The sequence below is a fragment of the Lepeophtheirus salmonis genome, chromosome 5, assembly GCF_016086655.4.
Source record: "Lepeophtheirus salmonis chromosome 5, UVic_Lsal_1.4, whole genome shotgun sequence".
Lineage (NCBI taxonomy): Eukaryota > Metazoa > Arthropoda > Copepoda > Siphonostomatoida > Caligidae > Lepeophtheirus > Lepeophtheirus salmonis.
Genome location: NC_052135.2, coordinates 56,973,877 through 57,045,965, shown reverse-complemented (window position 1 = coordinate 57,045,965; position 72,089 = coordinate 56,973,877). Strand labels below are relative to the sequence as shown.

Here is a 72,089-nt window from a genome sequence, read left to right as displayed (position 1 = left end):
CAAAAAATAAATTTAATTTGTGAGAGACAAATTCTTTAACACATTTCAAAGAGAGAATTTGTACTTCTAGGGAATGTAAATTTGTGGGCACAGATGTTGTTGACTCCCTAAATATTCTTCTTCTCCTACAACGACAAGGGATTACACATATTTTTAAGAAGGAGAAATACATAGACCTACAAAAATGAGTATACTTAGGTATATTATATAATATATACTGGGTGAAAACTAAGAAAACTCAGACAATTAACGGGTGTGAAGATAAAATCGGTGCTTCCCTGTTTCTTCACCATTTGGTTATAATGCAGCTGTTTGATGTCTGTGCTACGACGTTGATTTTTGTCCATAAACAAAATGGAAATTGTAATACCTTGGATCCAGCAAATTGCTAGAGATCATTTTTGGGACTGACTCAGCACCTTGTCATGCCTCAGACAGGTTGCTTAAGTGGCTGAGTGAGCACTCATATGACTTCATTGGGAAAGAAACATCCCCCCAGCTGTCTGGAATCTTAATCTGATAGATTATTTTGAATGGGGCTACGTTGAACCTAACACAAATCGAACATCTCATACCCTGAAGGACTCTCTGATGGCTTACATCAAGAATACAATGATCAATTTGTTCCATTCCAGACGACTTTCAAGTAAATCTGCAAAAAAAATGTGGCATAAGTGATGATTTTAAATTTTTGAAAAATACGCCCATTTGAACTTAACACATATATGTATGATTTATTTCCATACTGTCCCTAAACCTGTCAGCTATTTCACTATTCACTGTTATTATCACAGTAATCTTTATACGAAACAAAGACGTAGGATTAATAGGCGTAGTCCAGATCCATTTCAATCCAGGCCTGGTCATCAGCTACCCCCATTGACTGCAAACTTCCATCAGCTTGGATATAAGGGGATATGTATATGGTTGTAAATCCTAAGCACATTTTAGCGTAGATATTTGTTCGTCGTTATTGTTGGCCAGCTACACAGTGTTTTATTTTTATTTTCTATAGTTGTTGTCCCTAATCTTTGTGGAGAGAATATACCCGTGTAAGGTGTAACCACGGATCTATATGTTCATGAATGACGGAGATTAACGCTAAAGTATCATTGGGGAGTTATAAGGCTAAGTCCCTATTGGACTATGAATAGGATCGATGATTATAAACGAAGTAAGGGCTGTCAATGTCCTTGCTTGATACGGAGTGATACTTTTTTTTTATTTCCTGCATCTCAGAGCTCATTAATTGAAACATCATGAAAGCTAAGATACTCTTAAAAATATGAAGTATAAATGCAAATTACGAATGATAATTAATTGTTAATTATTTTTGGGTTGATAATTTTTAATTGACACATTGGATTTCAAGGGAAACAAGCTATAATGCTTACTTCCTGTTCTTCACGCTCTCTTCTTATTTGCACTCATACTTAAAATTTTATTTCTTCTCCTACCAACTGTAAATAGTGAAGTTTATTATAGCCCCAGTCTAAATCGAGCGGTATTTTACTTTGAAATGACCGTATTCTCATCACTTGCGCGGCAAAGTAAAACCCAACAAGCAAAATGAGTAAGAAACAGGCGTCTTTGGAAAGTGTGTTTGGGTTTTTCTGACACCAAAACAAGGCAAAGGATTTGTTTGGACATAACCAATACTCTTTCCTTATTTCCAGACCATCTCGTTGCAAATAAACAAGCTCAGAGCTTCCATTGATTTCAGTGTTACGGATAGTTTTTGATGATATACTATCTGTATATTGTTGGAGCAATGTGTTGATCAAATAGTTATTTTTTAAGACTAAATTGGCATTGTAATGTTGGAGCAATGTGCTAATTAATTTCCATATGTCTACAAAGTGAATTCACACTTTTATTTCACTCCCACCCCCTTCCCCCCGTATGCAATAAAATATTCAAGTGTTGATCTTTCTGCCGTTAAAAAAAAAAAGGTTTGGGAACACTGAATAAAACAATAATAAATGTTAACTGACAGCTTATATTTCATAATTACTATGTATCAACGGAATTTGTTAAAACTGTCACTAATAACCTCAGAATTTTGAATAGTATGTGGGCATAAATTTTTATTTACCACCCGGTATAAGTGTTTAAAAGTTAAAAGTATGCTATTTTTAGAGTGAAAGCAGAGATTATCAAGGAAAAGTAGAAAATAAGCATACATACCTTTATAATTCATATTATATATGCATGGGGATATAGCTTCATACTTAAAAACCGAGGTAATTTAGATTTAGAAGTATAAGAAAAAAGGTAGAAAAAAGAGCTTTTAATTATATAACTTAATAGGAAATGAGAAAGAGGTAGATTATAGCTCATTAATGAGTCAAGCAAATAATCAAAATAAATAAACAATAAAATAATAAAATACACTGTGTATAAAATGAAAATAAAAATTGCGAATCATAAAGTAATTAAATCATTTGGGAAGAACTGAAAGAAAAGATTTCCTTAGAGCTATAAAAGAAATAACGTTGTTTCCATGCTCATCCAAATAAATTGGAGGCATTCACAAAGCCATGTGGCTACAGAGGATAAGGGACATCGGTCCTAAAACCACCGTTTATTCTCGTTGAAGAAGGAGGGGGTCAAATTATAACCCCATAGACTTGAATAACATGACAAGAGGACATACATGACGTTGCACGAAACGTGGAACAAAAATTTTATGCAATAATTTGTTTTCTAGAAAAAACTTTTTGTTTAAATGAAATATGAAACAACTTCTTAAAAAAATCTGTAAGAAAACTTGGTCTTATCTGGAAGAAGGTGAGTTTAAAAATAAAATAAAATATTAATTTCCTTAAAAAAACGTTAATAAATGAAATTTGTGAAAAAATGGAATAAAAACCCACTTGAAAATATGTTAAAAAGGGGGAGAGGGTAGCAAACAAAAGCACGTGGTTATTAAAATTATGTGAAAAAATTGAGCACGTGGTTTAAAAATTTATTTGTAAAATAGATTGATCCAAGTTGCATAACAACGTCATCTCGCTAACACACAAACATACAGTGTAGCAATGTTATTATAAAAAAGTTAGTCAGCAAGGTCTTATAATTCTCAATTACGGAAAACGTCATTAAGACCCCAAATACAGGAACATAACTATAGATAATAATTGAAAGCCCTAAATATAGCATTAATAAATAAGGAATCAATGGGGAAAAAAACCAATTTCAATTACTATATTTCTTACTTTTTATGTATTACATTTACCCAAACAAATGCGCCCAATGACGTCACTAGAAAAATAAATAGAGAGAGTTAATTGATAAATCTGCTTTTCGACCTACAATTTTCTTATTGCTAACCATGTTTTAATAGCCTTGCAGTGTAGCTTGTTGTCAGCTATTGATGTTCTGAACGTTGATTGGTGAATTTGATTCTGAATTCTTTTCACCTGTGAACATTTCTCTTATAACAATTCCTTAGTTGGAAAGAATTGGTTAGCTTTCAACTGGTTTTGTGCCATTTTCCCTGTTTCTACTCGGAGGAAAGGCTGCGCGATGAAATAAAATTAACATTGTGATGTCAGTACTAGGTGGTCCATTGAAATCAGAACAATTACTAATTAATTAACTAATAAAGGATGAGATATTGAAATTAGTTCATATTTCGATATGTTAACCCTTAAATAATTAGTTACAAAATAAAACAAAGATGAGTTCTCTAGCTTACGCACAAATCTAGAAAATGACACTTGAACGTGATCGACAAATTTCCATTCGTAGACTCCAAGCAGTTGGGCGTTCCAGAATCCCTCTCTACGCTGTCAGCAAGTCCCAAACGTTGGAGAAGAAGAAGGATTCTGTCAAAAAGACCAAACTGGACCCGGATGAGCTAAAGAAAATACACCAGGTAAATGCACTTAACTCCATTAGAGGTCATGCAATAGATCTCAGGGCTTTAAACAAGACTGCCCAAAAAGCAATAAAAATCAGGTGGCAAGAGCTTGTGAATGTGGTGAGGCCCCTTTTGACACCAGCAATGAAAGAAATTCATCTCCTCCGTTGCAAGACTCTTTTTTATGAATTTTGAATTAGTCTTAGAGTTCTTTGGAACCCTTTTTTTTATCACTTTTAGCTCCTAAAAGTCATCTTTTGGGTACATGTTGAGTGGAAGCCCTGCACTGTCTGTCATCCAAACACCAAGACTCTCAAAGTTTCTTGCAGCCAGCCCTGGAACGCCATAACAAATGACTACATCTGCGGCGGAAGCCAGGCCTTCCGCCCCCTGGAAGCCATAATTCCAACTAAGGGTGGCTACATTAATGATTAAGAGAGCTCAGACAAGCATCTATTTAGAGTACTATTATTTTTGGAATTCTATTGTTAACCAATAAATTATATCTTATTTAAGTTTAAAATTTCCTAATTAATCCTATTTGTTTACATAACAATAGTATGCTACTCTATTATTGGATTCAAGTTTTACTCTAATGAAGAAAAAAAGTAGACAGTAGGTATACCCTGATGTGTTTTTTTCAAACACTCGAATAATTACGAACTCAGATATCAAAACTCGATTAATGATTTATTCTTACTAGTGCCTAGTTTTTCTGCTTTGTTAATTGTACAATAATATCTGAAAGAAAAATAGAATTGGTTGTTTTAATGCAGCTGATATATTTATAACTATACATGACAAACTAAATTAATTCAATTTTTACTTTCTTGTAATCATACGGATACCACTTCTTGAAATAATTTCCTATTATGCAAATAATTATTTTTTGTAATAACCAATATTATTTTATTTATAGCTTACTCACTGCCTTATTGGGGTGGTCTAACGGTTCTAGAGCTTCTCCCCCTCTATGGACAACTACCTTCATTTCCTTTTACCTCCTAGTATTTTCCACCCCGAGTCATCTCCAATCATTTTACCCGCTTATTAAAATTAAATAGCAATCATCCAATCGAATATTCAATCATTAAACAACCATACAAACGTCATTATTAATTTAACTTAATCACGATTAGGGATGTATTAGACTTCAGTTGACATCATTATTATCTCATTTTTTATAAATAAGTGGTTAAAAGGCAGTGAAGATTGGATTGGTTCCCTAAAACTTGGCCGTTGATGAGTAGAAACGCCCGGTACGTATCTTTACATATACCTAATAGAATAGTGATCCTCCAAGACTCAAGGATTCAAGTCTTTTATATATATACATATATTATACCTGAGCCAGAGTAGAACCATTTCGCCTTTACGTAAAAAATGTATTCGTCATGTTTACGTCGAATAATTACTTTCTGATTTGAACTCAAAAGAACTGCTCTTAAAAGTCATAAGATTCATTTATGAATTGGGCCTTATTATCGTTTACTAAATGTACTTCTCAATAATAATGAGAATGAGGATGGGGCTAAAAAGTTCGGGCAGAGGGTGGGTGGAGTGACATCCTAGAGGATAAAAGGTCGAGGGGCTCGCTCGGTTAAAAAAACGCGGTGGTAGTCTTCCAGAAAGGGTCTCAGGTTCCCAGAAAAACAGACATAATTGTCTAACTTAGATTTGATCCATTGAATGAAAAAATACTCTTATTTGGCTCATGTCTTTACTCAGGCTCAATGCTCAGAAACTCAAACTCTATAGTTATAGCTCGAATATCAAACGAATATTTACTAATGATGTAAGATGGGAAAGAATCTGGAAATCTTCACGGAAAAATTATTAAATTAGGTAAGCACCTCCATAATCAGGTAAGACGGGGTTGATTGGCAAACTTAATATTTACTATAAAGGGTTATTTTGAAGTTCAAAAGTCATCTTTTTCTTCATTAGAGTGCAAGGTATGAATATTATAATTTTAATTAACTATTATAAATTTTTGAACTGATATACATATAATAAAAAAATTGTAGTATGCTATTTACGTAATTATTACGTAAATTAGAACATAAAGGTGATTAGTTCATTCGTAAAAGCAATATCAATAAAGGATTGCTCAGCAGTTCTAAATGCTGATTTTGTATACATAGAACCGGTGACATAAACAAGTCGGGTTTTAAATTGTCAATGACTTTATTTTTAAGCTCAAACATACCCACAATTTTATTTTGGGATGAATATTCACTTCCAAAATTGTAAGACCCAAGTCCAAACAAATAATAATACATAATTTAAATTATTTGAAAGTAGAAAGGGAAACTGATTCTGTTTCAAAATAATGGAAAAAGTTACACACGTTCAAAGAGCCGAATGCTTCTCGAAGTAACTTATTATATCTTTTAATGAAGATGTATAGGAATAATTAAAGGCGATGATTGGATGCGCCACAAATGATCTTCTTCGTTTTGAGAACACTTATTTGAACCCCTAAGTCATTGGTCCAAGATCCCAGGCCGTGTATCAATCAGTGCCGAACTGATTTAGCGCTATTTGCATTCACACTCAATATTTTCTTCTTCTCCTATCAAACTGTAAAAAAGTAATAAGTCCCCCCCTATTATAGTCCCAGTCTTAGTCAAGGAGTCTTTAATTTTGAAATGACCGTATTCTCCTCACTTGTAGACCAAAATTTAACACAGCTAGGAAAATGAGTAAGAAACAAGGATTTTTGGAAAGTTTCTTTGCGAAAAGAAAAGGGGATAATGAAGGTAGAGAGAAAAGCCTACAACTTCCAAGAAAAAGAAAGTTCTCATCAGCAGATCCAGGTTCCTATTTGAAGTATGAATTAATCCCGACAAGTGATTCTCCCATACCAGGCCCGCTCGGCATTATATGCGGCTACCGGCTCTCACATGAGGCAATGCAGCCTTCAAAACTGATTTGCCACTTAGAGACCAAAACAGAGTGGATTCACATTTATTATTATTTCATTTGCCCCTCCCTCCGGTCGGCAGTAAAACTGTCAAGCGTTGACCGATCTGCATTTTCAAAAAGGTTGTGGATCAACTAGGTACTAGTAATTTCCTCCCTTTGATTACATCGGTATCAACATACCTATAGCAAAGCTAGCTAGGATCCCTAAATACTATTTAGAAGAATAGTTTAATACCTGACGTCATTTGTAGCCTACCAGGCTGATCAATATGCCTAGTTATGTCACTGAAAGTGGGGGCATTTACGGGGGCATCTATAACAGCGGACACATCTCAAAAAACGGGGACGTCTGGTCAATCAGTTATTAAATACCGTTATTCAAAATTAATTTAAAAAAAAACTATATTTTGAAGTCCCAAGCTTTTTAACAATCCCATCATAAGCCAAGCCAAGTCCAAGTATAGGCTTGTTTACTACTCTGCATGGAACATTGATGCATGTAACTTTGTTATTGCAAAATATATTTACATTTTGTTTTCGTCTAATTTATCTAGACATTTTGGGAAAAACATATTTGTAAAAATTAAAAAAAAATTCTCAACTCAAGAACTGCTTACTTGGCCCTCTTACACTAGATGTCATCAAAAAGATACTAAAATTATCAAATATAATGGAGATAGTTCCTTAAAAATTCGCCCTAGCAATTCATATTATATTATATTAGAAATGTTATTCATATCTACATGTATAATATGAACAAAATCAATTTTTAAAAATGAAATAAATTATCTATACCTTGATTGTAGAGAGTGGGGCCCAAAACTGGCTGTAGTATTTGCTTACAATTTGGTTATGCATACGAGAGCTGAAATAAAAATACACATGTTTTGTTTCTATCTTTAAGTGTAAAAATGCTACCAACAAAAGGCAACATGCGTGCAATCTCCTCTAGTATCAGTGCTGAGAAGAGTACTGAGACCGTTAGCCTCTTCATCCTTATCCTTACTGCATCAAAAAGTCTACTAAAGCCCCATCCTGCAGCAAAAATATAGGTGACTTCTGACATGCCTCCATGTGGCCCTTCTGTACCCATGAACTTTACAGTTTGGGGCGTCTCGGAGGATAATGTCTTCCAAAATAACAAGTATTGTGTGTTTCTTTGCATTGTCATTTTATCAGAAATCAGTCATTTTAATAATTTAGACCTAATGAAGTACGAGAAATTATATATTATGTTGATTAAACTGCCCCGTTTTGGGGTTTTTACAGTAACATTAAATTACAATTTTATCTCCGTTATTTAAAAAAAAAAAAAAAAGATTTTTTATAACCAACCAAGTGACAGATGAAACCAATCAAAGCAATTTTGTTTTATGCAATGTTTCTAATTGTAAAATATCGGAGCAACAACGAAAAAAGGCAAGGCGTTTTTGATCTCCTCCGCACACCAGTGTGAGTGTGGATAAGGCTGCAGAGACCGTTGGCATCTCCATTTGCAATATCTTTAATATCAAGATGTCCATTACATCCCCATACACACAAGAAGAAACAAGACTTCTCATTACAGCGTGATACGCCATGGACACAACATTCATCGTCCAGAGCTACTAATCTGTTTCCTGGCGTGTTGAGGCAGTTATAGCTAGTAAAGGAGGACATATTGCTTAAAATATTTGGCGAAACAGTATTAAAACATATCACAAATTGCTTTTGAGTTATCTTTTCTTGATTTTATAAAAAAAATCACGACTTTTGTACTTTATTCAGCCCACATTAGAAATTTATGGATCCCCACTAAAAAGCACACATGATACTACTAATGGATGTGATAACCTACATTTAGTGAAAGACTCCCTGAAAAGTATAGAAATACCCATACAAATGCAAATATCAGAACCGGTACACAAATATTGTTATCGTAACAACACGAATGTATATGTACATTGACTGAGTATTGTTTGTGATTGAAATACACTCCTCATATGAATTTCATGTCCTTTTTCTCCCTCTCTATCTCTCGTGTACATTGCACAATGCACATTGATTTGATCTTTTTATTTAAAAAAAAAAAAAAAAAAAAAAGTCATTGAATACAAAAATTATGATTCCGTTTTAAATAACAGTCGAAATGACTTTCAAATAATGGAATACAAAATATAATAAAAATCTTGGCAAAGGGATATAAGAGTGATTTTACATGATTTTACGTACATACATTTATGTGTAGAAGGGCAATTTTGAGCTTAGTGAACAGTTATATTGATCGTAGTCTAGGCTAGGGACGGAGAATTGAGGAAAACTTTGTAATGATAGCGATAATAATTTATATATAATAAGGATAATAATAATTATTATTGCTCATAAATTTCTTTTTATTTCAGAGGTTTTTCATAGTTATGTTAGATTATGTAGATCTATGTATGAATGGTTGACGGGAATGGAGAAGGAAAGCTCGGAACGGATATCCTCTCTTTAACATTTATTTATGAACATTATGAAGGTAGGAGGTATGTGTGTATGTTAGGGGGGTTTGTGTCTCAACTTTTTTGATTTTTTGATTACGGCTTCTGCGAAAAAGTTCTCATTTGGTAAGGAAATAACGACTATAAATTTTCAATTTTCCATCACATTGTCATCTTTAAGTCAGGAATCTCAGTATCAGTTTGAAAATATATATATGTATGAATTTATTTGTCCAATAAAGACTTTAAAAAAACATTATCCTATGTTTTGCATATAATCATTTTGAAATACTTTTTTTAACCCATGAAATATTTTTTATAAATGTTTTTCTAAACTCACTAAATGAGGCAAAAAGGGAGTACAGGCTCCTCCGTCTAAAAAATAATTTAATTCATAATTATAATTAAGGTACCCCTTATGACATTCTTAATAAATATAGCCGCCTTTTGCCTTAATGACCGGGTCTTTGCACACTATTTATTTCAAAGCTCCACTCTAGGTCAGCTCAATTAGGATGATGGCGGCCTTCAGTTGGTTCTCTGTTGTGCATCGGCTTCCCCAAAGGTTCCCATGAGATGTTGGAAAAAATTCAAGGTGAAACAGTCGGGACTGTGGAGAGGCCAAGAGTTTTGGCCATTTTGCAAAAATGTGTTGCATTTTAGATAAGTCTTGCTTTACCATGGGGCGTATGGCCTATATAACGTAAAGAAATTTTAATGATACGGTTATTTGAGTGTTTTGCCTCTCACGATTGGTCGTCCAGGTTTTGGATATCTTTGACTTCAGTCCTCTGGCTATCTTTTCATTTTCTTCACTCCAAGCTAGGATTGAAGAATATAAAAACGAAGAAAATAATGAATGATAGCTAGAAGGTATAATAGTACGTTCTAGCCCACAGGGATGTGGAATCCCTGAAATTTCAAGGGAGTCCGAGTCCGACTTTAATTTCAAGACATGGTCCAGAATCCCACATGAAATTCAAGATCAAGTCCCGAGTCTAAGGGAAATTTTAAGTCGTAGTCCCAAATCTGGCAAGTCATCACCTTGTATAGATTTACGTAATCGTATATGTAGTGTAGTTTGTCGATCAATCTTGATGATCACTCTCGAATTTACAAAAAAACGCAGCTGCGTAAATACAAACAAACTATTCAGCACGAGACTGAATGGGGACTCAATAAGCTTGTATGAATAATATGAAACAGAAAAAGGACTCGGGCCAGCCATAAATTTAGACGAGTCCTAGTCCTAAGAAAATATAGTATACCCGCGGGTCCACAGCCCTACTAGCCATACACTTCCTACTTTACACTCCAGGGATATTATCTCCTTGAAAGAGGTAATGATGAAATGTCAACAGTTGAGATGACGCTGTTAGTAACTACGTCATTTGAGCTTTTGTCATTACCACAAAAGACTGATAAGGACCGGGCCTGGACTAAGAAACTTTATTTGGACCGGACTGCAGTCTTTTTAGTTGTTTCTTTTGGACGATCCAGCACTAAGTGTCAAACTTTTTTTTTTTTATTCTTAGATAGACAAGACCTCCAAATGAATGTTCAAAGTTTATCAACGTTATTCTCTCTCTCTCTCTGCTCCGTAAGGTCACTTTAAAAAATAATATTATAAATATTTTTTATAGATTAGAAAAAAGCCAATCAAAATGATTTTATGCAAAATTACGAATAATACTTTATTTTAATGGACTAAATAAACCATTTTTCCCTTTTGTCCATTCTTTGGCCAAGATGTCTGACCTAAAAATGGCACCGTGGAGCATCGACATTTTTCACTGGTCATTTTCTTAGCAGACTACATCTTTTCCGCACTTGTTGTAATCGAAGATCGAAAAAAGTAAAGATGCGGGCCGCCCTAATCTATGTAGAGTCCGTCATAATATCATATCCTTCCTTCCTAGTATGGCTATTAGTATCTTTGTATTCGCCATTTCTTTTTGTGGTTTTGTCCTCCCTACGCATATATGTATACACACGCATGGAATAATGGTTTATAATAGTAGTAGTATATAATCCACAGACTCTGGCTCTATGGATATAATTAAGAAATAAAAGGATTACAAAACGCTCATAAATGTTTCTTAATACGCAACTATTAATTTAGTGGTTCTTCTGTTCCTATACATACAATATATATAGAGAGATATGAACAAAAAAACACAATCTGGATTAGCCTTTATCCTATGGGCAACCAGTTCCCATGGAAGACAAAGAAAGGGAAAAAACAATCAAATTGTTGCGCCTCCCGTGATCGCTTTGGGCATTTTTGAGGAAAACGAAAAGAAAAGCCCTCATGATCAATTCATTTCCCTTCTACCCTTTCTATTTATTTATTTTTATAATATCTCAACAGGTCTCCTTTAAAAAAATTATTCACACTAATTTATTCATGAACCATGTGCCTTGTTAGTGTCGTGTTGGGACTGATTTAAGACCGAGGACAGCGGTAACGTCCAGTCCCACTTATTGGACCCTCATGACACCATTGAGGGTGTTTGTCCTATTTTTAGCTATTCCGTTATATAATAGAATCAATTATACAAACTATCTAAGAAAAAACAGGAATCTTTTTTGCAAGATATGTGCAATGGTCTTAATACATATCTCAGAGATCTCATATTTGTAGGAAAAATTACAAAGACCAACAATTGAGGACTGGTGGCAATGACGGACAGTTCTAAGGACCCATCCAAATGACCAACAGTCCTAAGACCGGACTGGACAAGACCAAATAAAATAATACACATCATGGTAATGTCATTACAATGGATCTCCTGCTTCTTGCAAGTTTCATGTTTAAATCTTTTATTTATATGTTATATTAACATAATAGGAGAGGGGTCTGAAAAATTTCCGACCTTAACAGAAAGAAGCTAGTACTCGTAAATAAAAGCTAGTCACGTCTATATAGTATCTGTTGATAGTTACTTATCAAAGTTTCAGACATTTTGGAGGAATAGTTGTTATGTAAGAGTCGTTTTTGGGTTGAGTTAATGTAAATGCTTTCGTGAAAATTGACAAAACGGAGTATCGAGCTCTCATTTGAAAATATTATTGAGTGTGTAACCTTTAAATATATTCAAACAATAGCAGACATATTGCGATTTGTTCGCTTAAAATTTGACGCGTGCAAGTCAATCTAACTTGGAGTAATTGAGGCAAAAACACAAAGTGTCTCGTGATTTTGCAGAAAAAAATGCTGATTACTAGATGAACAGGCTAAGAGATGGGATCATTGTTGGGAGAAGGTTGTGGAGTAACAAGGAGACAATGTAGAAAAAAAATAAAAAATCAGTATCTTTGTTAGGCTGGAAATTTTTCAGACCACCCTCGTATATACACGGTGCAATCATTTTTTTTATTTATATTTTTCATTCTATCAAACATACTATAGTACATATGATCTTCAAAAATATAAGACGTCTGAGAAGGGTTCAATTCAAATTGTTTTCTACATTTATTGCCATAAGTAAAACAACGTTTCAAATGGAGAAAAACCGCTAAAAGTATCATATTTAATGTAAGTAGAAGTCTAATTTGTAACCGAGATTGTGCATTGTTCACCATTTAAGTGTCATCGCCTGGTTTGTAAATCCTAAGCATTTTTATTTTGCGATTTTTTTTGTTGATGGCACTTAAAACTGTATAATTATTTTTTCATTCTTGAGGTGAGAACATCTAAGTATAAAGTGTAAACATGAGTGTGTGTGCACATGAATAATGGACGGTAACTCTGAGGATTATTAGTATAATTCCTTGTTGGACTCGTTGATCAATTCAAGATAAAAAACAGAGTAATTCCTGCTATGTCCTAGTTGGATAGGTTGTGGGATTTGTGTGTATCTATTTTCATCTCAAAGGTTGTTGCAGGTAATTTAATTAAACGTCATGGCAACAAAGTCTTCCCCCTCTAAAACGTTCTTCAAATTGTCAGGGTTTCATTTTTTTTTCATGCAAAAAATGCTTGCAATTTACAACACTAGGTATCACCATGCCAAAATAATAATGTATACAATTTTGCAAATAGTGTTTTCTTCAATCTTTTCACCATTTAGGACCATAGTAGACCTAAAATATCCCTTTTAAACGGGACATTCTAGTACCTGTAAAGGCCAATATTTTTATTTTTATTAATATATTTATTTAAATTCCTTCATTAAAGAGACAAGAGGAAAAGGTACAAAAAAAGTCAAAAAAGATAAAAACAAAAAAAAAATGAAATGTCTGATTTTTTGAAGCATGTTTCCGTCATATGCTTGTCAATCACTATTCTTGATGGTATCATGACTCAAACTTTCTTCTGGATTAGATTTTGTACACACAATTATATGTATTATATATTTTTATTAGTGTTGGATTTCGGTCTGAAAATCATAGATCTATTTGAGGTCGTTATGGTTTTGAGTTGACTGAACTAATAGAGCCCTTTAAATAATATCTGTTTAGATCAGGGATGTCCAACCCGTATTGTGGTCCACTTCATGTTCAAGTGGGGCACACTACCCATTTTTATTTCAATTAGTATTTTTTAGCAAAATTATTCAAAATATCTTCAAAACGCGTAGAACCTGCATAATAAATAATGATCCCCAAATAAAGGAATAATTTGAGGAAAATAAATATGAGAAAATAAAGAAAAAAAGTATTCTCTGTGTTTTGTTAACAAAAAAAAGTGGAGGAAAAATTTTAATTTTTCAAAAAAAAAAAACCCCCAAAAAAAAATATTGACATTTTTTTAAAATTCAGGTTGGCCTTTAAATATTAGATTTGTCCTAAATTTTAAATAAATATGTACTTAATAGTTTTGTTTTATGAAGCTATATTTCATTACATTTAATTGAATAGGTTATGTGGCCCATCAAAATATTTCCAGTGGCAATGCAGCCCATTATATTTAAAGTTTGGACACCTCTGGTCTAGATCCTTCCCACATAAATATTGGGCTAAGATCGGTTTTACAAAAAAATGTTCTTATTCAAAATTTGGTCAATCGGTGAATTATTGATGATGTCATGTGTGTTTAAAATTAACGTCATATGCAGTTAAAGTGCGACATACATCATATTTTTACAACTCATAAAGTAGAATAAGATAGAAAATCTGTCCACGATTTGAAATCGATTAAAGTATGGTCTGAGATTACTCTTTTGACCAAAATATAGGCTGGAATCCGTCTAAAACTAATAATTTAAGACCGAAATGATCTTGGACCGAGTATCAACACTAGTATGTATGTCATGTAAATTTCACTCCTTTCTTAGAAAGAAGGAACTGATCGACGACTAAAACCCCAAACATGCATGCAAAAAAAAAAACACAAAACATATTGCAATTTCTCATGTTGTTGTCAAGATGAAGAATAAACAAAATATCAGCAAACGGATGTGGTATAATAAATAATTTTATAGATTAACATTTCCACCATTCAAATAATCCTCAACCCAGACAGAGGGGGGGGGGAAGTAATTTGGGGGGCTTATGCAAAATAAAAAATAGGAAAAAGTAATTGAAAAAAACTACTTCATGAAAATAAAAAAAGATGCAACCCATGTAATAAAAAATAAAAAGTGAATAAATTACGATCCAGTTTCGTTTTTTGCATTTCCTAACATGAAAGCATTTAAGCTTCATCTTCATACCGGGTGGTCCATGAAGATCTGATTACCAACTAATTCAATGATTTATGAAGTTTGAGATATTGAAATTAATTCATATTTTGATATATTAAAACATAAACAATTAATTACAAAAAAAATCTGAGCTCTTTAGCTTACGTACAAGTCAAGGAAAATTCACTTGAACGTGATTGAAGAATTTCCATCCGCGCACTCCAAGCAGTTAGGTGTCTCCAAGACCACCGTCAGCATGTCTGAAACGTGGGAGAGGAAGAAAATCTCTGTCAAAAAGGCCTAACGGAACCTAAAGAGGTGAAAGAAAACAGGGCAATCCCCTTAAATCCGTGGGGGCCCATGCAAGAGATCTCAGGATTTCACCAGACTGCCCAGAGAGAGCTATCAAAAGAGTAGGTGGAAAGAGCCTTGCGAGGATAGGGAGGCCACTTTTGACACCAACAAATCAAGAAACCCATCCCCTTTGTTGCAAACTCTTTTGAATTAGTCTTTTGAACTCTTTTTTTACACTTTTGGCCCCCTTACAGCCCTCATGACAACCCTCTTGAATAAACCTATTGTGTGCATATCAAGGGGAAGGTATGCCATGTCCTTTATCCAAATACCGAGGCCCTCAAAGCCACTGTCAACCTTGAATGGTACGTCATAACGGAGGACTACATCCGCAGCGGGTGCCAAGCCCTCCGTCGCCGCCTGGAATGCATTAATGATTAAGAAAGCTTTAATGTGTTTTATTAAACTACTAAAATTAAAAATGTTCAGATTTTAATGGACCACTCGGTAGAGTGTATGTTCTCTTGAGTGTGTGCACTGAAACCAACTTAAGCAAACAAAAAATCTTCATTGATTTTCATTGAGGTTTGATATGGGTAAGAATACTCTCTAATATTTTTGGTGTACTCTAGTACTCCATATAGCTACTTAAAGTTAAAACTTCCTTATTTCCGATTCGATAAGAGGTATTCTTAAAAATTCAGTGCATACAAAGCATGGTCTGAAATATTGTCCGATCCAATATTTACCCGTATCTCTGATAGCCTTCTTTTTTTTTCTTTTTTTTGTCCCAATGGATTTATTTCATTTGCCAACAGATTCATCTCCTAAGGATATAATATTTAAAAAAAAATTAAATATTTATTAGTAGCTTTTAAGTGACAAAATACATATTCGCCTTTGGAATCTACCTAGTCATTTTGGAGATATAATCATTTAAAAACATGTGCTCATTAAGTTTGCTTTAACCCTTGTTGGTTATTGTTTTACTTGATCGAAAAGACTGAATTGTGTTAGACCTATTTATTTGAATAAAAATATTGGAGTTATAGTGTACGGATTCATCAATTTGATCCTGATTTAGTGATTTAGCAAGAAAACGGGAAAAAATGTGTTGTTGTTTATTTTTTTGTTTTTTTTCATCCCCTCCTTCTTTTTGATACCGATATTGCAGCCCACATCTAGAGCAGACTTGTAATTTTTGGGAGGAGCAATAGGAGACTGTTTGATGTATAGACCCTTATCCAAACCAAAAACTTAGGAGAGGCCCTTACTTTGCATCTGTAAATGTGAATGGTAACTCTGACAATTTGAAGACTATTTAAGAGCACAGCAGCTTAGCTGTAAAAAAACGTTTTATTAGATTTGCTGCAAGCAGATATAACCAGGCTTGTCAACAAAATGCAAACTTTTCTGACGGTTAATACACATTCAATGAAAGAAACGCTAAAAAAGAGATTTTAACATCCCGTTCCACTAATTTTTGCAGGATTTACTCTTAAAATTGAAATCACTTGCACGGTAAGCGTTTCCACCCAAAAAGAAAAAATAGTACCTCGTAAAATGTTCTCTAAAATTAACAGTTGCCAATTCAAGCCAATATTCAATTCAATATGTTTGTTGTGCAATCACCGGATTGTTAAAGTATGGCGAATATTATGTATATATTTTTCAAATAAAAAAACTGTCCAAATCTAAACAAATATTATATATTTGACAGAGGGTCAGGTGGTTTAATTTTTACTATGTTATGTGGGGTGGTTCGTCAAAAGTACTTACCTCTGCATCACTAACATATATTTATCAGCAAATTGCTAGACAGATATATCAGATTATTTGACATAATTTAATTAAAAAGGTATTGTGTATTTATCGAATAATTTGAAATGTTGAGTCGTAAATATATAATTTTTAAGGGATTTCAATCGAGTTACTAAAATGTTAAAAAATCAAATTTTGAGAAGTTAAAATATTCCCTAACTTTACATCTTTGAAGCAAGACTACATATGGTCCATTTTACTGCTACTTTTTGCGAAGGAGTTGAACTCTAAACTGGAACGAATGCTTGAATGGGGTTTTATAAATTTGATTTGGTAGAATTTGGTTTGGAATAATAGCTTCTTAATCATAACATATAAAATTAGCTCGTTTTAAATCTTTATTATTAATTAAACTTAAAACTAGAAGCATAATTCCTAAACACCTTTTTGAACCAAAAAAAAACAAAAAAACTTATATAAATAAATTATCTTTCTGTGCATGATTATAGATTTTGAAATTTTTTTCCAAAAACTTTCATGTTTCAATTTTTTTCTTTGAGAATTTAATATTATAATTTAATTTTTGACTTTTATTTTCCAAATTATGTAATATTTTTTTTTAAGAATTTAATTTTTTTAAACAGCTATGAAGTTTTGAAATTTTTCTTCAAAATATGTATTATTTAAAATTTAATTTTTTTTTAATTAAATTTTGAAGTTGTTTTTTTTGGATTGTTTTTCAAAAAAATTTCAAAATTAAGCCTTCCCCCAAAAAAAAAGGAATTTTTAGCTAATACTAGAAAAAAATTATTCCAAAAAAATAATTTTTTAAATTTCTTTCCCAAAAAAATAATTTTCAAATTGCATAAAAAATTAGTTTATATATATAGCTATGGATTTTTTAAAATTTTTTTCCAAAAACTTTAATATTTGAAATGTTTCCCATTTTTTTTTTTTTTTTTCTGTGAATAACAATATATTTAATAAGAAATAATAATTTTTTTGTGATTTTCCAACCAAACCCCTTCCAAAAAATATAAATTAAAAATTATCCTGCGGACCACCCTGTTTAGTATCGGGGTACCAATAAATACTAGTATAATATATATGTCTATGCTCGTAAATATATTAGAAACTTGTTAAAACAATAATGTTAATATAATTACGTATATATGGAGGATGTTAAAAAAATAACTCTTTTATTAAATACTCTGTTGTTTTTCTAATCAGGGGCACACCATATATCATTTCTTTCTTATGTGTGCCTCGTACTATTTCTGTATATTTTAACTATTAAGGAGAGGGTAGAAAAAATTGTGTTTATTATTCTTTAAAAAAAAACAATTAACCTTCCCCCAGCCATAAAAGCAACCAACGAATAAAGCCCCCCTTGGCGCTATTAATCACAGAAAAAATTGTATGTAATTGTTTTTCTCTTTTTCTACATAATAACAATAATGACAATAATAAACTGGGGCGAAAAAACGGTTTGAGGGAAATAAAATGGAGAAGGGAGAAGAAGGAAAAGAAAAATGCGGGAAAATTCAAATTTTGACCAAAAGGAATAATATTAAATAAATTCATACCCGTGCAGAATTTTGGTCTGGAAATAATCCTAGACCCGTCTGAAACTGTAATAATTTTGGTGTACAAATTATGATGTGTATGGACCGATTTTATAGATATTATATTGATGACGTCATACGTGTTTTCTTAATTATTTTGAGCATCGACACAATGACATTCATAAAGGTTAATGTGTTTCAACTTAATTCACACGTCAATAATTTTATTGTATCTCGCAACATTTCCTCTAAAAAAACAGTAGAAAGAGCCCAAATTCAGTTAGTAATTAGCACATTCTTACCTACTATGAAGTTATTAATCAATAATGATTGTTGGTAATTATTTAAACTTAATGTAATTGGGGGTAATTTAATCAATCAAAGTTCAGAACACTGATTATTAAAAAAGAAGTAAACAAGCAGAAAACAAAATACAGCGTAATTTTTTGTGTTTGAGAAGTACAACTCGTAAATTAGGGATTGATAGAAAATCGGTTCATACCTAGAATTAGATAGAAAAAAGGTATACATGTAGTGAGACTATAAAAAAACTATGCCCATGATTTCCAAAACGATTAAATTTCGATCCACGGTCTGAGATTGAAGACTAGATATAATTAAGGGTACCCCCAAGAAAAATCATTAAAGACCGAAACAGATAAAAAGGGATCTTGACATTAGTAACCACACTAGTAAGTGCCTACAACCTCATGTCCTTGAATGAATGTTTTCAAGTAGGAAATGGAAGAAATGGTCAAAGTCTTTATAAATATTACCTCATACCACAAATTATATTCAATATTCATAATAATTAAATGAACGATTCTTTGCCGAAAAAAAAGTAATATCATCAATTTGAAATACGCCCTAAGCAAATAAGTAAATACAATTATACTATAACGACTTTAGGGCGGTTTGTTTTTCGAATTTGGAAAGCAGTTACTCTGGAAAAAAGTTGATAATTGTTAATAAAAAAACACTGCAAAATGTAATTGTTCTACGATGTTTTCTTGTTGATGTTGGGTTTTGAGCTATTTTTGTAATTGCAACCCGAACAAGATTTACATTGTTTCGGCATTAGTAATGAGTAAAAAATTAACCATAATCCGGATCTTATTTTATTTAGGTCCGATCTTGAGGTAAAATTTTCATAAAATTCAATAAAAGAATCTGCCTAAGTTTGGTTTCGAAATTGGATCCGAAAGTTGAGATAACCCAAGGTTAATATAAAATAAAAGTTTATACCATAACGCTTTTCGAATGATATTTTTCTTCAATCAGATTTTTTTAGTGACGTCAAAGAGTATGACTGCTACCTAGAGTAACTATATATCGCCTTCCTTGACTGTTAATGTTTGAGTACCACTGTTATACTCCACGACGTCATATTTGTTTTGTCTTGCCCGGGAGTCGGTATAGTTCTTCAAGTTGAAGATTACGGTAAGCACGATTACATGATGGACTACCATTGTATTTCTATTAACCTTACGATACCCTAAATTTACATGAGTATTTACGTCTAAAGTTACAGCATCCCGGATGCAAGAAAATGGTCCTTTCTTTGCTCGTCGTAGAACAATGAAATTTTCCTCCAGTTATTTTCTTACTAATGGTGCAAGAGCATTGTTTGAAAAAAATAAAACGACAAACGGTTTTTAATAATTTTTTCCAAAAAAAATTATTAAAAACCATGCTGACCCACCATTTTTTGGAATATAAATATATAGCTTGCTCATAGCTTATTAACATCTTTTCTGCACTAACACCAATGGAGAAATTCGAAAAAATTTGACTCACAATCCGCCCTAATGTACATAAACTGTATTTGTTTACATATGAATGTGTAATGTGTGAGGTAGGGAAAATGGCAAAGAGGGGGTGTGTGTAGACTAGGGAGAAAAATGATACTGTATTATTATGAGGATTGAAGAGGAGATGTGTTATTTCCGTTATTTCCAGGACAAATAACCCGTCTTTGACAAAATATATCAGTAATATGTATTTTGTACTTTTGAAAAATAACAAACATTCTTAAATATCAATCATCAATGCTCTAATTGAAAAGAATGAGAGGAAAATAGGAATCGAGTGTTTGTATGCATCCATCATGCATCGGGTTACCCCTACCTAATGGACTAAGTAATATCCAATATTATTAGAACTTACCTATAGAATGATGAGTGATGCATCCGTGAGTTTTCAGCTTTGATGTGATCTTTATTGTGGCCCGCAACCTCTCCGCCTAATATGTAAAGGAAGTAGTTCCAGAATTTGTTGGTTGTTGGTCAATTCTTCCGGACTGTGAGAAGGTTTTAGAATAATATAATTGATACGAAGGTTATAACACTTGGGACGAAAAGTCTAGTTTTTTTGTTCAAAATTGGTTTTTTTAAAGTGTTATTACTATTATTTGTCAAAATTTAAAACGACGTAGCTCAATGGACAAAGTACTTGGAAGAAATTATATTCTTAAAAAAAATGGCGTAGGTTTGCATTTCGGTAGTTCCGAGAGAAGAAAATATATACGTATTATGCAAGGTTAATGGAAATACAATGTCATACCATAACGCGTGTACGAATGATGTTTGACTTCCACCACGCTTTTAATATTGACGTCATAGTGTATGAGTGGTTGCGTGTTTGTTCAAAATCTGTCTTTCTTGCTCAGCAGTCGGTACGATACATCAAATGGAACATTTGAGCAGTAGTGACGTCATAGATTATGATTGATTGCATGTCTTGTCAAAATCTGTTTGTCCTACCCAGCAGTCGATATAATACATCAGATTGGAAATTCTAGCAAGCCCAATTACATGCTCGTCTAACCTTGATATTATGTATATAGACTTCAAAGAAGAATCCTAGGTCCGATGTAATAAACGTAATACTAAGATGTTTACTTATATTTAGTCAGTATAACTCCATCTGACCAATTAAAGGAACATTAAAAAAAATTCCAAAATAATTTAGAAATGTAATGAATATTGTGAAATTAGATTTCATGTTATAAAAAAACGTCATTACATATAACATTATGTCAAAAAACTCAAATTTTAAAAGCTTGGTCAAAAAGTGTCACAATTAAAGCAATTCCTCAAAAAAATATAATGAACAGAAATATTAACTTGATAGAAAAGAGGTCTGATTAAGTCAACTCCACACTCTATCCCCCTACAAATAAAAATCCTACACACGACCATTTCCACAAATTGCAAATTTCGACATTTTCCTTATATGATAATCCGATTATTTTGATGAGAATAGGTGCCAGCAATAAGTAAATAAGACAGGAAGCAAAATATGGCTAAAGGGGATGGGGACACCAAATCCAGGGATTCATATCCGTGCTTCTTACTCCGCGTCGGGAAGGAATGTCGTGAGATACTAACAATTGCATGGATGCTTAGTTCATCTCTCCCCCTTCTTATTCCAACCATAGCTGCAATAGAATCATGTGCAGTTTTTAGACACTCGATACAACACTAAGGGATCATTCAAAAGCTACGCAACGGAAAATGAATAACTCTCATGCTCCCCCTCATTATACATATAACGCAATTTTACTAACAACATGCAACAAAAATGGTAAATACCTCCTCTCCTTCTTTCAACCGTTAAGTACTTTATGAACAAACCCTAAGGTGGATAAATTATCTTTCATAAAAAACAAGAGCATAGTGCTTTATTTCTAAAAAAACAATCACTGATTATTCGCATTTTAAAAGTATTTACATAAGCAAAGTTCAAATATTAATATCCAAATTACTATATACATTTTTAGATGTTCGATAAATCTCAAATATGTATATAATAAGTACTTGCATGACGCGTCAACATACGAATAATCTTGAAAAAAATCATTAAAGGAGAAAATCGCAATCTCTTATTTTTTTTACTGCATATATGAATGCAACTAATGTTGTGGGAGTCCTTATTTATTTGGTCTAGTCCATTCTCAAGACCGGTCCTCCGGACTATCAGTACTCAAACTGATTTAATAAAAAGAATAAATAAAGAATATTAAGGATTGAACTATATCAGTTTTAGGTCTTATATTCAGGACTGAACTGAACTGGACCGGACGGTAGTCTTCATTCCTAAATAAGGATCGATAAAACACTACATACAGGGCAATATTTCCCAAATTATAGGAGTATTAGTCAAATGTGTGGGATGAGTCAAACTACCCAAGAATTTTATCTATAGTTTAGAATGCTAGACAAATACATTCCTAGTAATTTCATCCCAGGATATTTCATTCTAATTTTGATATAGGATATTAAGTGACGTCATAGAGTTTATGTTTTTACTCTAGTTAATTAGGTTTTTTTTTTTGTGCAACAATGTGCAGGGACATCTGAGAAGTCGGCATTAGAGATGATTAGTGATGAATGGGGAACGGATATGACTATTGGGCAACCTGGTATTACGGTGTTAATGTATTATAAATGACGTCATCATATTTTTTTAATAGTGAGTAGGAATCTGTGAATACATTTATTTATTGATACCTTGGGCAGTAGAAATAAATGCCTTCATTGCTCCTCTCTCATCAAAATGAATAAATTTTGAAGGGAATGAGTTGATTGGGAACTAGTGGTAGTACCCTGCATTGCTCAGAATTATTAAGCTTTGACGAAGGGTCAAATTTTCCTTTAATAATATAGAAAATAGCACCCCAAACAAATTCTTGGTGTTCCTCTCAGTTCATGAGTACACTCATATGTAGCTATTCACTCAAAACTTAGACCTTTTCTCCTCAATCATAGAAAAAAATATAACGGCTTGAAAATTGCTGTTTGATATGATTTGATAAGACAGGTGTATTTTACGTCGATTCTTAACCTCATTTATTTTATACAGTTCTTCCTATACATGTATTATAATCCCCTGTTTTCTTGATTCTGTTTTGGATGTAAATCAGGGTGCACTATATACAGTGCACCTGGTGACAGGATTTCAAAAATTAATAACCCATTTGATGTCACTTTTTAAATACTTTTTCACGACAATCAGCAATTGTTGTTTTTTTTTGTTTTTTTTGCTAAAGAACAGATGTTTCTCCCAATTTAGTGAAATTGTATCAACAAGCAGAATACTCAAATTGTATCTCCTGCTCGTGTAATGAAAAAAAAAAATACTCTGGACTGCAAATTTGATTAATTGTTAAAGATATAAAATCAGATGAAATAAAATGTATAATTAATAAGAATGAAAACTAGGTGAATGAATTTGTAAGGGACGTACTTTCCGGTCACAATTGTATAGAAAACTCATTTGAATTAAGAGATTTATATTGCCCCCGATACATCATGCTCTTACAAATATAATTTATCAAAGTTTCTTTGGTTCTAAGGATCAAATTGGACTACTGTAATAGTGCATTTGCTGCAACCCTTATAAATCAGAATAACTTAATCAGGCTTGTGAACGGAACGGAGAATTGAACGGCATTTCATGTAACTTGTGTTCAATAATCAGAATGGAGGTTTTTTTAAACGTTGAACGCTAAAAATCAGATTTTTAGCGTTTTGTTCCTATAGACCACAGAAAAAATTCAAGAAATCAAAGTTTATGTAATTTTTAGTTTTTAAATATGATTTAAAGGGCTGATAAAACAAAGAGGACTTGAGAGTACTATTTTGTGGCAGTGGCATAGGGGTGGGGGCTGAGTGTGCCTATTTTGAAGGCTCTTATCGAAATTGAAAATTTTCTTGTACTCTATTTTAACTCGAACAAATGAACTTGACCAGTTCAATAATTCTGAGTCATGGGGAAGAGGCTCATCATTTGGCCGGGAATGTATGCAAATGAACCACTAAAAAATAATAAATTCTGCTCTCGTATGTAGCGAGGGTCGCAATATAATCCTGATGGAACACATAGTTTCCCTAGGGATAGTTGGACTTCATCCTAGGCAAAAATACCTCCTTGAGGACGTCTTGGTACTCCTTGGCCTGATTTTCAGTCCTTTTGGGATCCAATACGAGGGACGTCTCAGGCCACGATTTCCAGCATCATCGCCGAGGCTGGGAACTGAGTCTGATTGACCTCATTGACCACGTTGGGGAGGTAGCTATCGTTCCTGGAGTGTCTTGATTAGTCCACGGTAAAGTTTTTTTGTCTTGCTCCTGTACTTGGCGAAAATCAAATCGTCTATACTCTGCCTTGTGGCCTACATTTCAACTATGATTGAACCGATTTTAGTCAGTTGTAGCTTATTTGAACAATAATATTTAACGGATTATTGTGTTAAACAGAAACCTAATTCTCAATTGTGGCATCCCTGACACTATCAAAGTGGAAGTCGTGATTTGCTGTCGTACAATGTATATGGCAGTACCTTATAATTGAAACAGAACGTGGAACGGAACAAAAATAATGGCTGAACGATGAACGCTGAACGAAGAAAAAAAAAGAACAGAACACAAAATAGCGAAACGCTTATAAGCCTGAATTGAATAATAGGAATTGACAATAATTTGCCAAGGAATACAAATGTAATCCACACACAATTTCAAGAAAAATCATTCAATCTTGCCATTCACGGACCAGATGTATATTATAATGTTTACAATGCCAATACAAGTTGTAACTTCTACATATAAGAGTTGACGGGCCACATATTTAGAAAATATCTACCTTTTTTCCGTTACTCTTTTGTAATGCACCTTGGCTTTAAAAATAAAGAAAAAATACAAGCATGCTCTTTGTTTCTACGGTTTTTAAAAAATATTTTTGTGTTTTGTATCTTTTTTCTCCCCCTTTTCATTGGTGGTAAGATATCAAACAAAGTAGAATTTGATTCGATAGTCGCCGGAAGTCATAAAGGATCATTTATTATTATGGACTTCATTCGAGGGTAAAAGGGAGAGAGAGAAGGAAATTTTCCATGGGAACGAAATGATTATTATGGCACTTGGAGAAGTATACATCTGATGGTGCGAAAATGTTTGGTTATTTGGTGAAATGAGAAGAAAATTATAGAGAGAGAGTGGATTCTTCAAGTGTATGATTAATTAAAGTAGTGAAGGTGGATATTCATTATCGGTCCCTCCCTCCCTCCCTTCCTCACTCACTCCCCCGCCTTCCATAGAAAAAACAATAACAATCTAAGCATACAATGAATCAGCATTGCAGATTGAATTTGTGCATTTGCGAAGGAAGCAACGGATTTTATTATGATGATATACGCCGCGTATCGTCAACACCAAATCAAGTTAGAATGATTTTTATTAAAACTGAGTATGGATAGATAACATTTGTATTCTTATACGAATTTTGGAGTGTCCGCAGGGTTATATATAGCTATTTTTTAAGGCTTGGTGTTTAATTTTCCAAATAAATATTTTATTTCTACAATAATTTATTTGGAGGGAATAGGGGTCTTGGGCAAGAAACTTTTTTTGAGAAAAAGCTAATATTCTCACCTATTCTCCAGAAACGCCAATTTAGCCCAATTAAGGTTTTTTTCTTAATATTTTGGAATTAATACATTTTAATTCTTGTTTTCTCGATTTTCAACTGTTTACAACACCATAAACCGGACATATAAAGACTTTATAAAAGTTCCCTCGCACTCGTTGAGAAGAAAAGAGGACGGTGGGTCATCCCAAAACTACAAACCATATGGCAAAACGAACACCGTGTCATCTATATTTGTCCAAATATAGTTGCCTACTCGAATAGTTATTGTCTGCTAGAGGGTGTCGAATAAACTTCATTATCCATAACTGGTGATGGAGGTTTCGTAAAGCAAGAGAAGAAGGGGGATCGAGACTTATGGTACTCGTGTGAACATCAGCTGCTGGTCATATAATTTTTGGAGGGAAGAAAATGAATAATTCTATTATAAGAAATATTTATATATATATATATTTATTGATATTTTTTTTTTTTCAAAACACTAAATTTAGATTGAAAAATAAGTGTCAATACAACAACAATTTATACTAAACAAAAAAGAAAAAAAAAGTATACCATGTTTACTTTTCTAATTACTAAACTGTATTTCTTCTATGCAAAAGTTGCCTCTCTATATTTAATTAACTATGCAAACTCCTTGAGTTCATCCTTTTAATTGAATTGACTAGGTGAATTCTGCAATGAGAACAAAATAACATATTTCAAGAGAAAGAAGTATATACAGTTATGTGATCTGTTGTGTCTCAAAAGTGGTGGAAAATATTTCAAATAGACAATGAATCTACTCATGAAAGCTGACACTTTTCACCAAAATGTGTTTTATAATTTTGGGTCATTCTAGTATATCATATAGGTTTTTACATATTAAATTATAATATATCTTATGGTGTATAATTCTTCCATTTGACGTCCTACTAAAAGGAGAAAACACATATGAACCAAGAGAAGAAGAAATGAAATTCAAAACTCGGCAATAAAGAACAACAACTACAATGACGTATCGAATTAAATTAAATTATAAATTTTAATTTTTTTTGTTTTGTTTTGTTTGGAAACTGTGTGCGGTTAGATATGTACATTCTACTTCATATATCGTACACCATGTATGTTTCATTTCTACATACATACACCACCATCCGGGGACTCCTAATGGATAAACACTTTTTGCTGTGAGTGTGTATCCATGTGCTTTTTTTTTTTTTCTTTCTCTTTTAATGTGAAATAATAAATAATAACAACTAGATCGTTCCCAACGTATTTTTCACTCGTAGAATCGTTTGAAAATATTGAACTTAATAACGACGATCGATATCCGCAAAAAGGACGTATTAGTCCTGAAAGTTTATAGATTCGGAGGACGTATCTGCGTCGGACGTAAAAGTTCTACAAGGAAACAAAGTTTGTTCAATGGCACAGACATTAGAGTTGTATAAAGTATGTATTTTATTACGTGTTGTATTTTTTCCTTGTTGGCAGGGTTATTATGATTTAATTTTTAAAGAGCAGGAGCGTCCGCAAGATTATATTTGGGGAAGGCTTTGTTTATGGGATTTTTATCAAAAAAATCCAAAAATTAATAGTTATTCACAAAAATTAAATTTTTTGGAAAAAAAAATCAAATATTAAACTTTTTTGTAAAAATTTCAAAATCCATAGCTATTTACAAAAATATCAAAATCCACATTACTACAATAGCTACTCACAAAAAATTAATTTTCTTGCAAAAAAATTAGAAAAATTTCATTTTTTGGAAAAAAAATTTGAAAAATTAAATTTTAAATATTAAATTTTTGGAAGAAGATTTTAAATATTAAATTTTTTGGAAGAAGATTTTAAATATTAAATTTTTGGAAGAAGATTTTAAATATTAAATTTTTGGAAGAAGATTTTAAATATTAAATTTTTGGAAAAGATTTTAAATATTAAATTTTTGGAAGAAGATTTTAAATATTAAATTTTTGGAAGAAGATTTTAAATACTAAATTTTTTGGAAGAAGATTTCAAAAATTATAAATATTCAAAGAAAATTAAATGTTTAGGAAATAAATTATGTTTAAAATTGTTTCATTCGGACCAAAAAAAAAATCCTTATTACTTTTTTTTTTTTTGGGGGCTACAACCCCTCCAGCCCATACCCTTACGGACGCCCCTGAAGAGAGATCATTAAGTATAAAGTGAGTGAGCTCATCCATGTATGATGAAAAGTAAGACTAAGGAATTGTTGGGAGTTATAATTGCAAGTCCCTGTAGGACTTGGAGTAGAACTGAGGATCAACATCGGATTGATTTATATCTATGTCCTTAATGAATACAGAGTGGAGTGTATTTCCTTTCTCTCACGGCTGTTTGCAGCTGATCTAATTAAACGTCATGGCAGCTAAGCTCCTCTCCTCCAAAAACATTCTTCAAATTGTTCGGCTGCATTCTGGTAGGTCCTTTTTTACAGCTCTAATCGTTATCAGCAAGGGTTTCTAAAATATGTCCCAGAAAGTGGGAGTTTTATTTTATAGTAGACAAACTGAACAGGCTTTTAAAAGATATTATGATTATTATTTCATTCTTAAGGACAAAACATCTATGTTTAAAGTAATAACTAGTGCGTGTGCACAAGAAAAACGGAAATGAACTATGAAGGACTGCTCGGGAAATGCAAGTCCTTTTGGACTCGGAGTAGAATTGAAGATCAATATCGGAGCCTTTCCATCCTACATATACATATGTCCTTGCTATATAAGGAGTGACATTTGTGTTTATTTCATTCCTCTCATAGCTGATTGCAGCTGCTGATCTAATAAAAAGTTCACCTCAAATTGACAAATTATTTTTTTATTTATATAGATTGCAATGTTTTCATAAAAAAGAAACATACCAAAGGCTCAAATTCAGTTGGTAGTTAGCCAACTATATAATTACCTCTGACAACGAAGTTGAACGGACGTTATGTTCTTGTCTCTGGTTGTTTGTTTGTTAGTCACTAGTATAACAGATCGATTTTGATCCAACTTGGTACGAAGATTACATATGGTCACAGAAAGAAGTCATGAAATTTTGAGAGGTCAAGTTAACACAAAAAGACAAAATGCGTAATCAACCATAACTTTTGAACAAATTGAGATACAAAACTCAATTTGATTACAGGCAAAGGTTTTTTTCTTTACCGAGTGTCATTCTAATCATTATTATGTAATCTTTATTGACAAGTGAACAAAAGCTAAAGGAAACTCAATGAATTAACGTATAGAACACTGATTTGGAAGAAATATTCATAAATATCTATAGCGGACTACAAAATACAGGGTAAATGTTTATGCTAGTGAGATTATTCTATATCAATTTTAGTCTACATGATGCAACTTAGAGGACTTTATACTGAGGACAACTTTTGACTCTAATCCCCAAACTCATGGACACACAAAGAGGATCAATGTACACCTGAAGAATATTACAATGTCCTTCAGACCTTGAAGAAATATGTATATATATGTAAAGAATGATTATACAAAATAAACCCCCTGACCACAAAAAATTTATAAATATTAAAAGATGATTAATAACTCAATTTCCGCCAAGTGTTGAGCAAATCAATTATAATATCAATTAATAATACATAATATGGCATTCATACATTAAGTATTATGATGTAGGTAATTAAAAATCCATTAAAGAAGACACGGATGTAACAAGACAACATATGAAGATAGGAGTGAGTATTAGACATTGAGGGACAGCTTTAAACTAAGTGATACATCCGTTCATATTGTTTAGTTATAATTATGCCATATTGCGTCATTGGAAGGGATAGACCAGTCAAATACAGTAATTTGGGGATGGAGTCATAGTTAGAGATGGGATTTTTGTAAAACTGCGAAGAGAAGGATGGAGGGAGAAATAAGGTATTACTGAATTAAGTCCCTTGTTAATATCATCTGCCTGTTTTATGATTTTTGGTCGAGAAAATGAATTACTGCGTTAAAGAAGAGAAACTTCAACATTTAAAATAGTATTAGTACAGGGAAAATATTGTAATTATATTTAAATTCATATATATTTATTATATTCTGCGTTTTTTAAACAATTTACACCAAAGATTAGTGTGATTTTTTCTTATAAAAAGAGATGTTAACATATCCACCACCTATTAAATAATGAACTAAAATGGAGACTCGTTGGAGTACAAAACCTTTGTCTAAAATCAAAAAGTTCTTGTCGAATAAGCATTTTTACGTCTTGTGTTATCATTACATCCCAAAATTTAATGGCCTCATACTATAAACATATACAATTCTCGTACGAAGTTTGATCAAAATCGATCTGTAACTTTTGCTGTAATCCTGGTGACTAAAAAACAAACAGAGGTAAAACAATGACCTCCGTTATAAAAAAGACGAAAGGTAAAATGCATTAACCGTTTTTCCATTTGTAATCGGTAAAATCAGTTTTTTCTTTACACAGATCCCTTCTTTATTCATGGTCATATTAAGTGATGAAAATCGGAGAATTTTTGAAATCAACGGAGTTGACAAACTGAGGAGTTAATTTTCTTGTCTTAAGCTGCTTTTATCAACGAAGTTGAAAGACGTTTATATTTTTGCCTATGTTTCTTTGTTTGTTATGTCCTTGTTTATTTCTTCTCCCCCCCTTTTCCCTTGTCCCAGCTGTTTTTAGCTGATCTAATCAAACAGCATTAGACTTAAGCTGCTCACTTCCTAAAGATTCGTCAAATTATCAGAGTTACCATATTGATTCCGTGTTTTTAGTTTTTAACATGCCCAAAATGCACCCAATTAGTACCACGGGTCAAGTGGGTTCAGAAAAGAAGTCATCGTCATACGCAAGGTTAAAGATAAATTTGCAGGGCTTATTTTGATAAGATTTTTCCCCCGTAGTCCCCTAAAACTAACCTTGACACGAAAGATTACATTTTGTAGGTAATAATATATAATAGACAAAGACTTTCAGCATTCCAAAAATTAAGGTTTATATAAAAACCTTTAATAGATATAGCCACTATTAACAAGAGAGTGGCTTGTAAGTGAAATACCACAGGAATAACAGTTGCAAAGTCTGGGAATATAATTAAAGCAAAAAAAGATTTAAAGTTTCCTGATGCAGTGGTACAAAATATTTTTATATTAAATAGTATCCCTGAATTAAAGCTATAATTAAAGGAATAATAAAAACCATTGAAATATTAACAATTGAAATAGTGAATATAATCTTCGTTAAATGATTTAAAGTAGGAAGTGCGCCTGCATTTATTAGACATCAAAAAATCAAATAAATACATACAATTTATAATTTCCCCCGAATATTAATTACTAATTAGGAATCAATTTTGGTAAAATTGATGACCTTTTTTTTTATCAAGGACATTTTTGACCTATTTTTTAATAACCTTTAATTAAGATAATTTCTTGTTTTTATTCATTTTTGGTTTTTTTAAATATTAAGACTTATTACTCAAATTTGCTTAATTTGGAGGGGAATAAAAAGCAACCACACATTTTTTAATGCCTTCCTTATAAAGTACATTTTTACCTTTTTAATAGCTTTCTATAGCATTTTTTTATAATAGACAATGCATCATTTTTTTTTCCATTTTTGGCTTTTAGAAAACATTCAAATTACTTATCCAAATTTGCTTAATAAGTGTGTATTTACCCTCCGCCAATTTTCTATCCCTTACTTATGTTTATATGACGTTGTTTTAGCCGAGTGTCTCTTCAATTTCTCTTTGAAAATAAGGGTTTTCTGATCAAATTTTACCCCTTCCAAAATGTATTCTAATCTTTTCAAAAAAAATAAGCTCTTTTCTTTAAATTTAGGATTTATAATTATAAAAAATTATAACAAAAATGTTTCGTACTAAAAAACTTTTAATACAGTTTTTTGATAGTTTGACAAAGTATTGTTTGAGCGAGTGTTAAAGTTGGACATTAGCAAAGAGAAAATACGCCATATTTTACAGTTTTTCTTCGATTTAGGGGGAAAATGTAAGCCAAGTGGATGATAATATTAATTATGTTTATAGCCCTGATACCATAACAGCCAATCCCACGTAATTTTTGTTTCGTGGATCTCGTTCGTGTCATTTTGATGTCAAAAAGTTTGTCAAAATGTGGATAAAATAATGAAAATCACCGAGTCTGACCGTGCACTTTTTTTGATTACCAAGTAATAAGCATTAATGGATAAAAAAATACATTGAAATTAATAGTTTTCTTTTTTCTACACCTATTATCTAAAATGTCCCATTATTTTTTTTGATTTTTTTAAAATTATATGTCCAAATACGTATTTTTGTCAATGTCATGGAGCACCCAGTGTGCCGCAACACCCCCTTTAAGAAACGCTATTCTAGATTGTCTGACCTATTAATTACTAATAGATCAATATAACATCTCTAAACCTCCTACTAATTGAAGGATCAATTACGTAATCTTAAATGATATTATGTATTTGTGATATTTTTGCGTACGTGAATATATCCGGTTTTTTTGCATTTTGGTGTGTGTGTCAGTGTGTGTGAGAGTCTTCTATGGACTGTTATTTTGTAATAGTAAAGTAGTACTCGGAGTAGTAGTAGTAATAAGGGCGAGCGGTTAGCAAAGGAGGAAGGGAAAAAGACAGAAAGAAGGCGAAGGCTCGAGATCATATTTGATATTATTATTCTCAAAATAGAAAAAGGAAAACAGTTGCGAATGCGTTAGTGAAGTGGACGGAGGTAGATGTTAATTCCTTACCCTTTATAAAGTAAGAGTGATTACCGATTGTCATTGAACATTCAGTGTTTATTTATATATATATATATACAAAGGCACATCATCTATTAAAAACATGAAGCTCCCTATTCTCCTCCTCTTTCTACTGAGTTCCGAAACCCTTGGTAAGTTTGCAAATATTATATATCATATAGAATGATTGAAGGACACAAAACAGGTTCCCACTGCGTTAGTAGTTGTCTTGAGTGAATTAATAAGATTGTTACGAATCCATGTAATTATTATGGCTTAAACGTGATGAAGCTATATGTTATGTAGTAGATTTAAATACATCTATAACCATCCTTTTCATTTCTACTTTCCGGTAGCATGTTCTTTGATCAGGCTATGTGTGCTTGTAATTGAACCAAGACGAAATCTAAGTCATGAATTGTGGTGGAAATCACGCGACTTCCTTTTATGGCTCAATGGGGGAAACGACAAGACTTTTAGATGTAGTCAAACTCTACTCTTTAAAAAAACTAACTGGCCACACACACTCACAATATACATATTATTCCAAAAAAATATTCGAAACAAACTGTTTCACAGTCAGAAACGGGATTAGATAAGATCCCTTTCCATGATTTTATGGTTCCTTCAAGAAATACATAAAGGGCAAAAAGCCCATGGAAAAGGGGGATTCGATAGCAACAACATATTCTACAATAAACAGTTTTTAAATAAACGAACAAAATATTTTTTACCTCTGTCAGAGAGAATTAGAGATATATGATTATACTCCGATGTTTATAAATTACATGTTATCCCCAAAGAACAAACAACACTTTTTGATGTTAGGTGTTGAAATTGTAGGCTTATATATAAACATATTATGTACTAAATCATACATGGTTCTATCATTAAACCATCATCCACCCCTTCTTCTCTCAACCCTTTAGCTTTTTCAGAAAGAAAAACAGAAGTCTCTTTTCCCCATTCCCAACAATACAAATCCAATTAGTCTGTTTTCTATCATTGACGCCTCGGATGGTCAAGTTTTGTTTATCATCATGGTTCAAAGACCATTTATTTATCTATTCAATTCTTTGCTCATGAATTCGTGGAGAATAATTATAATTTTTATATATTTATAGTCCAATAAAATAAAAGTTAGATACATAGTACTTTATATTACATATCAAAATGCCTTTCATACATAGCTTTGATAATGATGCTGTTACTCTCATCATCCAACCATGGAAACAGAAATTGGAATCAATGAACTCATAAATGATCTTAATGATTGAATGATAGTCGTGATCCTCTAACAATCTTTATTCAAAATGAAAGACAGACAGCAGGTGAAGGAAGTAAATAAGTTCATTGATGTATTTTACACTTTTTAACAAATTTACTATTTCATTAGAGTGAAATGACATACATTAAGATTTCAAAAGAAGCAATAAATTGCATTATTGTCACTCTGAGTCTCCTATGTTAATGACCCATCTTCTTCTAGTTAGGAGTTAATGAGGTAACACGGTAGGAACAAAGAAGTGTTTTACATATATTCATATACCTAGACAATGTACCTATCTATGAATACCTCTATGAATAATTCTTTTAAAATTATAGGTAAGCCCTATGGGGATGACAACAATGACTTCTATTCCAATGACGACTACGGAAATCCAGATTCTGCCGAGTCTGTCAAACAAGAAACGGAGCAAGTCATCACGCTTACACCAAATTTCGTCACTGAGCCTGTGAATAAAATGGTGAATCAAGGAGGAACCATTGAGCTTCCTTGCATCGTGGATCGTCTCGGTAAGAAAATTAATGTTCATTTCTTGACTAGTGTTAGATCCGAAAAAACTTAATGCAAAAATTATTGAACTCACCCAAAATATTCTTTTTGAAATACTTGATTAAACTCGAATGGTCTAAACTCAAAATAATCCACTTGTTTCTACACTTTTATTGAGTAATTCCTAATAAAACCCTCGTTATATTTTTTCTTTTTGTACAATTGACGCCTAGTATTTCAGCTTTGTTAACTTGAGAAAATAACATATCGCCCTCATTTTTAGCTGACATAATATGCTATTGTAGATCAAGAGTCTCCAAAGCATTCCATCCGGACTATAAAATGAACCTAATGGAGGAAAGTTTTATATCAGCTTTGACCCTTGTAACTGAGGATTAGTGATTTCTTTAAATTTGTATAACATGAGAAACCATAACTTCTTTTAAGTTTTATGTTTTATTCCATAAAATAATAGAGAAATAAAAGTGGTTAACTAGAAAAAAAGTTTATTTGATATTTTTTGTATATCTGGGTTAATTCAAAGATGAATATATATCTTTCTTTGCCTGATACCTTTACTTGAACTCAAAATAACTCAATGTACAAAAACTCCAACACTAAATGTTGACGTAACTTGCACGCTGTTTTGTCTATTCATTTTTGAAATGATGCAGATTACACTTTGTATTAATTTACATGGATGTGAAAAAGTTCTTGTTACATATTTAATGAAAAATCTTCTCACTGCGGGAGTTTCTACTCCCGTGTGCCGCCTTATTTCCCTTCTCTCCAACACCACTTAAAAAACAATTACATTTGTCATTTCCTGAGGTTTTAATGGAACTATGTTCCATTTGGTGAGGAGAGTTGGCTTAAAAAAATATACAATATTAACAATTTAGCGTTCCCTACACTTGTAAGGGTGTAAAATAGGTAGATGAGGCTTAAAGATAGTTTTTTATTCTTTTACTCCCCAATGAAGTTTATTGTTATGAGATCCAATATCAATAACTATCAGTAATAATAATACTATAAAATAAATAATGATAAGGTCTAGTGACCCCTACAGTTTAATTGTAAAAAAATGAGATAGATTTTCATATTTTATTTTATTTTATCAATTTAAAAGAATCGTTTTTATTGAAAGGTTTATCTCTTGAACGCCTCTCGTAATTTATGACCTAGCCTCATTCTTTGTTTTATTTATATTTCAGAGGGTTTCGTACTCCTATGGAAGAAGGGCGAACAAATCCTTGCTGTGAGCAAGCAGATCATTGATAATCAAAGCGATCGTATAAAACTTGTACAAGATGAAAACGACAATGGAAACACACTTGTTATATCTGATGCTCAACCAGAAGATGTTGGAGACTACTCCTGTCAAGTCTCTGCCTATAATCCAAAAGAGCTTAAGCATTCCATCCGTATTCGAGGTAAGGAACAAAAAGAGATTCATTAGGGAAGGAACGTTTCTCCTCATATTGTATATATCTTAGTTTACTCCCATCCCCCTATCTTAATGAGTGCATACATACATTGTAAAAGTTATCCTTCAGTAAACAAATTCCCTTTTGGGGGTGATTTGGAAAAGGGAGGAAGGAGGGGCTGAGAAAGATTCGGGGCTCCTTCATTAACTATGTATTAATCTTACTATGCTCTCTAATGCAATTTGTCAATTTATTCTTAATTAGGAACATACACGCATTGACAACTTTTTTATTTATAAAATACCTTCATTTGCATATAGAGCGTTTTCAAGTGACGACAGCATCTTGTCATTTTAGGGGCTAAACAACTCAAAGTTCAGGGGCTCTAATCTACAGGGGGATTTTTTCAGTATTTCTATTTCTTGATCTATTTATTTTAAATCATTCATAGTCACTCCAAATTTAAAAATAAATCAAAATCCACATAATAACAATCCCATCAGTGATTACGGTACTGAAGTTTTATAAGAATAAAAAACCCTTTTAAAAAATAATAATATTAAGGAAACTATTACTGTGTTTTTGGAATAGTCAAAAAGGGATCAACAAATAAAGAATTTATACCTGACCTTCGATCAAAAATGGTTAGTTTTTTTATAATTTTTAAAAATCAGATCCTAATATGTATTAAAGATATGTAATAGCATCGTTATACAATCTTATCTCCATATCGTACATAATAAATTAACTATTAGAATGGAAAGAATTATATATTTTTCTCTAATTATCCAATTTTTTCTCGTTTCTATTCAATTAAAAGTATAGTTAATTGTACAAATCTAGTCATTTCATAGGGATTTTCAGTCCCTATTAATTTGATTGAATTCAAATATAACTGTTTATCTATGGTTTCAAGTAGAATTCAATTCAAGTTTTTTTATTCGTAAAAGCTTTTGATGAATTTTCATCAAGATTTATTGGAAATTAGTTCATTTTAAATTGTAAAGTATCAATTGTCATACAATTTATGACGTCAGTTTACTATATAAATTGACAATTTAATAATAAATCTTGATCAAACTCCATCAGAGACAAATGACTTTATAAATATAAAAAGACTTAATAGGTTACTCCACTTTTGATAGAGTAACAGGGAAAGTATAGGTATGCATCATGGCCCGATGGATCCTTCCCTATTGTCTGTATCGTTGTTCATGGATTTTGTGGATTATAATTTCATATTTTATTTTGCCTCTTTGCTCAAAACTCCATCCAAAAATCGACATAAAGGCTCAACGATAAACGATACTTACAATTTCGTAGGGTCGGTCAGGCAAAAAGGCATATTTTAACTTTGTATGTTGCTCCACCAAAAATCAAGCTAACCTCCACATTGAATACTACTTATTATCAACAATAAAAAGTGATATTTTAACTAAATCAAAGTAATATGTACTGAAAATCCCTAAGGAAGGGTTGATTTGGTCCTTTTTTTTTTTTGACCGATGAAGGACGAGAAGAGTAGGATAATTAGTGAAAAAAATATCTTATTCTTTCCATTGTATCTCCACTGTGGAAATAACATTGTATAATGATGTACTAAGATATTTTTAATAAATTTTGACATCCAAAAGTTCACTATTCTGTCCTACACCGACAAAAAGACCCAAGATACATTTTGGTAGTTCTGAGTTATTGAAGGAAATGTTTTGTTTTTTTGTAGAACCCTTTAAAAGTGCGTAAGGCTGTTATTTCCTTGTTAATTGCTTTAAGTAAGTATGTTAAAGTGTCAGCACATGGCATGTGTGAATTTGATCAATTAAAGGCTTTAGGCAATTGAGTCCTTTTACCATTGACTATGGAGTTGATTAATTTAATCTTAATTACTCAGTACTTTATTCACTCCAGTATATAACTCAATTTCACCAATACTGTTACTTTGATCCTTTTGTCGTGGTAGGGCATTAATATGAATAAAAAGGGTTTTTATTTCTATATCAACAATGCTGACGTCACATCAAAATGCTCTATTAAGTAGTCTTTTTTTTTTTGCCTTATAAGTCCTACATAATATATGCTATGTACATAGGTATGTATGTATGTATTAAAAATGATGTGTAAAAAAATCATTTTTTTTTTACTTTTCCTTATCCTAAGGGTTTACTCCTCTAAGACAAATTCTGTACTTATTATTTTTTAAATGGAGTAAAGGAACAAAAAATAATAAAAAGATAATCTTATATAAAAGTATATGGAGATGATATATTTAATATTAAAGAAGGGGGGAGAATATGGTGAACCTCTCTGGTTTCCATCCTTTTAGTTTTGTTGTTATTATTTAAGATATTTTCATCTCTATTTAATATTTAACCCTTTCAATTAATTTACTATCTCTTAAGACTCGGATTGTATGTGTCCATAGCATAGAGATTAAAAGCGGGGTTTACATCTTTACTGTGAATTGAAAAATCCATAATATTTCGGCAGAAAAAAATGTTAACTTGGCTAGCTATCAAGCAAAATAAACACTATAGTTTTTTTTTTCTCTAAAATATATTTTTTTGTTGACTTCGCCAATCAACCAAGTCTGCAATCATTTGACTCAAAATTTCTCCCCCCTGGGGCTAAAAAGTGCTCTTAACGAAGCTGCAACTCAGATTTTTTCGCCAAAAAAATATAATATCTCAATGTTGACAATAAATGTATGTCTGGGAAAATCTGCAGCCCAAAATCCAATGAGAATTCAACTTACAGTTTTCTGTTTTATTAATGTAGTAAATTTAAAGGGAATTTAGTTTATTAAAATGTCCACTCCCAGAGTTTACTGGACTATGTACTCTCCCCCCAGTATTGGATTATTCGATTCCATTGCTCAAGAAAATGGCTTGATTAGCAATATTTTTGCGTTAGAAGTGTATATCTGCGCCATACCCTACGATCGGTCCTTCAAAACATTATAAAGCTTAAAATGCCCTCTATATGTGTTAAAAAAGACATCATTTTCATTTGTGCAGGGTGCGGCAACATAAACTACCATTATATCAATAGGACATGGACGTTGTTTACTTGTATTTGTTTGTAAACAAAGCGAAAGAGAGTGTCGCCGTCTTGTGTCAAAATGATAAACTCCCTGAATGAAGATATTAATTAACTAGCGGTAGTATCCGGCATTGCCTGGAATAATCGGACAATACCTAAAAGACAAATGTTACTTTAATAATATCGAAGATGACTCTTGATAACCTCAGCCGCACGGTTTCCGAAGCTTTGACAGACCTGGGTGAGGTTGTGCGGATCCAGGTTTGTCATTGTACGGATAATGGTCTTCTTCAGGGCTTTCACAGACGAATGATATATAGCAAATGTCTCATGCTCGCCCTCCCATAGAGATAGAAATTACATGAGTTCAGATACGGGCTGTTTGCAAGCCAAAAAATCCGGACTCTAAAAGTGAGGACTTTTTGTGGCCAAGACATCCTGGATTTTTTTTTTTGGTCTTGTAGGCCTGTGCACTGTCTTGTTGGAAGGTGTAATTTCTTCAAAATGGTTTACATCCATTTTTTCAAGGAACAGTACAATGACAATTGTCAGCCCGTGTGGCTGAGGTTATCAAGAAAGGCAGATCTCATTATTAATAATTGAATGGCATTAATTGCAGTTTTCAAATAAATAAAAAATATGGTTCAACTCCATCTACTTCGTTCTTTATAAGCTTTTAAAGATTTTCCCAATTTATCTGGACCACCCTGTACAAAGTATCCTGTTCATACATATATTTGTATGTAGGAATTGCAGCACTTGGATGTCGTTCACCTTTTTCTAACTAATTTCTTTTATATACTTACATTCATTGCGGCTGTTACGTTCTGATTATTATTACTGCTGAAATAAAGAATAGGAGTCTTAAAAAATAAAAAAAATCGTCCGTCACACATGGCTAGTGAAGTCTAAGATATAAAAATTGATAAGTGTACAAAAATGGTACGAACCATGTACTTATGTTCAAACTATAATCAAAAAAGAGGAGAGAGTGTGTGTATGAAAAATTGTCGTTCGAAATTCCGTATTCATCTCACGAATGTTATTATTTAAAATAATATTTTGTTAATAAAAAAATTGAGTGATGAAAGAATTATTCCATTATGCGTAGCAGTGTATATTATGTGTAGTAGTAGTAGTAGCAATGTATATCCAAAATGGATTTATAGATGATGAAGGTGAAGGGAGAGTAAGTTAAAAAAACAAAATATTCTCCGATGGATGATGAGGGGACTCTAAACCTCAACTGATTGCATCAGCAAATTTGAGTTGAATATAACATTAATGCTGCTTGGAGAAGCAAGGGGAGGGGGAGGAAAGAGTCCTAATGAATGTCCAAATTAACAACTATTTTCGTTTCTTTTTTTTATAGAATGTCCCTTTTGGGTGGAAGGAAATTGCTTTGATTTTTGTATTGCTATTCTCTGCTAAAAGCCATTAAGACTAGAATTACTATACTATTATTTTGATAGAGTTTTGACTTTACCGATAAATATAATCAAATGTTCAACCCCTAGTCTTTAAAAAGGATTGGTTATTACGAAATAGTGGTAGTATCTATCATTATCCGTACTTTTTAGGCGTCGATGAACGGACAAATTTTGCTCCATTAATACAGAAGATAACTAGTGATCAAAATCGTCTTTATTTTTTAGCTCTCCAGTTTATGGAATTGTTATTCTGAAAAATGAATTTTCTTTACTTCAGCTGCTGTCAGAATTATTTAACTCCTGAGTAGTGAACTTCATTTTCTATTACATTCAATTATAGTCAAAGCCTGATTGAACAATCGTGTCGGCTCATGAAGGCCGAAGCTTAATCCTGAGGATTTCTTGCAGAGATATAATTGTAAGTCCTTGTTAGACTTCGAGTAGAATTGAGGATCAACATTGGAGTAATTCTTGGCAATATCCTTGTTTATTTCCTTCTCTTCCTCCTCCCTCGTCACAGCTGATTGTAGCTGATCCAAAGAAACGCCATAGACGGTTAAGCTGTTCCTCTAAAAAAAAAAGAAAAAAATCTTTAAATTGTAAGTGTTACTATGTAAATTATCGGTTACTTTTTCTTAACATACTCAAAGTACACAGGATTTTCATCACTAAAGATAACTTTCCAACAATTCCTCGGTCCTACTCTCTTTTTTTCATGAGCACACTCACACGTAGTTACTTAATACTTCTCAAGAATTGGAATATAACAGCTTTTACATACCAGTGTTTCATATTTTATACAACTCTTAACATAAAATGTAAATGCATATCAATTATGGTATACATCAGGGAGCACTATCTACAGTATACAAAAACCTTCTTTCGAAGAGGTTCAATTTGATCTTTTCAAAAAATTTCAAGTTCGTTGTGTTAAACAGATGTATTTGAGTCAGACGAAACGTTCAAACAAACTGTTTTCTTTCGTCATGTAAAACATATTCTTCGACGAATACATTTCGTTTAGTCATAGCTAGTCTTAACTCGTTGGTAATGAAAAAACTATCATTATAAATTAGAAAAGGAAAGACGGTTGTTACGTGTGCTTTTTCTTTTTTTGTTCATTATTTAATAGGTCGTCGTGGTGTTATTTACCCGCTCTGAAAGAAGAGTTAAATAGTATCTTTCCTGTAAATTGTTTTAAAAATGCATAATAAAGTAAATATAACTTAATTTAAATATTATTATGAAATTTTTCCCGCACAATTGCCATTTTGAATGTAAAAGTTTATATTCTTTATAGCAGTAATTCATTTCCTCTATCTAAATTCATATAACATGGGTTTTAATTCAGTAGTATCATATATCTGGCTCCTGCCTTTTCTTCGCTCTCTTTTTGTTATATTCGATGATGAAAATCCCGCGTAGAATGGGCATGTTAAAAAAAGAAACTGAAAATTAACATGGTATGTCTTACAATTTGAAGAGTGTTTTGGAGTAGAGAAAGAATAATACTCATGACGTTTCATTAGATCAGCTGTGACTAGGGAGGGAGGCGAAAAAGACATATACAAGGACATTAGCTAGAATTACTCCGGTGTCGATTCCCAATTTGACATAAAATTATTATTCTGCAACAAATCCTCAGGATTACACTACCTCTTGTATGAGCACACGCGAATGTTCAATCAGGTTTTGAATATAATTGAGTCTATTTAGGAATGGATGTTCACTACACAGGAAGTAAATAATAATGTGGACTGCTAAGGAAAAGAAAAATTCATTCTTCAGATTACCAATTAAAAAAAAAAAAAAAAAAAATGGGCCAGCTGAAAAATACACCTGATTTTCATCATTCGTTATATTACAACTAAAGCCATAGCTAACGAAATTAAACTTAATTGATTACATCAGCAGATTTGAGTTGAATGACACATTAATTCTGCGTCTAGGAGGGGTGGATATCTACTTAATGAAGGGTCCAAATTAGCAACAACCTTTCCCCTACATTTATTGTTATTATGAATATACATATGTATACCTAATGTAGATAATATATATACTAACCAGAGGAGCAATAATAAATACACTTCTTCGTCTACTCCTTAAAATAATAAGATAGAAGTAGATTCATTTTCTTTAATAACATTTGTATATCCAAAAAAGAATAAACAACAAGTTAATGTGCAGGGAACATGCATGCATGGATTTGTAAGAAGTAAAGTGGGGGTTAACGCCCGCCCATCTGCAATTTAGTATAAAATAATAAGAGAGGAGAATAGAGCTGTAAATCGTAAGCATTTTCGCTATGTAAAATGAGCATTGCAATCCTGATAATTTAAAAAATGTTTGAGAGGAAAGCAGCTTAGCCGTCAGTACGTTTTATCAGATCCGCTACAAACAGCTATGAACAAATCCCACTCCATATAAAGCAAGGACATAGCAGGAATTACTCTGTTGTCGTAATTTCTCGGAGTCCAAAGAGGACTTACACTTATGACTCATCAGCGTTACTCTACGTCATTTATCAGCACACTATTTCGTGGTTAAACTTTGATGTTTGCTGCTCAAGAAGTAAAGAATGTTGACGACAGGTTGAAAAAATAAAATAAAACATTGTACAGGTGTCCAACAATCAAAAAAATTGCAGACTAAAAAATGCTTTGAATGTATAACTCTGGGTTTAAATAGAAGAATCGAAAATTAACATTGTGACCCTGACAGTTTGAGGCATGTTCGAGAGAAGAGAACAACTTTGCGTTTTATTAGCCAGCACCTATGATATAGAGGAAATAAAGACTAATCTTACAAGTCCAACAAGCAGGGCCCACTGCTTGGATTTTTCTTTGAGGTAGAGGTGAATATTTTAAACATATTTATTTCATGGACCTATTCCTTTTCCATAAAAGGGCCTTCTAAATTAATTTTTGTATTAATAATTATCAAATTACATTTTTTGAACGAACATTTTTCGTACAGAAATGTTAAGCCTTTTTTGTGGTCTTTTCGTAGACTATGTCAATATTTAATTACGGTTTTTTACAAATTAATGTTTGTATCTATTTCTAAAAAGTCCTTATTATATTGAAAGGTATATTTTATTCTATTTTTCTAAAGACTTTCCAAATTTGTTCCATTTTTTCAAGTCATTGCATAAATAATCCAAACTTTCCGTCTGACATCCCATTTTTTTCCCCGACACTCATAGTTCATGGGAAGTGTCACCCCTCCCTCCTCCATGGCACCAGCCCTGCCAATAAGACTTAAACTTATAATTCCCCAACAGTTCCTCAATGTTACTCTGCGTCATTCATGAATCCACACACTTTATACTTAGATTTTCTCTCCTCAAGACCTAAAAATTTAAGATAATAGCTTTAGAAAATTAAAAAAAAAAAACAAGATTCAACTTGGAAATATATTGCAGACATTTTATGTTATAATTTATACAACTCTATTTATAAATGATATATTCTGAAAAATTCTCAATTCATTCACTTTTCTTTGCTGTTAAATGAATTAGTAAATCAGTGAAAATGTCTTGTTGGTGGAACTACTTAAAAGAAGGGGGACGAGTGGGGGGTGAATTAATTCTTTTTGATTATGATGTAACGCTGCTGATGGAATTAGAAAAACATACATATATATGTATAATGATTTTAACTTCTTCTATCTCTTTCTCTCTATCTTTTTCTATTTAAAAGTGTGTTATTAAATGATATGATGATTATATCATAAGTGTACATAATATAAAACATGGTAAGTGTTAGTGATGTAACGGAGTCTTAGGTTCCTGATTCTATGTGGTTTCTTTTCTCTAAGGGTTATCTATTCTTTACGGATTATAATCTAAGTGTTAAGGGTTCTGATCGAGTTCCTCGATTGGGTTGGAGATCCGGTTTTTCTTATCATATTTTCTGTAAAATAGTACTTACGATTGGCAAGTTGGGCGGGCAAAAAATCTTGGTCCATTAAGTGCTCTGTTATTTTTCCCTAATGTTTATGAGGTAAATTTTATATTTTGCCTAAGGTGGCATAAACCACAGACCTTCACTCAGTAGAAGGGGTTTGATCCATTAATCTGAAGGAATGAAAGCACACACTAGATATGTGATTTCCAACCTGTTCATGACGGCAGTACCTCTAGCCACATTATTTTTTGAAGGAGCAACTAATTTTGTCCGAACATTTGGGTCTAAGATTTGTTTTTTAAATAACTGTATTATGACTTTAGTTTAGGAAAGACAATTCTATGGAGTTTTGATGACCTTTTTTTGTTGTTGTAAAAAAGGCATTTTTAATGACCTGACGGACCCCTTGTGCTCTGAAGAGCCTTGGATGGGAATCAGTGCACTAGAAGAGTGATGACTTCAACTTCTTTTATCCGTTTAGTGGCTTGCGAACTCTTTCGAATCCGTGACATCTCTAATTTTTATAGATATATTTGTATTTATAAGGAGGGGAAGGGAGAATATGATAATATTATCTAGGAAAAAAAGGAGTAAACATTTTTAAAGCAAAATATCTAAGTATGTTTATTGTATATATACTTTAAAAGGCTTTCCTATGATGATAAAAAAACAAGAAGAAGAAACATTTATTTTCTTAAATAAAAAATCGCCAAGTCATGGTCGAACGACTCATCATCTACTTATGTTCAAAGAGAGAATATATTATAAATAGATTCCATGATGAAGAAAGATGTCTATTCTTCTTCTGCCTTTACAAAGATCTATATAATAATATGTACTTATAATACTTTATTATTTAATATTAGTTCTAATGAATGACACGACAAAGAATGATGTTTCTTATTATATGTATATGTAGCCCTTCTACACAGAAATAATCTTGAACGAAAATCAAGAAGAGAAGAAAATCTCAAATAATATTTTTACCACAGATATAAGTCAAACAGGCTTCGTATTTAATTTTTGGAATGACTTAAGATACCCAAGAGTTTTAGCACTAGTAAAGAGTCTTGATTTGGTTTAAGAGATTTTTATTGAGCCTGATATGGACCAATTCAAGTAAAATATGTCTATTTTTCATTCTTTCATTGTGACGATCAATATTGCCTAATTTAAGTGCAATTTACGATACATCCAAAGAGTTCATAAGAAAAATTGATTGATAGAAATTCAGGATAATTAATTGCTGAAGAATACAAATGTAATCCACATTCCATTTTGAGAAAAATCCTTCCATCATACTTTCGTGTTGACGAGTCACAAAAAAAAGTATTTATTTTTGGATAAAAAAAAACGGTCAAATTTCTTAAGTACGCCATTGCCTTCAACAAAATTTGGTTTTTATGTTTTATTCGAAAAAGTATAAGAATATATTTTGTGTACCGAAATCGGTATTATTGGAAATTTATTGGTTATTTTCTTGTTTATATTTATATAATGCAAATTAAAGAGTATATATCCACACATAAATATACAGGGGCGTCCGCAGGTTTATATATATATATTATTTTTTAAGGGGTCTTGGAAAAAAATCCAACAAAACCAAAGCTAATCACACAAAAATCAAATTTTTTGTAAAAATATTCAAAAATTAATTTTCAAATAATACATTTTATTGAAATAAAATCAAAAATCTATTGCTATTCACAGAAAATTAAATTTAAAAATTTTAATTTTTAAATCCATAGCTATTTACAAAAAAATTAAAATTTTGAAAAAAGTTTCAAAAATTTACTTCTTTTTCCAAAAAATTATAATTTTTGGAATATATAAATTTTTTTGGAAAAAGATTTTCCAAAATTTACATGTTTAATATAAAATTTTGGGACATACTTTCAAAAATTTAATTTTTAATATTAAAAATATTAAGTTTTTTTTTGGAAAAAAATAAAAATTCCTTAATTTGGTGAGGGGGTTCACCCCCTGCAGACACGTGTCTTGTGTAACAAACTAAGTTATAGTAATTTTAAAAGTAAAAATTAAGAATACTAGATACCCACAGAATGAAATGAATGATTACTATATATATAACTCTTCTTTCAGTCAAGCCAGAGATCGTAGCCGTTCCATCCTCTGGGCTCATTGTTGCAAAGACGGGAGAGTCAGTCACTCTTGCATGTGAAATCCTCAAAGGAGATCCCACTCCAGAGGTCAAATGGCGTCGACACGAAAGAAAAATGCCTTCTGGAGAGGAGTGGATTCGAGGATTGAGTATTACTTATACTTCAGTGTCACGCCATCATTCGGGCCACTACATTTGTGACGCAGACAATGGATTTGGAGAAGAGAGTCTTGCTAATATTAAGTTGGATGTTCAACGTAAGCTCTTTTTTATGACTAAATCAGTGTGGTTTGTTTTTTCTTTGTATTTATTTTGTTCCCTCTCGTACCCCCCTTATGGAGGTTATCCATAAATGTTTTTATATATTAGGGTGGTATGTACTGTAACTTTTGTCGAATTTCGATTACGACTACCCGGGCGACTAACTACTAGACTTTTTGACAAATCTGGGACAATTTTGTCATAATGACTTTTTTTGAAATTATAACAAATAATAATTTTTAAATATAATAATTTGACAAATGACTTCTTAATAAAGAACATCATTATATAATTTTTTTTTTTTTTTTTATGAACGCAAACTTTTGACGATATTTAAAAAAAAAAGTATAAAATTTAGCAAATGACTTTTTTTAAGGGACAAATGTTCCTATTTGTCAAATTTTTTTTTTTTTACAAGTGATAAATAATTATTTCAGATACCTAAAAAACATAAATTTTGGAATCTCTTTTTATTCGATTTTTTTAGAACAAATACATGTTCTATAGAATAAATATATTTTTTTTTAAATCTTTATTTACTAGATAAAGTTTTTTTTTGCCTTTTTACAAACTTTTACCGATATGTGCGGGCTGAAGTGGGTATACTGCCAATAACTTCCCCTAATCTGCTAATTAGATGACTCAGAAAAAATTAGCAGTTTAGTCATGAGTTGAGTATCAAAGTTGTAAAAAATCATGCTAAAAACCTCTTCCCCCTAATCACAAAGTATTTAGTCGCCCTATGAATACTTCATAATGAACACCAAATCCATGGGTCCAAAAATTCAAAAGTACATTAACTACGCAGCTAACAAAGAAAACAAATTATTTATGTAGTACAGTATTTTTATATGGAACAGTTCAGTTCAGATCAACCTACTATATACCATATAAAAATTACAATTGACGGGGATACAGAATTTATTTAGAAGTATTCATAGGGGGCCTTGAAACTTGATAGTTTTTGACCTGTTTGATGTTTTTGTTGTAGTCTTAAACGATATTTGGACTCGGGGTTCATTTTGAAGTATTAAGAGGGGGGCTAAATGCTATTGAAGTGGCGGCAGAGGTTTTAACTTGGATGGTCTCCCTGCAGTAGTCCTAAACGATCCATGGGATCGAATTTCCTTTTTAAGTATTCAGAGGGAAGCTAAATGCTTGTAAAGTGTTGGCGGGGCTTTTAACCTGCTTGGTAGTCCTGCCATTCACAATACAAGTTTTGGGCTGAGGTATACTGTTTTTGTTATGGGGGGAAATTTTCCCATTGACAATTTTTTTCAGCTCAATTTTCCTAGAACCGTTATTTTTTTTTACCAATTGGCAACTTTACTGTACGATCGTGATCGAAATTCGAAAAAAGTTGAACTACACACCACCCTAATGTTATTGTACTTATGTTTTTCTTCTATTAGGAAAATTGGATTATTCATCCCCCATTTTCCCTGGACGGTCGTTGTTTATCTTCCATGCAATCTTTTATTATGTATTACTATCCTACAAATGAAACTACATAGTATAGTCTGGACATACATAACTCCTATTTTCTTCCTATACATAATCCTTGTCTTATTCCTCTGATTCTTCTCCTGATAGGAATAATAACAATATTTTTGTAACCCTTCAAATTGGGAACATAAAATATTCCTTTTTGTTATTTGGGTCAAATAGAAATAAAAACAATGTTCTAAGTCTATCATCCACCAAGGGAGAGAGGGGAAAAAATCACCTTCAAATATTATAATTTTACAATAACACGAATAAATATTCTCCATCCCTCACTTACTTCTCCTGAAACAACATTTTTATTTGATTATTATATGTTTATAGATGCTCCCGAAATCGAGCAAGAAGAAACTTTTATTCATACGGGAGCTGGTGACGAAACAGAAGTCATTTGCATCGTTCATTCCTCACCTAAAGCAAGCTTGACTTGGTTCAAGGATGAAGTTCCACTAGGAACAGAGTCTGAATTTGAAATGAATCAAAGAGGGAATCGTCATACACTTCTCATTTCAAACATTGATGAGAACAAGTTTGGAAAATATCGTTGTGAGGCGTCAAATGAGTTTGGAATCGATTCGAAAACGACAGAGGTCTCAGGTAGGAGGACATATAAATTATTTTCTATCTATCTATACACATAATATAATCACTACTGCAGCACAAAAACAAGTTCGAATGGGTCTGGATTATATTTGTATTCTTCAACAAATTATCCTCCATTTCTATAAACAAATTATTCATATTAATCCTTCGGGTACCCCGCAAATTGCACATAAAAATAGCCCAAAATTCAACGTTACATTAATGAAAGAATTATTAAATAATTTCATTTTAATTGGCTGAAATATCTCCATTAAATATTGCGTATAATATGAAGTCAAATATAAACGTGGAATTTTGTATGTTCTTGATTTTTGTTCAAGCTTGTTCTTGAGTTAAAGCAATACATATTGCTGATTCTAGCCCCTGATAACATTCCTCACCTTAAAACATTTCTTTAATTTATGAGCTTTGATGATGAGGTCATTTATATGGAGGATCTAAAATAGGGTGCGAACATTCTCTATATATCTTTTTTCTATTTAATTATTATTGCTAGTATAACCCTTTTCCCTCTTGTTTCAATCAAAGTTTCTCTGTTTCTATTAAAAAAATGGAAGAAAAAAGGTTTTTCCATTTGATGATCTGATAAGAAATAATAAGAAAAAAACAGGGATTATGTATATTATGTAATAATAATTTATCTGTACTCAGTGTCTGAACACTCTTTGAATTAAAACTTGTATCAATATACTTCTCATAAGGGAACTAAAAAAACTTAATAATATTTCTTATAGTTTTGAGACTCGGTCCAAGATCGAACTTTTTACGATTCGATCTTAAGTGATTTTTTTGTTGACTGATTCGAACTGGTATTTCGATTCAGACCACAACTGTAGACAGGAATGTAATTGTTTTCAAATCGTGGACCGATTTTTTTGGATCCCAATCCACGAATCGATTTTATGAGTTTTCACGGCATTACTTCCCTAACACAAAAATATACGGTGCATTTTGTTGTCAGCTGTCGACAACTTACTATTTCTTCCCCCCCCCCCTACCTAATCAGTGTTATGAACGTTGTTTGCTTGAATTTGAAGCAGTTCTTGTTAACTAAGCTGTGAACACTCCCCAACAATCACGGGATAATAATTCCACAGTTGGCAATACATCATTGACTACCAGCTGACTTGGTGCCTTTTTTTTCCTATTTATTTTCGGAGGAAAAGTTGCGTGATAAAACGTTTATAAAAATATGATTTATGCAACACATCTAAGTAATTTTATGATATTAGTGGATGTTCACAATGGGGAAACACTTGCTGGAATTGATCATCATATCAATGACTGAGTATAAAATGAAACAAATTCTAAACGTAGGCTCTTGATTGATATGCATAAATTGATATACAAATCAAAATCCTAAGTTAAAGCCTTATTGAGTTCACAATACGTAGAGTTAGTTGCTATTAATCATATAAGAGTCAACTCATAAAAATGAATGAAAACACCTGAAAAGAAAATGCACTACGACCTGGTTACACTAACCAGACATAAATTTAAACTGAGCACTTATTTATTTGACAGGTTAGATGCACTTAGAAACGCTATATGTGACATGTTTAAAGTTAAGTACAATCGGTCCTACGAGGGTGGTCTGAAAACTTTCCTACATCAACGTGAAGATTGCAGCACTCTTAAATAAGAGCTAGCCACATCTATCTAACATCTCTTGACGGTTACTCATGTGAGTCTTTTTTGAAAATGAACAAATCAAGTATCGAGCTGTCATTAAATATTTGCTGTCCAAAATGGCCGAAAATTTGGTAAGTAACTGTCAAACAGATGTTAGATAGATGTGACTAGATGTTTAGTCATTTTGGAGAATAAATATTGAATGGCAACTCGATACTCGATTTTGTCCGTTTTCACAAAAAACACTCACATCAACTGACTCAGACGAATTTATATAACAACTGCACGTCACAAGGAGCCTCAAACTTGGGTGAGTATCTCTCAACAGATGCTAGATAGATGTGTCTAGCTTTTGTTTACGAATGCTTCCATCTTCACGTTGAAAACTTTTCAGATCAACCTCGTACATCTCTGTTATTTCCAAAAAGCGAGCCGTGTATAAGATCGTCTTGAATTTTCAGAGCCAAACCCAACACTAATTTCTTGTGAGTTTATCTGTGAGAGATTTCATTAGAATGACATAATCAAGAATATATCTCTTTATATAAAACTTTATTTTTCTTCATTCTTTGTATGTAGGGATGGTGGAATAGTATTAAAAAAACGCACACACACAACTTTAGTGTGTGCTACTCATTATTATACAATGTCTTCATTTCCTTTATTCTTAGATTCATCACGTACTTGATGGAATAAGTTATTGTGTGTGTGTTGACTATCCACCCAGTGCTCCCTTCATCTCTACTCTATATACATATATAGTTGTAGTGAACTATATTAGTTTTAGAAAAAGTATATTATATATATTTGAAGAAATGTAACAAGATCCTCTGTTCCAATTTCTGTTTTGAGTGCGTGTGTTTCTTTACATACACAACACTAGCTCTAAATACGATACTTTGCATAGCATGAAGATGGAAGAAGCAAAAGTATAGTGACCCCATCATTGACCTTTCTTCTTCTATACCTTCCTTTTCTTCTCGAAACAATAATACGTTTGTATAAGTGTTGAGTAGTATTGTGTTGGTCCTCATTTAGGACCGAGGTCCAGTCCAATCTCACTTGTCGGTCATTAAAGAAAGTAAAGTCGGTCCCTCGGTACGTTATTGAGGGTGTTTCCCTTTTTTAATTACTCTCTTATACCATATAATAGCATAAACTATACATATAACCTAGTACAAATATAATATATTATGTTTATATTGTTTTGTAATATAAAAAAATGAATATTTTTTGCAAATATATGTGCAATAATCTTAATGCATATTTCATATATCTTATTTGGCTTAATAAACCATTGATATGTGTACGAAAAATTTCAAAGACTTACTGTAAAGTCCCAAGGACTGGCAGTCCTCAAACCGATCCCAAGGAACGATAAGACTGGACTGCACCGGCACAACACGTTTGTTGATACCCAGGTTGACAATCTGAGACCGTTATTATTTTTAAAGTTTTATCTGAATCGTTCTCATTTATTTTATTAGTTAAAGTAAGGTGCCTAAGGCAAGTCCCCTCCTCTAAAATCGGTATTGGGTCCTGGTCTAATAATCAATTTGTATAGATCTTGACTTCTCAAAGTCTTTATCCTTTTTCCTTTAAAAATCTTGGTCCTTTTCTCAAAATCAAATCAAACACTATCACTTTTCTTGGTATTTTATCCCTACAACATGTTTTGATATTGTTTTTTTCTCGGATAAGGTGCTCTTAATCACAACACATTTTGATATTTACATATATGACCCCTTAATACATTTTCTCAAAATTGAGTATGGATTAAATTTGGATTTTTCCGGGAATAATGATTGTTATTTGCTATCAATATGTTATTTTGATCCTTTGAAGGCGCCGCAAATTGTACTTAAATTAGCAAAGAATCATCATTGCATTAATGAAAGATTTAGAAATTGATAGATCATATTTAAAAGGGACCATATTGGAGCCAATTTAAGATTCACAAATCAAATAAAGGTTCTAAACTGTAGCTTAAATTCTTGAGTATCTTAACTCATCCCACAAATTTGAATAGTTGGCCTATAATTGAATGAAATATGTGTATGAAATATTGTATATACATGTGAAGTAGAAAAAATAAATTAGGAATTTCTCATTTTCCTGATTTTTGTTTAAGATTGTTTTTGTTTTACCATATTTGATACATCACTAATTGCTATGTATACCTTCTTATCCCCCTTAATAACACAATACGTTTCCTTTTCCCTCTCATCATGGAACCCTAGATGAGACATTCTTTGCAATCGGGGATTGAGTGCAGCAAGAAAATGAAAGGAATACATACTACTGATATATAGCTCAGGATTGATAAATAAGGGATTAATCTTATTTATTCTTGGAATTCTCTGATTTTTTTTCTCTTTCTTTCTAAAAAAGATTGATTTCATTTATATGTACACATAAAGGGATATTTCTTTTGTTATAATTTGTCACTCGTGCGTGTTCTAAATCAATTTCGTAAGTTAAATCCATTTGTTCAAAAAATTATTCATATATCTGGATTTCTTGATTAAATTCTGAATTGCATGTTATGTTCTTGTTGATGAGGGAAAGGAAAAAAGTCATTTCCTTTTTTAATGAATCTTTTTTTCAATATGGCAATGTTTTTAGATTGTTTTTTTTTGAGAGGAGGGAAGACAAAATTAAATTATGATTATCCGGCTCTATTTGTCTATAATTAATTGTACCTATGGATGTTACAAGAATGTGTTCCAAATTTCAGGGTATTTAATTCCTATTTGCCCAACTGAAATCATAGTAATGTTGTTGTACTAACTTAGTATTATATTCTAACAAAAAAAAATATAAGATCAAGAAAGTGCCTGATGTTGTTTAACGTCCGGCAGCACTTGTCTTCAGATGCATAGCGCTAGTATTGAGGCGAAACTCAGTATGATTTGAAACGAAAATTATGACTGAAATCATTATGAAATGCGAAAAATCCAAGCTCAAAGAAAAGTTTATACAACAAGATTCATTTGAATTTTTTGAAAGAAATTTTACTTCCTCTAAGTGTTCAAAATTCGTGATCTTGTCAGCTTTTGATTAAATAGAGGACACTCTAGTCCCTATGTCTAGTGTTATATCAGTCTCCAAAGTGGGTGACAAAGTCCAGGGGTTCCTCAATAGTCCTTCCTTTATTCCACAAAAAATATTATCTGGGTTCTCAAAGAAAGTATATTTGTTAAGAATTCCCATTACCCAATTTGGAGAAAGTATTTAATTTGATTTCTTTATAATAAAAAAATGAAAAAGAATCTACTTCATAGATTAGTTAATTGTTTCTCAAACGGAGTTTACCTCAGAAAATAACTAGAAATGCTGTAATATATTCTGTTTCTGTTATATACAAAAACAAGAGCAAAAATATCTTCTGCCATAAGTTTTTGTGTTATATTTTGAATGGGTCCTGGGATATAAAAGTTTGAGAAAAACTGGGTTAGGCTGGCTTTTATAATTAATCCAGTAGACATTGCATATTTTTATCACTCCCTGTTCTCTAAAATTCTTCAATTAAGTTTGCCCTATACCAGTGATCCTACAACTTTTTATAATGTACAACTGACGAAAATATAAAGATCTCCAAGTATCACTATCAAGACCAAACTGAATATAGAATAACGGAGGCTAAACATTTCAGGACATTCCTCCACGTAGCACCAGAGGGAGCTTACATTTCATAGTTTGAGAACTTCTGCATTGGACTATTTCTCTATCTTTCACCTTCAAATTTAAAATAAGAGTCTTAAACAGGGGCGTGGCTAGGAATTTTGTTTGATGGGAAGTAGTACTTTTTGACAAAACTTTAAACAAAATATTTTGGAACTTAATGAGTGTTTTTTGAACGTCTTTCCATAAAATCACAATATTAATGTATAATTCTCGTATCAATGAACACATTTTTTTCATCACTAAAAAAAAAGAGTTTCAATTTTGAATACACAATTTCATTTTTTGACAACAACTGTACTTCACTAAGGATATATTTCAAATTTGAGAACAAAATTTTATTCATGCTCAAATTTCTGTAGTCATAGACGTGGTCTTAAATGTATTTAAAGAAAAGGTTGCCTAAAGAGTGAAGCCTTGAGCAAAAATTTCCTTATTCCCTATATTTATTTATATACATTGTCAAGACATTAAAATATTTTTTTTTTCTGTCAACAATATACATAGTATATAATTAATATTGACAAAGTGGCTTTTTATATACATTGAGATATAATGTTGACCACTTTACTTGTGGTTCGGCAATGAGTAGTATGTACAGTTCTGAGAATATTGCCGCAGGAAAATTGCCCGAAATTATACTATATACAATAATGTAGTAATTTATCTACCGATCTGTTCTAGAGACGTCAGGCGTCGAAGCTGCTATTGTAAATAGATATCCGGAAATAAGGAGGGGTCATTCAGGGTTTAATAGCCGATTCCATAGGGGATTGAAGTAACAGCGGTGATTTTTAACATATTTCAATGTCCCACAGTTTTCCTACACAAATTCCTTCTGTCTGGAGTACAATTTGGGAAATTGGGAGGGTTATTTTATCGTCACCCATTAGCTGGAGAAAAAACTAACAACAGATCCTCACATGGGCCAGACCGATCTTTAGATGGTACAAATTGGTACATGAATCACTGTATATATTTAATAATAGAAGCAATTTTCTGGAAGGTAACTTTCCTGTGGGCAATCCTCCGCGCAAATAATTAGATTTTATTTTTCATTTTTTCAAGTCAAGAATATCACAAAAGCTTTCTGTAGTGTTAATTGGTTACATTTTTTAGCTCACCCATTGTTTTTTTTTTTAATGTGGCAACCTGAAGAGTTTATTTTATTTTCCTTCTTTGCTATAATTATTTTTTTAATTCCTAAGGATTGAACTTCCTTTTCTCCTACATACAATTATATTTCGTAAAGTTGTTTTTGTTTTTTTAAATTGGTAATTTGAAGACGGAATTTTCTTTTCTGCAGCAGCTATTGCCATTATTATTTAACTTGTGAGTAGTGTGAACTTCCTTTCCTACTACATTCAGTTATGTTCAAAACCTGTGTGTGCTCAAAAAGACGCTGATGATTTGTTGTGCATTTATAATTGTCAGTCCTTGTTAGTAGAATTGAGGATCGATATCAGAGTATTTCTTGCTCATGTCCTTGTTTATTTTTTTTTTTCTCCATCCTTCCTTTTCATAGCTAAGCTACTCTCCTCAGAAATATTCATCTAATTATCAGGGTGACCACGTTGATTTTTTTTTTTTTTTTTTTTTTAACAAGCACACGATTTTCTTTACTAATTATATACAGAACTGGATCGAATATTGCGTGTGATCATAAAAGACGGAGAATAACCTGTAAATTTATTTGTTGGGGTGTTATAAATGTAAGTCCTTGTTTGACAACATATATACAACCTTTACCGATCTTTCCCATGTGGGACAGATCGGTAGATTAATTTCTATAAATGTAGTATAATTGCGGGCAATTTTTCATTGATGCCAATATTCAGGAGTGTAGTTTTCCTGCAAACAATCCTCCGGGCACGATTCATAAAATGCAAACCCTCTTAAACATCACTTTTCTTCTTGAAATATGTATTATTGCGAACCCCCATTTATGTACATATCTATGTCTGTAGTAAGTTGGAACATATGTTCAAATCTTTGTTAATGAAAAAAAGGAAGGAATTACAAGTGTAATAAGTTTTTCATGTATTTTTTGTTTCCTTTTCTTTCTTTACAAAGATGTATTAAAGTAATTATTCTAATGAGAGAAGGTGGAGCTCTCTTGAATATATATTAAAGATTCCTATTCAAAACCAACCAGTCTTGTAATATATATTAACTTACTTTGATATATGGATCCTTTTAATGTACTACAAAAACGAACTTTTCTGCTCTTTTCCTCCCTAATGTAATATTAATAGGGTTGCCCCAATTAATAATCGTATATAGGGTTGTAAATCCTAAGCTTTTTTTTAGCGGGCGGTTTTTGTTGTTGTATTTGTTAAATTTGTAATTATTATTCCTTCATTTTTGAGGAGAGAACATATAAGTATAAAGTGTAGCCATGAGTATGTGTTCTCATAAATGACTAAGAGTAATTGTGTGGATTTTTGGGGAGTTATAAGCAGTGATGCATAATATATGTCCTGCCGGTATGTATAAATAAAATAAACCGGAAATGAACGTCGTGATCCTGACAATTTGAATAATATTCGGAAGTAGAGGAGCTTTATTACATCTGCTGCAAAAGAAATAAACACATATCCCACTCCTTATATATCAAGAACATATATCCTGGAATTACTCGGATGTCGATCCTCAATTATACTCCTTGTCCTACATGGACTTACACTTGTAACTCTCCACCTTTCATGAGTATACGCACTAGTTGTACTTAATTCTTAGATGTGTTTTTTCTTCAAGGATTAAATAATCCTGATAATAGCTTTGGAATGTAAAAAAAGCCTGTTGAGATTGTCAATTAGAAGAAGCTGCTTCTGCAATCTATGACATGTTTTATAGTGTAATTCTGTTTTACTGAGAGTTCAATTGATGATTAAAATCAGAGTCAATACTTCATATGTCCTTTCCTGATACAGAGTGGGGCTTTGTTTATTTCCTCCATCTCATAGCTTATCCAATGAGACGGCATGACAGCTGCACTGCGCTCCTTTCAAACTTTGTCTTCAAATTGTGAGCGTTACCCTGTTGATTATGGTTTATCGTTGTTGTTTTTTTACATACCAAAAATGCTTACAATTTACATCCCTGCTCGTACATATTAAGTTTTCAATAGATGGAGTTACTTTTATGTAGACATTCTTTAGAGTGTATGTTTTCGGGTAAATTTTTGATTGTTGCTAAAATGCATTAAAAAGTCATTTCCCAAGGTTTATACCCTTACTGGGATTTTTACAAAGATGACAAAATTTTTTGTGAAAATTCAGTCCATTTGTAGTTTTTAAATCGATGGACTACATGCTATGAGTTTCTTTTTATATAGTTTTTAATCGACTAAATAAAAGCACATAAAAAAATAGATCAACTTGTTTTCAAAAGTTTATGGTGTCTGAAATGGGCGCAACCCAGTCAGTTTCCTTCTTGTATTGATTTAATTAATAAAGCTCTAATTTAATGAGAAAGGGGAGATAAATTACTTTAAAAAAATATATTTAACATCATTGAAAGCATCTTTCAGGAGTAGGTACAGCCTCAGCGGTACGGCATCAATAGCAATCGCACCCTGTACTTTAAAAATACGCTCAAAGTGCACTCTATTTTTTCCCCCAGTAAATTAAAATCCATGAAGCGATAACATCACCATATTTAAAATTGGCATGGTTAGACTTTGTGCCTGAAAACGGCTAATTTTGAGCCAAAAATGAAATAAAGGATCTGAAAGAGTATGAATAACGATTTTAATGCCTTTACAGTAAAAAATCTTTACTAAAAAAACGGGAAATTTGATTATTTTATATACTTTTTAAGTAGAAGGATTATAATGTAAGAACTCTTCATTACAGGACGTGCCGGAATTGCAGTCATTAAATCCGATCCCAAAGGCATGGCCTACGAACAATTTAGTCTCAACTGGATTTCTGAGAGCTTCACTCCCATTACTAAATTCAAACTCCAATACAAGCTCCGTGAGTCCCTCGAGGATTGGAAGGAAATCGAGATCCCCGCCTCTCACTTGGATAGGGAGTTATATGAAGGGTCCTACACTCTCTCAGATCTCATTCCAGCCTCTGTGTATCTCGCGCGAATAGCGAGCATGAATGACTACGGATATAATGACTATGGGGAAGCCTTCAAGTTTGCTACCCGTGGAGCAGGTATGGAAGATTTGTCATTATAGCTGTGTGTGTGTGTCTTTCTTTCTTCATTGTTGTTTGTTTCTTGATGTTTATATTACATTTCTTATTTGATGTCTTAATTAAAAACATGGGTAAAAGGGAGAGAAGTTTTGTTTATTGGCTAAGTTTTTTATTTTTATTTTATGGATGTATGTACTAGTAAGAAAAGTACAAAGTTTCCCGTTTCCCTTCTTCAAAAGAATGGAAAAAACACATCTTATTATATAGATGTGTATGAAAATGAGTTGGTATTAGGGGGAGAGAGGGGTGCTTTTCATATTATTAAGACAAGATTAACACAGAAAAGTTGTTCACTAAATGTTTATGAGTTTTATCTTTCATTATTCATCTTTCAGATCCCATTCAAAAGCCCATCACAGGCACTGGATCCGCCTCACTCCACCAAGGCTCCCTTTCCTTTCTCCTCTCCGTATTCCTACTTCATTATGTCAATTATCTCTAATAAGACTTTGATTTGCTCATTTGAATCATTCATTTTTCAAATACCTACATATAGGTATGGACAGTGATGAATCAGAATTTACCCAGTCGTCCCTACCAACAACATCTCCACGACCACCCCCTTGTTGTGTTTCTTAAAGTCGTCGTCTCCTTCTCTACTAAGAAATAAGTCATTTACAAAAATATGTACATTCCCAATGTGTGAAGATGGAACAAGAAGAAATTATATTTTGTATTTGATTTCTTACAAACAAAAAGAAGAAATAAGTATTACTAAATTATGAATCACAAGATGTGTGTAGTGTGTAGACTTTAAAAAAAAATCGAAGAAATTGGAACAATCTCTTCCATTACTCGTAAACCCCCAAAAGATATTCTGTATTATTTTTATTTGTGGTTTAGTGATGTACACTGTTTTTTTATATTATATTATATAATAATTATCATTAGCTGTAATATTTGTAAAATCCTCCCCCCAAATAAATGTCGTCTTCTTCTTCAGTCATGATTTGATTTTTCCTTTGTTTTTATAATTGTATCATAATTATTGATATACACTTCAATCATTTTACTTTGTTTTAGATATTAATTCTTAAAGACTGGAGCTTATTTTTTACATCTTAAATAATATGTGGATTGTCTCTTCCTCACGAGAGACGTTTTTTTTTGTTTTTTGTTTCATTTTTTTTTTAAAGACAACTTATTATTCCAAACTTTTTTTAAATTTGTATAGCTTAAACTTTAACTACAATATGAACTTCTTTTTACCGAAACCCTACCCCACTCTTATTCTATCATTAAACGCAGTCTTTGTACGATATTTATATTTAATCATCCATAACATAACGATACAAATATCTATATATCTCTATATACTATATAATTTTTAATTTTTACTACACAAACTTTGTTTATATGTTAATAAATGATATTTTGTTCTTCGTTTTTTTTCTTAAATCCTTCGTGTCTATTTTTTTTTACTTATGAAATTAAGGAGTTATGTCTATGTGGATTATAGACTTTATTTGATAGCTGTAAGGGAGAAATGACAGGTTGATTGCCTTACACGATTTTTTGTGGTGTATGAAGTCGTTATATCTAAAGGGTATATACTAAAAAAAAACCTTCCTTTTGTAGCAATAAAAGCCTCAATACGGGACCTAAACTAGTCAACCACGTATTTCACTCTTACCTTAGCATGTTGTTCTACTCTCTGGCCATAGGCACCTTCAGGGCATCAACATGAGGGTGGTAGGCTACAGAAGCCTTGGAAACTAAAAGTAATCCGAGGGATTCTGGTTTGGTGATTTAGGTGTCCATAACTCTTTGGACCAAAATCTCTTGGATCCTATTTTGGCCAGTATGTACTTCTGCATGGCATTGCTTGTATGACGCGGAGTCTCATCTTGAGTTCACGCCCCTTAGGTTCGGTTAAGGGAAGGAAAGACCTTGTGGGCCAGCAAGCTCTAGTTCGGCATGGTGTCAATAGGCCCCTTTCCCCAGAATAGTAGAAACATATTTTTGTTTGAACCCACAACACCCAATATCATTGCAGAAGCAGAGTGTTTTAAAGGGAAAATATGCATCAACATCTTCAGGTTTCATGGCAATATATCTAGTGTGTCTTGAGTTTGACACTGTATCAACAAATTTTTTTTATATCAGAGAACACCAAAGCACAAATTTGGCCTCCTTTTAGTTTTTGAGTATTTTCTTGCATCTATCGAGTCTTTTCTCGCGTTGTTGGGCCGTCAGTTCTTGAGCTTGGTACTTAATTTTGATTTGAGGCCTTGGGGATACCTCATAATGTATCTAGCAGTATTTTGGTCAATGTTTAACTCACTAGTAATCAGACGAACGTCACTACGAGGAACAGCCTCAATTTTGCCCTTAACTGCACTGATGATAGATTTTTTTGCATGCTGAACGTGGCCTCCCTATTCCGAGGAGGATTGGAAAAGTTCTTGGTGACATTGTATTTGTTCTTGACTTTATACGCCAGACTTGTGGAGATACAGAAACGTTCGACAACAATACACGTGGCGATTTTCTTTCTTAGTTCCTCCATAATTCCACAGTTTCTTTGTTTATTAAGCTAGTAAGATACTAAGGGTCGCAAATATAAGCTCTTACGTTCCTACAGTTTATTTTCTTCATTAGAAATGAACAATTTTAAACGTACATTACTCAATTGATGCTTCGAATAATTGGCACAGACTTTTGGGACATACTGTAAGTAACATTAATTTCCTCTCTACATACTAAGTTTGCTTTTTGTTCTAATCAAATTAACTTCAACTTTTTCGATGAACAAACTTATATTTAAAGGCTTATACCTGTATAATATAAATATATATTATGTACATGTTATATAAAAAATTCTTTGATGAGATATTAAAAGATTTAAAGCCTTGAGTCTTCTCCCTGATTAATATGTAATAATTAAAAGGGAAGCCTTTAAGTGATTAAGAGAGACCTGATCGTAAAATGAATGATTAGCTATGCAACTTTTTTTTTGTCTATGGATTGGGAATGTACATAATTATGGAAAAGTTCATTGTACTGCTTCCGTTGTTGAAGGTAAATATTATATACATCACACATGGACTGAAAAGTCCCAGACTACTTTCCAGTCCTTGTGTAAACCTAGTATTATATCAGTTTTTATTTAGGACTGACGACTACAGTCCCATCCAGCTCGGTACCATCCAGTTCAGCCCTATATATCAGTCCTAAAACTTATAAAGTCCGGCCCTTGATGACGTTACTCAACTTTATTTCTTCTTAGTTTAATCTGTTCTAGTACTGACAGTCCGGTAAGATCGATGGTCTTACCGGACAGTACTAAGACAGAACTGGACTAGATCGAATAAATAATGACTGACACACTCCTACTTTATGTTACGTATATTCTATTGAAAAAACTGGAAGGATCATTTAGGAGTTCTTTGAATGAAAATGAAATTATTTTATATGTCAATTATAGGATATATATTTTTTATGAGATATTACAGGCATTTTGTGGAGTGTGAGGGAAAGGCGGGAGCAAGACTTATGGTCAGTGGTGAAAATCTTGTATAATGGGCATGTTAAAATAAAAAAGAAACCAAGAATCATCATGGTAACCCTGACGGTTTGAAGATTGTTTTGAAGGAGATCAGCTGTGGCAAGGGGGAAAGGAAATAAAAAAGGACATTGGGAAGAATTAGTTGGATTTTTATCCCCTATTCTACTCTGAGTTGAACAAGGACTTACAATTATAACTCCGTCTTTTATGAGCACACACGAATGTTCAATCAGGTTTGAATATAATTGAATCTATTTAGGAAAGGATGTTCACTACTCAGAAATTAAATAATAATCACAACTGCTAAAGAAATGAAAATTTATTCTTCAGATTGGCAATTCCCCAAAAAAACAGGCCAGCTAAAAAATTCACACGATTTATTTCACTAATTTTGGTAATACTGAATACATGAGAACATCTTCTACTCCAGGATATGAAGGAAAAAATCAAGTGCGAGTATATGGCACGTAATTTTATCAAATAAAACTACGTGTTATTTTTTTTTTCATAGCGAAAATGCTTACAATTTACAAACCTAACGATCGATTAAAGAAAAATAAAAAAAACCGAAAGCACACGAATTATTTTTCTTTTTTAATATTAATTTTTTTTATTTGTATCGTTATTTTATCCATTCCTAAGTATTATATAAAAATTATCTGTCAAAAAGTTCGAAATCCTGGGGAGTGGTAATTTCAAAGTAATTGTTTATAATGGTCACTTGCTAGATATTACTGCCTTCTTTTACAAATAATTCCTCCCTGTTTTGAAAATTCAAACGTATTAATTGGTAAGGAGCAGTTAGCACTATCGTAATCTCCAGAAATTATGACTAGAGTCACAGTGACTTGAAATTGAGTCACTTTTTATGACTTGCGTCAGATTACTAAAATGAAATTTGACTTTTATGGACTTGATATGGGCTCGAAATTACTAAAAAAAAATGGGCATCCGAACAGAATATCTAAAAAAAACATAATAAGTCATAAGACTTATGACTTGGTCCCATAATGAATGATCTCTCTGAGCAGATAAATGTATTATTTTCAGAGTTATCATTATTTTAATGAAAATGCAGGGTTTGTTTGAGAAGTCCGTCCAAAGTCCGGGAAATGGCACTACTGGTCTGTATCGAGGTTATATTTAGTTAGTAGCATCTCTTGGACATATACATATCAGCTTTGAGCCAGATCGGTGTATTTCTTTCAGTTTGGCATTCGTTTGAATTGAGGAATAAGCTTTAAAGATTAAGGAGATTGTATTTTGGATTCACAAGGAATAATCCTCATCGACTATCTGGAAAAGTATAAAAGTATTACAGGTGCATATTATTCATCGTTATTGGACCGTTTGAAAACCAAACTACAAGGAAAACGCCCACAATTGGAACGCGAAAAAGTCCTTTTCCATAACTACAATGTACCAGCTCACACTTCAGCAGCTGTAGTCGCAAAATTAATGGAAATAGAATTCCCAATCGATATGCCCACAGCACTAATAATCTCACACACCTTCACTCTTCTTTAATCCATCACCATATCATGGATTTTATTAAGTTTTTCTGGAGTAGTAACCTCAACAGGGCGTCCAGAACGTTCAGCGTCACTTGCATCCATATGCCATCGGGAAATTTTGAAACCACTTATAAACTGTTCCAATCGATGTACAGAGTCCACATAATACTTATCAAGCTTCTTTTTAGTCTCTTGAGGCGTTTTGCCTTTCATAAGGTAATATTTAATCAACACACAAAATTCTTTTTTGTCCATTTTTTGAAAATCACTCCATTTCCCCGATTCAAACGAATTTTAAACAGAAAGAAATAGACCGATCTGGCTGAAAGTTGGCGTGTCTCCTTTCAAGAGATGCTACTAACTTAACATAACCTCGAATGCGCCAGTAGTGCCATCTCTTGGACTTTGCACGGACTTTTCAAACGACCCTCGTATATCAGTCGTTTTTTTTATTGCTACCCGGGATTCTACTTCTTTGCATCTCTAAGCTCATAACATGGGCACAAAAATATCATTAAGATGTGCACCAAATTTCTTGCTATTTGTGGAGGTAAGAGTGTAGCTGAAAGAACGTTTTAGTGTCTTTTTTTTCAAGCGGATAATATGTTTTTTCTACAAACGAACTTATGAAAGGAAATTTTTAAAGATGGTACTATGATCGAAATTTAAATGAATTGTGTTTTTTTAATGGGATAAATGATTGTTTTGTTCATGGAGAGGGGGGTATCCACCCTTACCTGTATTGAGGGAGACACTACCTAAAATTTAATCTGAGGGTGTCAAATTGGTAAATATAATATTTATTTATTGAGTTTGAGTCAGTAGTTTGTGAAAGTCACTAATGAGCAATTTTTATTCAAATCTTTAAAGCTCAGGTCACAAATCCCATTTTGTATGTCATATTAAAAAATAAAGGTACTTTAGTTAGCACATATAATCATGTCTCTATCATGTATTTAAAATACTTATTTATAATTTGAATTTAAAACTAACTAAATGTTCATGTAAAGAGCTATAAAGTTTGAAACATTGGATTCATAATCATTATTTAATCAGATCTACAAAGGATAATCTATAAATATTATTCCAAAGACTTGGATTTTATCACGTATTCAAGTTAAATTAAACAACTCTACACGAATTGAATTATAGTAAGATAAAACGTGCAGAGTACAATAATTAAGACGGATAAAAAAGTAATGCATATTATTTTTGGTATGATAACGTCATAATTCATTTACTTAATTAAACAAAATTCATAACAAAATGTGTTAATTTATTATTTTGTTATTCGAACGCGGAACTGTGAGTAAAAATAACTCGACAAATAACGATGTTAAAGAGATAAAAATTGATGCAATCAGTTCAAGGGTCATGCAAGGATTCTAAATTGTCAATAATACTGTGAAGAAAAAAAAACTTTAAATGTGTTCTATCATTATGAAACAAAAAATAAAACATTTATAATTCATAAAAATTGCTTTATTGACTTTTGGAAAGGGGAACATTTATTGAGCACGTTGTATGCAATTGCAATGTAAATTTTGTGGCTGAACCTGTATTGATGCTCGAAAAAAAGAGTAGGTTCAGTAGCCCGGCCCCCTAAATAAGGATTTTTTTCTTCTCAAAAATGTAATATTTGAATTATTTTTTCAATAAATTTAATATTTGGAATTTTATTTAATTTTTAAAATTTTCTCCAAATTTTTTTTGAAGAACATTATGGATTTTAGCGCATTTTTTGTTACTTTTTTCCAAAAATTAAATTTTTGAAATTTTTTATGAATACCTATGAATTTTTGAAAAAAATAAATAAAAAAATATTTTTTTGATAATAACTGGACTTAAGGAAAAAAATTATTTTTGCAAATAACTATGGATTTTGAAATTTGTTTTCCAAAAAATTAAATTTTTGATACTTTTTTCAAAAAATTAAATTTTTAATACTTTTTTCAAAAAGTTTAATTTTTGAAATTTTTTGTGGATAGCTATGGAGCTTTAAAAATTTTTTCAAAATATCTGGATTTTAGAAAAAAAAATCCAAAAAGTTTATTTTCTGTATTTTTTTGTGAATAGTTATAGATTTTGAAATTGGTTTCCAAAAAACTTAATTTTCGATACTCTTTTCGAAAAAATGAAATTTCTTGTGAATAGCTATGGATTTTTGAAAAAAAAATTCCAAAAAATTTATTTTTTTTGTGAATAACTATGGATTTTGAAAAAAAAATTATTCCTAAAAAATTAATTTTTGATTTTTTTTCCAAAAAAATTTCAATTTTTGGATTTATTTTCAAAAAAAAAAAATTCAAAAAAATCAAGTGCCCCCAACCCCCAAAAAAATATAAGGCCCCTGAGGTTGCAACTATTGCAACGTTTTTGATTATTCCTCCTTCTTTCCTTGTAGTTACCTCCTGTACCACAAGTCAGAGAGTTTCCAATGATTTATGATCCGTCAAAAAGGTTAAAACTGTTTATTATTATATATAATATATGTAAATACTAACTTATATAATAGGATGTTACATTTGCTCTTCACATTTTCTTCTTCATCATCAAGAATCTCATTATAGTAAATACATGCTTGCATCTTTGTATAGCCTATAGAGCCAAAGCCACCTGTTGATCTCATTCTTTAGAATATATATGAGTACATACTTATATAGATGTATATTATAAACTTAATAAAGATATGATTAATCAAAAAAAAAAGACATGAATTTTCCACTCTGTTTCATCTTTACTCCAAACTCCATTCCTCCCCTTTCTCTCTCTCCCTAACAATGAGTTCGAAAATATGGTTGAGGCGCGACAAATAATGAATAGGCAATTTATACATTTACATTACCTTCCTTCTTCATCATATGCCTGCAGTAAATTAAATCCATTTTTCTAAGGGAATAGCATATAGCAGTGATTTTCAACAGGGCCGTGACTAGGATTTTTCTTTGGAGGGAACATTGTTACCTTTTTTGTATCTGGTAACCTTTTCTCCAAAAAGAAACAGACTAAAGGCCTTAAATCCTTTGTTAGTTAGCCAAAAAGCAAAGTTATTAGTACAAGGTGAGTCCACATCAATTTTCACAGTTATTACCGAAAATGTATTAGCATAATGATGACGTCATTGGGACACAAAATATAGGAGTATAACGATAAAGAGAATAATTGGAAAAAAACTTTAATTATTATGGAATCAAAGGAATAAGTAAATTTAAATTACTACATTTTTTACTTTTTATACATAAAGTTTACGAGGGTCGTTTGAAAAGTGCGTGCAAAGTCTGAGAGATGACAATACTGGTACATTCGAGGTTATGTTAGGTTAGTAGCATCTCTTGAAAGAACACATACCAATTTTGAGCCAGATTGGTCTATTTCTTTCTGTTTGACATTCGTTTGAATCGAGGAAGTGGAATGATTCTCAAAAATGGGGGAAAAAGGATTTGGTGCCTTGATTAAATATTTCCTTATAAAAAGTAAAACGCCTCAGGAGACTAAAAAGTAGCATGATAAACGTTATTAGGACACTGAACCTTCAATTAGAATAGTTTATAAGTGGTTTCAAAATTTTCGGAGTGGCCATATGGGCACAAGTGACGCTGATTGTTTTGGACGCCTGGTTGAGATGACTACGAATGATACTTGGATCTATCAGGGTAATCCTGAAATCAAAAAACAATATAAATTTTCCGATGTACTAAACTGGCTTACTTCTTTGAAATTATATAAATATATCATGTCTTTCCTCTCCATTTGCTGAGTTGTGGCAGCAACAATTAAAGATTGATTGCTTTCCTAATTTATAAATAATTTTCGGAGGAAATTTCCTTAAAGACGTTGCATAGAAATAAAATCTCTAATACATATTTTAGGAATTCAACATTGGAAGTATCTTGGCGTATGAAGTCTTAATGTCCTAGACCATTTTAATGGTTCTTTCTATTTTCTCCGTTTTTCCATAAACCGGATGACCTATTGTACATCTCGGAATAATACAACTATGGGGCATACTCAAAATTAATTAAAAATATAGTGTAGTCAATTTCCAGAGGGAAATATCAATTAAAAATAAAATAATATGTTAACTTATCCACTCATAATAGAATCAAAGGATAATTATAGTAAGAATATTATGTTGACTAATAACATATTTTATCTTCTTCCTTTTACTTTTCTTGTGTAATCCACGATATACATATAGCCTTTTACAAAATTGAATTTATAAGTAAAGTAGGTATAAATAACTTATGTGACCATGATGTGGTTTTTCATATCATTTTACCCCCCCCCCCTGTTTTCTTTGTTCTACATAATATAAACATACTTGGATTGAATGTCTCTGCTTACCAATCAAACATGAAGTCATAATACTATCTGACAACAAAACTTTGTCCCTTTTTATGGTATTAAGTATTTTATTCTCTCTCAATATAGTTTATCCCTTGTCCTCTTTAAGATAAAAAATTGAATTTGAAAACCCTTACTCAGAATACATAATGTATGTATGTCTACGTTCCTTTAAGATGTACATTATTAGAGATACATATATATAGGGGAGTCAACTCCTTTTGGTTGTGTTAATCCAAGTTGGATTGATTAGACCAGTGGTTCTCAAATGTGGATGCGCTACCCCTTGGGGTATTTCATATTTTGAAAGAATATTTGGCAAGTGGATCATAATTAGGGACTTTCACAGGGGTTACACTGTAGCCCCCCAAAAAAAAAAATATATTAAGGAATTTTTAAATTGTTCTTTTTTACAAGAAAATATAATATTTGAATTTATTTTTTTAAATTTAATATTTGAAATTTAAATTTCAACAACTTTAATACTGAATCATCTATAGATTTTTAAATTTTCTCCAAAAAATTTAATATTTGAAAAATGTTTTTCAAGAAATTTTATAATTGAAATTTTTTGTAAGCAACTGTGGATTTTGATTTTTTTTCCCAACAAAATTAATTTTTTGAGTGGATATTTGAAATTTTTTTCTGAAAATTTTTATTTTTGAGAATAATTGGATTTTTGAATGTTTTTTTACCTAAAATTTTAATATTTCGGAATATTTTTGTAAAAAATTTTATTTTTGAGAATAACTGGATTTTTTGAATGGTTTTTTTTAAATTAAATTTTAATATTTTGAAATTTTTTTCCCAAAAAATTAATAATATGCCCCCCTCGAAAAAAAAAAGAATCCTGCAGACCACCATAAGACTGAAACTAAAAAAGCTTGGTGCTGGTAAGGGGTATTTGGGTTAAATAAATATTTTACAAGTGGTACATCACTAAAAAAAGGTCGAGAAGCCCTGCCTTGGACTACCCAAATTTTAACTCAAAATATAAATACTATTGTTTAAAAGTTTTATCGGTTAATGGTTATTTCAAAATTCCATTTGAATACAGCCTGCCCAATGTTGCAACATTCCCTGTAGCCAGGGAGAGTTCGAACAGTTGAAAAATATCAAATTTGAGTAGGAACCTTAAAAATATATATTTTGAAACTGCCGTTTCATGATGTTGAAATATTGATTTACTATGTGTTATAGTAGATTAAGATGTAATCAGATTGAAATATATTAAGGATCACTACTGATTGGTCAGGGGTGTCCACAGGGGTTGGGCTAGAGGGCTGTACCCCCTCCCCCCATTTAGGAATTTTTGCTTTTTACTAGAAAATTTAATATTTCAGTTTTTTTTTTTTCAAAAACATTGGTATTTCAAATTTAATTTTTCAATTATTGACTTGTGTAACTTTTTGTAAATAGCTATGGTTGGTTTTTTAAATGTTCCTTTAATTGGTTAAATGGAGTTGCACTTATTAATTTTTGGTAAACATTATAGTATTAATTTTACTTCATCTAACCTAGGAATCTTTTGGTGAAGTCAATATACATAAAGAATATTTATTTTTCTAGGAATGACCTGAGCGGGAACTTACACACATTGAGTTCAAGAGATTAACTTCTCCCGAGGACGTTGTCCATCAGCTGCGATGATTCCATTATTTTTGAAATTAAAAAAAAAAGTTAATTTTCTCTGAATAACTACGGGTTTTTCAATTTTTTTTTGTGAAAACCTGTGGATTTTGGAAATATTTTTCCAAAAATTTAATTAAAGAAATTCCTAACACCAAGACCCCTATAAAAAAAATATGTATGTATATTATATAATCCTGCGGACGTCCTTGTTGGTATTATAGATTGGATAAATTTACTCTAAACAAATTATACAGAGCCCTGTTTTCAATAAAAAAACAGGCTTGATGTGAAGTGCAATATCAAATATTAAAAAGAATAAACAATGATAACACTGGGACTGAAAAACAAGACTTACAAAAAAAAAAAAAAAAAAAACACGTTTTTTACGTAAAAAATTGTTTTGATTAATTTCATGGAACACTTTTGAAGCCATTGCTTGGCTTGAGGAAAAAAGGAGAAACAAACGGCATTTTTACAAAAATAATTATCATAAAAAAAACTGTTTTTACGCCTCAAGTGAACATCACTTTTTGTACACAATTATGAAAATTTAAGGACAATTTATATTAAAATTTATTTCCCAAATTTAAATCTGGCATTGACAAATTTTTTGCTCTTACATGTGGGATCCATGTCAATCACTGAAACCAACCCCTTCTAACTTCAACCACATCCTCCAACCTGGCACAGGCCTTGATGAGGAACTCCTTGTTCCTGTTGGCCCCTGCCTCGAGAATGGAAGCCCACAATTAGTCCGATGAATGTTATATACACTTTCTCTACAAGAAGCCCCACACATAGTAGTCCAATAGGTTCAGGTCCGGCGAGCAAGTAGGCCGTATTTCCTTTGACCAAAATATAAAGGTCTTAAAAATGTTGGTTTTTCAGGAATAAATCCAGTTCTAATTATGCAATTTGGCTAAATTAGCACACATTTAACATTCTAGCATGACACCGAATTTGATAACATCAAATTATGGTCTCAAGCATCAGTAACTATGGAGTAATAGACATCCTTGTGCTTGCACAAGGAACAAAAGTACACAATAATGACCGCACAGCGTTCTCATTCGGGGGAGATTACAAGAATGTTGTATTTTTTACGATACAATTTTGTCAGCTGAATCCGAAGAGATCACATTTGTAAACATAAATCTTTTGGGTTGCCAAGATATTGAGGACTAAACTTGTTCCGGGTTTTCAAACCCCACCCTGTATATAATTATGATGGGATTTTTATGGATGTAGCTTTTTTGAAAAGGGACTGATTCAACTGATTCCGGTCTTCCCTACTATATAATATGTATGTAGATTGAAGATGATACACATGTACATACAATGTACATGGCTTGATTGATATCATGCATGCATGGATTGACATGAGTACCAATTAAAAACTTTTTAAAAAGAAGGGATTAAGTAGGGAGCCAAGCATTTTTTTTTTTTTTTTTTTTTTTTTTTTTTTTGTTAGAATCAATGATTCGTATCCAAATAGGATTAAAGAGCTAATAAATGAGTTAGTTCTCCATGTTTAAGCAATTTAACAAATTTTTGTTTCCGTTTTGTTTTTGCTGCTATTAACTTGGGTGGGTGCGTTTCCATTTATTTTGAGTGTTTTTTTTTTGTTATTTAGTTTTGAGTGAGGTAATATTATTATAGGTGTAAAATGAAACATTTTCTTCCGTTAAATACCTTGCCATTAGCGTGTTAATTAGTAAAAACACCTAATGAATTTTTTCATTATTGTGGAATTCACAATTAACTCTACACCCTTTATAAATAGAACCAAAGGCCGTGCAATGCCGTCATTAAATAGGTTTTTTTTCCTCTCGTAGTATTCCTTAGGGTGGACTCATTATTCATTTCTTTTCCCTAAATTATAAATGCATTTCATTAATAATACAATTGCTACTTTATGTCACGTCAGCTTTTTTTTCATTAAATATTGGGAAAAAGTGAACTAATTGATGTCTAAATGGAGCCAAATAATAAAAGGACTTAAACCTTACTATCAATCAAAAACCTACCTATCTACTACCTAGTTTTATTATTTGAAGTCGACTACTGATATCTATAAAATATGTTATCACATCGTTCTAATATCTTCTTTCCATTTTGTAGGCAATCAATAATTAACTTATTATAATTGCAATAATAAGGCAGTCCTATTCTTTTTTGTAGTCTTCTGTTACAGAGTCCCAGTCCTGGTTGACAGTGGATTTGAGGCCCTCGGTGTTTGGATGACGGCATTGCAAGCCCAGGGCTGAGGGGGGGGGATGCAGAAGGGTCATTACAGAGTTCAAAAGACTCATTCAAAAGATTCTTAATAAAGAGGAGATGGGGTTCTTTCATTGCTGGTGTCAAAAGTCCACCCTCACAAGGCTCTTCCCTACACTTCTCTGGACAGTCTGGCGTGAAACCAAGAAAGAGATCTCTTGCATAGGCTCTCATGGACTTAAAGGGATTGTCCTGGACTGTTTTCTTTTAATCATTTGGATCCTGTTTGGCCTTTTTGACAGATCCCTTCTTTATCTCCTACTTCTTGGACTTACTGACGGAGTAGACGGGGTCTTTGAGAAGCCCACCCTCATTTTCTGAATTTCAATATACCACCCGCTATACAACAACACAAAATAATAAATTCTACAAATCTAGCCATTTCATAGGACTTTTAATTACCTATTAGTTTGATTTTATTTAATATCTCGGGTGTTTTTTTTTTTTTATCCTGTAGTATGCAATACAAAATTTAATTTTTTTTTCATTTTAAATAAATTTGATAAGTTTCTTATATATTTTTGTTCGAAAATTTATAAATTTAAAAAAATATATA

The 72,089-nt window shown here is 32.0% G+C and overlaps 1 protein-coding gene across 2 annotated transcripts; it reads left to right on the top strand.

Moving 5' to 3' along the window:
• Positions 1-32,445: 32,445 nt before the first annotated feature.
• On the top strand, positions 32,446-59,656 carry LOC121117767 (lachesin). 2 transcript variants are annotated; one of them, XM_040712260.2, is made up of 8 exons: positions 32,446-32,680; positions 32,745-32,813; positions 34,267-34,458; positions 35,653-35,871; positions 46,346-46,621; positions 48,453-48,725; positions 57,905-58,216; positions 58,594-59,656. In XM_040712260.2, the coding sequence occupies exons 2-8, from the start codon at positions 32,765-32,767 to the stop codon at positions 58,698-58,700; spliced, it is 1,428 nt and encodes a 475-aa protein (XP_040568194.1). In that variant the 5' UTR covers positions 32,446-32,680; positions 32,745-32,764; the 3' UTR covers positions 58,701-59,656. The 2 variants fall into 2 exon arrangements, with proteins under 2 accessions (XP_040568194.1, XP_040568193.1); XM_040712259.2 differs by having other exon boundaries at positions 32,446-32,813.
• Positions 59,657-72,089: the final 12,433 nt, after the last annotated feature.

Excerpts from the sequence above, each read along its gene's own strand:
- LOC121117767 (XM_040712260.2), top strand. The coding sequence starts at position 32,765 with ATGAAGCTCCCTATTCTCCTCCTCTTTCTACTGAGTTCCGAAACCCTT. Across the intron at positions 34,459-35,652 it reads TTGCATCGTGGATCGTCTCG|AGGGTTTCGTACTCCTATGG; the intron begins GTAAGAAAATTA and ends TTTATATTTCAG. Across the intron at positions 58,217-58,593 it reads GTTTGCTACCCGTGGAGCAG|ATCCCATTCAAAAGCCCATC; the intron begins GTATGGAAGATT and ends TTCATCTTTCAG.